General features: G+C 42.0%; 1 protein-coding gene and 2 pseudogenes across 3 annotated transcripts; all 3 read left to right on the top strand.

The window, feature by feature from the left end:
• The first annotated feature begins 12747 nt into the window (after positions 1 to 12747).
• Positions 12748 to 13505, top strand: LOC122468981 (annotated as a pseudogene).
• Positions 13506 to 35365: 21860 nt separating this feature from the next.
• LOC122467916 lies at positions 35366 to 35565 on the top strand (annotated as a pseudogene).
• Positions 35566 to 42218: 6653 nt separating this feature from the next.
• On the top strand, positions 42219 to 71059 carry NOCT (nocturnin). Of its 3 annotated transcripts, XM_043604164.1 has the most exons (5): positions 43134 to 43214; positions 64221 to 64258; positions 65476 to 65611; positions 67087 to 67356; positions 69053 to 71059. In XM_043604164.1, the coding sequence occupies exons 4-5, from the start codon at positions 67095 to 67097 to the stop codon at positions 69886 to 69888; spliced, it is 1098 nt and encodes a 365-aa protein (XP_043460099.1). In that variant the 5' UTR covers positions 43134 to 43214; positions 64221 to 64258; positions 65476 to 65611; positions 67087 to 67094; the 3' UTR covers positions 69889 to 71059. The 3 variants fall into 3 exon arrangements, with proteins under 3 accessions (XP_043460084.1, XP_043460099.1, XP_043460089.1); XM_043604154.1 differs by lacking the exon at positions 65476 to 65611; XM_043604149.1 differs by lacking the exons at positions 64221 to 64258; positions 65476 to 65611 and having other exon boundaries at positions 42219 to 43214.
• Positions 71060 to 71906: the final 847 nt, after the last annotated feature.

Genomic DNA, 71906 nt, shown 5'->3' with positions numbered 1-71906 from the left:
GGGCGCCCAGGGGGCTCAGTTGGTGAAGCGTCCAACTTCAGGTCATGATTTCACGGTTCTTGGGTTCGAGCCCCACATTGGACTCTCTGATGTCAGCACAGAGCCCACTTCAGATCCTCTCTCCCCATCGCTCTCTGTCCCCCCCCTTCAAAAATAAATAAACATTAAAATACATATATACATATATGTACGTATATATTCTTTAATTTTAAAAATTCAAATACTGGGGGCGCCTGGGTGGCTCAGGTGGTTAAGTGTCCAACTTCAGCTCAGGTCATGATCTCACAGCTTTTGGGTTCGAGCCCCACGTCAGGCTCTGTGCTGACAGCTCAGAGCCTAGAACCTGCTTCAGATTCTGTCTCCTTCTCTCTGCCCCTCCCCCACTTGCACCCTATCTCTCTCTGTCTCTCAAAAATAAAGGTAAAAAAAAATTATTAAAAATTCAAATACTGATAGAAAAAGAAAAAAGGCAACGAATACAAAGAAGCAATCCAAAAGTGAGCTGGAAAGATAGATTTTTTTACGGATATCCGTCTAAATTCACATGCATCCTCCAGTGGGGCAGGAGCAAGGGAGAGGATGAAGAAGAAGCCACAGTAAGTTTGCAAAATGCTGCAAATTCACTTAGAGTTGTTTACTGACTTCTTCTCCACTGGCTTCCTCTCAAGCTGTAGGGAACATAACAGAGAGCTCTAAACTCTAATTTTTTTTCCACGTGGATTCTCCCTTGGGAATTCATGTTGTAATTCGTTAACGTCCCTGTTGTCAAGTTTAACCACAGAAGTCACAAAAATCTGTTACGGAAATGTTTGTGCTTCCTCCCGTACAGGCTGACATATTTGGAAGAGTCATCAGAAACACTTTCTGATAAACTGACACAGTTCCCGGGGCACAGGAAGAAAATAAGAACAAGGCTTCCCTCATAGGTCAAAGCAAATGCCACGAAAGGGGAACCAGAGAACAGAACAAGCAGATTTTTGTCTTTTTTTTTTTAATTAAACTTTTCTTTTTGAGGTAATTATAAATGTACATGCAGTTGTAGGAAATAATACACAGAGACCTTGTGTGGCCTTTACCCACCTCCCCCAGTGGTAGCATCTTGCAAAACTAAATGACAATATCGCAACCAGGATACCGACAATGATGCCGTCGAGATACAGAACAGCTGCACCACCACAAGGGTCCCTCATGGTAGCCTTTTATAGTCACATCCACCCCCCTCCCTCCTTAACCCCTAGCAACCATTAATCTGATATTTCTATAAGGACAGCAGTACAGAATGCTACAGAAATGGAATCACACAGTATACAATCTTTAGGGATTTAGTTCTCTAGAGATTTCATCCAGGTTGTTGTGTGAATCAAGAGTTTTCTGTTTGTGTTGCTAAGCAGTATTCCATGGTGTGAATGTATCACTGTGTGTTTAACCATTTACCTTTTGGAGAACATCTGGCTTGTTTCCAGATTTGGACTATTACTAATAAAGCTGCTGTAATCATGCATGTAGTGGGGCGCCTGGGTGGCGCAGTCAGTTAAGCATCCGACTTCAGCCAGGTCACGATCTCGTGGTCCGTGAGTTCGAGCCCCGCGTCAGGCTCTGGGCTGATGGCTCGGAGCCTGGAGCCTGTTTCCAATTCTGTGTCTCCCTCTCTCTCTGCCCCTCCCCCGTTCATGCTCTGTCTCTCTCTGTCCCAAATAAATAAATAAACGTTGAAAAAAAAATTTTAAAAAAAATCATGCATGTAGAGATTTTTGTACACAAGTCTTCATTTCTCTGGAATAAATGCCCAGGAGTACTGTTGCCGGTTTGTATGGCAGCTGTATGTTTAGTTTTACAAGAAACTGCCATATGATTTTCCAGAATGAGTGGCTGTGATATTTTATATTCTCACCAGTAATGTATGGGAGATCCAGCTTCTTCCCATCCTTGCCAACATTGGGTGTTGCCACTAGTTTTTATTTTAGCCATTCTTTTTTTTCTTTTTAATACTTGCTAATTTTTGAAAGAGAGACAGAGTGCAAGCAGGGGAGGGGCAGAGAGAAGGAGACACAGAATCCGAAGCAGGCTCCAGGCTCTGAGCTGTCAGCACAGAGCCTGATGTGGGCTGAAACCCACGAACTGCAAGATCATGACCTGAGCCGATGTTGGACGCTTAACCCACTGAGACACCCAGGTGCCCCATTTTAGCCATGCTAATAGGCATGTGATGATATTTCATTGTGACTTTAATTTGCATGTCCCTAATAGCCAATGCCATTGACAATATTTTCATGTGCTTATTTGCCATCTATATATCTTCTTTGGTGAAACGTTTCTTCATATATATTTTAAAATTTTTGTTAATGTTTATTTACTCTTGAAAGAGAGAGATAGAGCATGAGTGGGGGAGGGGCAGAGAGACAGGGAGACACAGAATCTGAAGCAGGCTCCAGGCTCTGAGGTGTCAGCACAGAACCCGATGCAGGGTTCGAACCCACAATCTGTGAGATCATGACCTGAGTGAAGTTGGTTGCCCAACCGACTGAGCCACCCAGGCGCCCCTGTTTCTTCATATATTCTGCCCATATTCTAACTGGATTGTTTGCTTTTTTACAATTGAATTTTGAGAGTTCTTTATGTATTCTAGGTACTAGTCCTTCGCAGGATACATGGTTTGGAAGTATTTTCTCCCATTCTGGGCTCGTCTTTTCATCCTCTTAACAGAGTCTTTCATAGAACAAAAGTCTTAATTTTGATGAAGTCCAATTTATCAACCTTACTTCTCCAGGATGGCATTTTTAGTGTCAAGTCTAAGAACCCTTTGCCTAGCCATAGATCTTGAAGATTTTCTCCTATTTTTTTTCTAAAAATGTTATAATTGTATAGTTTACACTTAAGTCTGTGATCTATTTTGAGTTGATTTTTATGTAAGGTGTAAGGCAGGTCAAGGTTCGTTTTTCTGTCCATGGATATCCAATTCCTCTACTATCATTTGTTGAAAAAGCTACCTTTCCTCTATTGACTTGCTTTTGCATCTTTCTCAAAAATCAGTTGGCATATGCCTGTGGGTTTTATTCCGGGCTCTTCATTTTGTTCCTTTAATCAATTGTCTGCTTTCTACCAGTGCTGTACAGTCTTGATTAATATTGCTACATAAGAAGTCTTGAAATTGGATAGACTGATTTGTCCCACTGTATTCTTTTCCAAAATTGCTTTCGTTATTTCAATTTCTTTGCCTTTTCTCATAAATTCTAACCTTATCTGTATTGAAAAAAGTAAGTCTCAATGAGATTTTGATAGGAATTGCATTAGATTTTTCTGTCAGTTTGGGGAGAATTGTCATCTTTGCTATGCTGAGTTTTCCAATCCATGAACATATGCCTCTCCATTTATTTGGTTTGTTTTGACTTCTTTCATCAGCTCTGTGTCGTTTTCAGCATACACATCCTATACATGTTTTATGAGATTTACACTTAAGTATTACTTTTTTTCCTAAGCAGCTGTAAATGGCATAGTATTTTTAATTTCAGTGTCTACATGTTCATTGCTCCCAGATAGAAATACAATTGATTTTTGAGTGTTTACATTGTATCGTGTAAATATTTAAACTCATTTATTAGTTCCAGGAGGTTTTTTGTAGATTTCTTAGGACCAAGAAAATCATATTATTTGCAAATAGGCACAATTTTATTTCTTCCTTTGCATCTGTATGCATTTTACTTCTTTCTCCTCTCTTATTGTCCTGGATGAAATTTCTAGTACTATAATTGAATAAAAGTGGTGAAAGTAGGTATATTTGCCTTGTTCCCAAAACTGGGGAGTGTTATGGGCCAAAATTGTGGTCCCCCCCGCCACAATTCCTATACTAAATTCCTAATCTTCAGAACCTCAGAATGTGACTTTATGTGGAGACAGGGTCTTTAAATTTGTAAATAAATTAAGTGAGATACTTAGGGTGGGCCCTAATCCAATATGACTAATATCCTTATTAGGAGAGATTAAGGACAACAGGTGCCTGGGTGGCTCAGTCGGTTAAGCGGTTAGGACTTCAGCTCAGGTCATGATCTCACAGTTCATGACTTCAAGCCCCATGTTGGGCTCTGTGATTACAGCTCAGAGCCTAGAGCTTGCTTCAGATTCTGTGTCTCCCTCACTCTCTGCCCCACCCTTGCTAGTGTTCTGTCTCTCTCTCAAAAATAAACATTAGGAAAAAAAATTTTTTAAGAAGAGATTAGGACACAGACTCATAGAGGGAAGACTATGTTAAGACACCACAGAAGATGGACATCTGCAAGCCGAGGAGAGAGGCCTCATAAGAAATCACCCCTGTTAACACTTTGCTATAGCTTCTAGAATTGTGAGAAAATAAGTTTCTGTTATTTAAGCCACTGAGTCTGGTACTTTGTTATGGCAGTTCTAGCAAACTCATACAGGGGTAAAGCATGCATGCACTTTTTCACCATTATGTATAATGTTAGCTGTAAGTTTTTTGTAGATGTTCTTTACCCACTTGAGGAAGTTCTCACCTATTCCTATTTTTTCTGAGAATTTTTATCATAAATGGGTGTTAAATTTTATGAAATGCTCTTTCTTCATCAATTAATGTGATTATGTGATTTTCTTTAGCTTGTTACCATGGTAGATTATATTTGATTCATTTTCCTCGCTAGATGATTCTCATTGCATCTCTAGAATAAATAAGTCTTTGTATATATTGTATATACTGCTGAAATCTATTTGCTAATATTTTGTTAAAGAGTTTTACATCTATAGAGGAATGAAACCTGACCACGTTTTTACACCATACACAAAAATAAATTAAAAATGGATGAAAGACCTAAATGTAAGATAGGAAACCATCAAAATCGTAGAGGAGAACACAGGCCGCAATCTCTTTGACCTCTGCCATAGCAACTTCTCACTAGACATATCTTTGGAGACAAGGGAAACAAAAGCAAAAATGAACTATTGGGACTTCATCAAGATAAAAATACTCTGCACAGTGAAGGAAACAATCAATAAGACTAAAAGGCAACCTACAGAACGAGAGAAGATATTTGCAAATGACATATTGGATAAAGAGTTAGTACCCAAAATTTATAAAGAACTTATCAAGCTCAATACCCAAAAAACAAATAATCTGGTTAAGAAACGGGCAGAAGACATGAATACGTTTTTCCAAAGAGGACATTCAGATGGATAACAGACACCTGAAGAGATGCTCAACATCACTCATCATTGAGGAAATACAAATAAAAACCATGATGAGATAACACCTCACACTTGTCAGAATAGCTAAGATTAGTAGCACAGGAAACAACATGTGTTGGTGAGGATGTGGAGAAAGGGGAACCCTCTTACAATATTGGCGGGAATGCAAACTGCTGCAGGCACTCTGGAAAACAGTATGGAGGTTCCTCAAAAAGTTAAAAATAGAACTACCCTATGACCTAGCAGCTGCAGTGCTAGGTATTTACCCAAAGGATAAAAAATACAGATTTGAAGGAGCACATGCACCCTGATGGTTATAGCAGCATTATCAACAATAGCCAAACTATGGAAAGAGCCCATTCATCGACTGATGGATGTATAAAGAAGATGTGGTATGTATGTACATATGCATATATGTGTGTGTGTGTGTATATATATATATATATATATATATGCAATGGAATATTAGCCATCAAAAAGAATGAAATCTTGCCATTTGCAACAACATGGATGGAGCTACAATGTATTATGCTAAGCAAAATAAGTCAGTCAGAGAAAGACAAATACCATATTATTTCACTCATATGTGGAATTTAAGAAACAAAACAGATGAACATAGGGGAAGGGAAAAAGAGAAAGAGAAGCAAACCATGAGACTCTTACTGATAGAGAACAAGCTGAGGGTTGATGGAAGGAAGTGGGTGGGGGGTGGGCTAAATGGGCAGTGGGTATTAAAGAGGGCACTTGTTATGATGAACACTGGATGTTATACGCAAGTGATGAATCACTAAATTCTACTCCTGAAACCAATATTACACTATATGTTAACTAACTTGAATTTAAATAAAATTTTGGGGAAAAAAAAAGAGCTTTGCATTTATATTCATTAGGGATATGGGTCTATACTTTTCTTTTTTGTACTGTCTTTATCTGGTTCTCGTATAAGATAATACTAGCTTCACAAAATGAATCATGAAGTGTTTCCTCTTCTTCTAAAGAAAATGCATAAAATAAAAAAAATTTAAAAAAGAGGGGCACCTGGGTAGCTCAGTCAGTTAAACATCCAACTCTTGATTTCAGCTCAAGTCTTGATCTCACCATCGCCATTTGTGAGATTGAGCCCGAAGTAGAGCTCTTTGCTGACAGCTTAGAGCCTGCTTGTGGTTCCCTCTCTCCCTCTCTCTACCCTTCATCCACTTGAGCAAGCACTCTTGCGCATTCTCTCTCTAGCTCTTTCTCTCTTGCTCTCTCTCAAAATTAAATACTTAAATAAAAAGAAATTGAATAAATTTTTTATTCTTTTTTTTATTTTTTTTATTTTTTTTTTTTATTTTTTTTTAACGTTTATTTATTTTTGAGACAGAGAGAGACAGAGCATGAACGGGGGAGGGTCAGAGAGAGAGGGAGACACAGAATCGGAAGCAGGCTCCAGGCTCTGAGCCGTCAGCCCAGAGCCCGACGCGGGGCTCGAACTCACGGAAGGCGAGATCGTGACCTGAGCTGAAGTCGGCCGCCCAACCAACTGAGCCACCCAGGCGTCCCTCTTTTTTTTTTTTTTTTTTTTTTTTTAGAGAGAGAGAGCGAGCTTGTGAGTGGAGAGAGGGACAGACAGAGAGAATCTCAAGCAGGCTCCACCCTCAACTGACTGACATCCAGGTGACCAGTGTTCATTCGTTTTAAATGTTTGGTAGAATTCTCCAGTGAAATTATCCAGGTTTGTAGATTTCTTTCTTGGAAATACTTACATTATGAATTTAACTTCCTCAATAGTTATAGAGGTATTCAAATTATCTATTTCAGATTGGATGAACTGTGATCGTTTGTGTTTTTTAAGGAATGGTCGTTCCATCTACGTTATCAAATGTGTGTTTGTAGAGTTGTACTTATTCCTCTCCTTTTATTCCATTTATTTTTAAACTTGATGATGTACTTAATTTTATTCCAAAGTGGAAGAGTTTTTTTCTTATAGTAAAACTAAAAACATACTTGTAGTAAAAAAAAAAAAAAAAAAATCATACAATAGAGAATAGAAATAGGAAGCAAATCTAACCAATCAAGACTGTTAACACTGTAGTGAAGAACTGTTCAGATATCTATCCATTGTCTACCTACACACAAGCACACACATGTATATTTAAATACACATTTTTATAAAAATTGAATCATACTATGCATGCCCATCTGTAACCATCTCTTTCATTCAGCCATATGTGATATAAATCTTTCTACATCAATGAAGATCTGTATGTTCATTTATAATGACAAGACCTTTCGTGTTGTAAATATATCATAATTTACGTAGCTCAATCTGATACTTTAGTTAGACAAAAAACTAAAGTGTTTCTAGTGTTTTAATTCTATAAACAACACTGTGGTGAACATCCTTGTGCATATGTATCTTACCACATCTGTGTGATTCACTCCTTAGAATTATGCCCTAAGAGAAAGATGGCTGGTGTGTTCATTTAAAATTCTGATACATAGGGTCAAATCACATCCCACAAAAATGCATTTTTCCACCATCACGTTGGAAACACAGGATATTATCATTCTTTTTTTCCCCTCTTTGCCAATCTGATATGTGAAAAAGGATCAGGATTTTTTTGTTTGTTTGTTTTGGTAGTAGTTATTGCCTTGCTTCTTTAATTACTGATGAGGTTGATGTGTTCATGGTTATTTGTCTTGTCATTTGTATTTCTTTAGGAGCCACCTAGACAATGTAGGTTTTAAATAAATGGTTTTATCTGACACTCTGCAGGGTTAATTTTAAGAATATGGAAAATAAGGTCCCAGGGCACCTGGGCGGGTCAGTAGGTTAAGCATTTGACTTTGGCTCAGGTCACGATCTCATGGTTCCTGAGTTCGATCCCCAAATCAGGCTCTCTGCTATCAGCACAGAGCCCACTTCGGATCCTCTATTCCCCTTTCTGTCTGCCCCTCCCACACACACACTCTCTCTGTCTAAAAAATAAATAAGCACTAAAAAAATAAGTTGAGTGGTGATAAAAAATTTTTAAAAAAAGATCCAGCTTTAATACCTGTCCCAGGGGCGCCTGGGTGGCGCAGTCGGTTAAGCGTCCGACTTCAGCCAGGTCACGATCTCGCGGTCCGTGAGTTCGAGCCCCGCGTCGGGCTCTGGGCTGATGGCTCAGAGCCTGGAGCCTGTTTCTGATTCTGTGTCTCCCTCTCTCTCTGTCCCTCCCCCGTTCATGCTCTGTCTCTGTCCCAAAAATAAATTAAACGTTGAAAAAAAAAATTTAAAAAAAAAAAATAAAAAAAAAATAAAAATAAAAAAAAAAAAATACCTGTCCCAAATGCCATGGCAGTGTGATAATTTTACTGAAAATTGTTCTTATTTCCTTCATTAAAAAAATCATAATAATAACCCAGTTGGGGATAGATGGTGGTAAGGTTGCATAACAATACAAATATATTTAATGCCACTGAAATGTATACTTAAAAGCAGCTAAAGTAAACTTTATATTCTGTATATTTTATCAGAATTAAAATATAATCTAGTTGGGGATGATAGATACAGACACAGACACAAAGACAGTGATGCTTATACACACATACACATATATAAGAATTTATATATACACTTATATAAATTTTTACTTTATTACTTTATAATGAAAGGATTGGTTCTCAGTGTACTCTCCTCAAAAGGAAAAAAAATGAGTAAAGAAAACATGTCTAATATCTCTCTTTTCTCTTCAATGCTCTAAGAAACATGGGCTTCTTAAAAGATTAAATCTATCTTTATTTTGAGGTTTATAAAATAGAAAGTCTTGTCATGAATAAATTGGACAGGAAGTCGAGGGCACATTAGAGAAACATAAATAAATTATATTCTCATCCTAAAGACTGCTGATACTGCTGCAAATTTACTTCAGAGAAGACAGTTATTCTATATCAAACTTTTGGGATAACAAGGCTTTTTAAGTTCCGTTTATGCTTCTTTTCTGGTCCAGAAGACTTAGAGGTCTTCTTCCTGCTACTTGCTGGTTTTTTTTTTTTTTTTTTTGGTAATTTCATCTGGTATTTTGCTCATATTTCACTATTCTCTGTCATTTTCATGGACTGATACCATGAACTGATATTTCCTCAGTTCTTGTGACACAGGTCCTGTGGCCGGATCATTAAGTCATCACCCATTAACTGGCACTTCCCATTAGCCCAGTAAACCATGGTCAAAGTCTAGAAAAGTCTGGAGAAGGAGGTAAGACCTCTCCCAGCCCTTAGGGCCCTGAAGCCCGAGTCTTCCTATCACCTCTCCGCTCTCCTCACACATACACAGGGCTTTTCCATAATGCTGGGATCCAGAAAGAAAAGACTCCTGTGGTTATGAAGAGGGGAATTGAAAGTGGAGAGTTTCTAGCAATCCTTATCAAAATAACACTAGTATTCCTCACAGAGCTAGAACAAACAATCCTAAAATTTGTATGGAACCAGAAAAGACCCCGAATAGCTAAAGCAATCCTGAAAAAGAAAACCAAAGCTGGAGGCATCACAATTCCAGACTTCAAGCTGTATTACACAGCTGTAATCATCAAGACAGTATGGTACTGGCACAAAACAGATCAATGGAACAGAATAGAGAACTCAGAAATGGACCCACATATGTATGGCCAACTAATCTTTGACAGAGCAGGAAAGAATATCCAATGGAATAAACACAGTCTCTTCTGCAAGTGGTGCTGGGAAAGCTGGACAGCGACATGCAGAAAAATGAACCTGGACCACTTTCTTACCCCATACACAAAAATAAATTTAAATGGATGAAAGACCTAAATGTTAAGACAGGAAGCACCAAAATCCTTGGGGAGAAAGCAGGCAGAAACCTCTTTGAGCTTGGCCGCAACAACTTCTTACTCAACACGTTTCCAGAGGCAAGGGAAACAAAAGCAGAAATGAACTACTGGAACCTTATCAAAATAAAAAGCTTCTGCACAGCGAAGGAAACAATCAGCAAAACTAAAAGGCAACCGACAGAATGGGAGAAGATATTTACAAATGACATATCAGATAAAGGGTTAGTATCCAAAATCTATAAAGAACTTATCAAACTCAACACTCAAAAAACAAATAACCCAGTGGAGAAATGGGCAAAAGACATGAATAGACACTTCTCCCAAAAAGACATCTAGATGGCCAACCGACACATGAAAAAATGCTCAACATCACTCATCATCAGGGAAATACAAACCAAAACCACAATGAGATACCACCTTACACCTGCCAGAATGGCTAACATTAGCAACTCAGGCAACAACAAATGTTGGGGAGAATGCAGAGAAAGAGGATCTCTTTTGCATTGTTGGTGGGAATGCAAGCTGGTGCAGCCATTCTGGAAAACGGCATGGAGGTGCCTCAAAAAACTAAAAATAGAACTACCCTACGACCCAGCAATTGCACTACTAGGCATTTATCCAAGGGATACAGGTGTGTTGTTTTGAAGGGACACATGCACCCCCATGTTTATAGCAGCACTATCAACAATAGCCAAACTATGGAAAGAGCCCAAATGTCCATCGATGATGAATGGATAAAGAAGATGTGGTATATATATACAATGGAGTATTACTCAGCAATCAAAAAAAAAATGAAATCTTGCTGTTTGCAACTATGTGAATAGAACTAGAGGGTATTATGCTAAGCAAAATTAGAGAAAGACAATTATCATATGACTTCACTCATATGAAGAATTTAAGATACAAAACAGATGAATATAAGGGAAGGGAAGCAAACATAATATAAAAACAGTGCGGGAGACAAAACAGAAGAGACTCTTAAATATGGAGAACAAACAGAGGGTTGCTGGAGGGGGTGTGGGAGGGGGATGGGCTAAATGGGTGAGGGGCATTAAGGAATCTACTCCTGAAATCATTGTTGCACTATATGCTAACTAATTTGGATGTAAACTTACAAAGAAAGAAAGAAAGAAAGAAAGAAAGAAAGAAAGAAAGAAAGAAAGAAAGAAAGAAAAGAAAGGAAGAGAAAGATAGAAAAGAAAAGAAAAGAGAAGAGAAGAGAAGAGAAGAGAAGAGAAGAGAAGAGAAGAGAAGAGAAGAGAGAAAGAAAGTGGAGTTTCCTGCTCCTGCTGTTTGCATAAAAGGTGCTGCCTTCAGCTAGGAAGTCACTAGGGAAACAACAGAATCTGATTCCATTGATACTATATCCCCTTACAACACCTTCTCCACCCAGCCAGATGTTTTGTGTTTTATATGCTATGTTTTTAAATGTGTTTTATATTTAAGAACATCAATCAGATATTGTTTCTTTGTTGCTTAGTCTCCGATGGCTTTCTATTGCTCTTAGAATAATATTGAAATTCTTTATTCGACAGTTGTGATGTGGCTCTCATCACACTGGCTCCTTCTGTCCCTCAAAGTCATTGATTTTCCCACCCCAAGGCCATTCATTACCCTGGCAGTTCCCTGCCCCAGCAATTCCCGCATGGGGGCTCATTGTCATCCTTCAGTCTCAAATCAAATGTTACTTTCTTTTTTTTTTTTTTTAAGTTTTTTTTTTCAACGTTTTTTTTATTTTATTTTTGCGACAGAGAGAGACAGAGCATGAATGGGGGAGGGGCAGAGAGAGTGGGAGACACAGAATCGGAAGCAGGCTCCAGGCTCTGAGCCATCAGCCCAGAGCCTGACGCGGGGCTCGAACTCACGGACCGCGAGATCGTGACCTGGCTGAAGTCGGACGCTTAACCGACTGCGCCACCCAGGCGCCCCTCAAATGTTACTTTCTATCACATGGTCTTACCTTCTTCATAGCATTGACCACAATGTGTAATTGTCCCATTGATTTCGCTGACCTATTAATCTGTGTCTTTTCCCTGAACTAGAATGTAAACTTCATAAGGCTCTGTTGTCTGTCTTGTTCACTCACTGTTGTGCACCCAGCACCTAGCACGGCCTGCAGTAAAGGATGCTCAGTAAAAGTGTGTGTTGGGTAGACAAATGAATGAGTGCTTAAAAATCCCTATACCCCCTGCCCCAAATCATAGTGGCCATGAAAACTGAGCATACCACGTTGTAGGAAAAGAAGTAACATGCAAACCAAGAATTCACAGTCTGAAGTTTCTTCTCAGAGAAAAAGGCAAATACTCAATGTGCTAAGAATTACAGTTAAGAAAGTGTCTCGGTCCCATCCCCAAAATAGATAAAATTTGGATAAATTTACCGTTTGAAAAGAGAACGCCCAATGGCTAGTACCCACATCTTCCAGGTGTTGAAAAGATCAGGTGCTTGGGGCGCCTGGGTGGCTTCGTCCATTAAGCGTCTGACTTCAGCTCAGGTCATGATCTCGCAGCTCGTGGGTTCAAGCCCCCCATCGGGCTCTGTGCTGACAGCTCAGAGCCTGGAGCCTGCTTCGGATTCTGTGTCGCTCTCTCGCTCTGCCCCTCCCCTGCTCATGCTCTGTCTTTCCCCTTCTCTCAAGAATAAATTAACATTTAAAAAAAAAAAAAAGCTTAAGAAAAGATCAGGTGCTTGCTAAATCTCCACTTAGGGTGTATCTTCAGGAAGACATGACTGGAGCACAGACATGTTACAAAACGTAAGCTTCTTGGAGGCCTGGGTGCGGGGCCCCTGTGCGGGCCTCCGAGCCCCGCTGCTGCTGCCCGTGCGCGGCCACAAGACCCGCCAGGACCCGCCGGCCAAGTGCAAGGGGCCAAGTGCAAGGGTGGGTGCGTGGCGACCCGCCCGTGGTGGATCCGGTTGAGTCCCGCCAGACGGTGCGCGCCCCCAGGTGTGTGTGACAGGGAAGAGGCTGCCGTCGGCCCCGTGGGTGGTGTGTCGAAGCTGGCGCGCCCAGAGGGCGCCGACTTTGCGCGCGTCTCCGCCCTGGCTGGAGTTGGCTTCGCTTCCGAGATGCAGAAGAAGGTGCACGAGGCCCGGGCGCTGTCCCGGCAGAGCGCAAGGTGCTGCGGGATACCGCTGAGCACCGCGACCTGAGGGCCTGGAACCAGGCGGAGAACCAGCTGCTGCTCGGGCTGAGCGATTGGCGAGGCTGCGGCAGGAGGCGCCTGAGCAGAAGCAGCGGCAGGTGCAGCAGAAGGCGGCCCGTGCAGCTCAAGGAGCAGGAAGTGCTGCAGCTGCAGGAGGAGGCAAAAACATTTCATCACCCAAGACAACCTGGAGGTGGGGGTGGAAGAAGCGCTGGACTCCCAGAAGAGCTACAGCCAGGCCATCACCAGAGAGGAGCTGGTGGGCAGGTCCCGGCACAAGGGCTCTGAAGTGCCCAGTGAGGACAGTACCCACCCAGGGCCCATGTGTGCATGCGGGTGGGAGGGTTGGGCCTGATCTGGAATCAACCAGTTTCTTCTGAAGAAGGAGGCTCAACCTGTCCCGGTGGGGCCCTTACATGGTGGCCTCTGCAGCCATCACTTGGTCAGAAACTCCCATACGCAGTTTCCTGTGCTGCACGCACGTACAACTCAGCAAAGCACCAGACCTTAGAGGTTTCCATCTCACGGAGGAGCAGAACGGACCGTAGTCCCCCAGGCAGCCACGTCATCTACTCAGTGGTCATGGAGGGCAGTGGTTGGCAAATTACAGTCCTTGGGCCCAATCTGGCCTGCTGCCTATTTTTGTAAATAAAATGTGTTGGAACACATGCACACTCACAAAGAAACTTAAACTTCTTTTTAAGACGTACCTAGAGGGCTGTGGCTCAAATGGGGTCTTAAAAAATGAGCACCAGAAGAAAGAATCTGCCTATGTTTCTCAAACACTGTGTATTCTTGGGAAAAGCATACCTGTTTCTTAATAACCAGTCCTTCTTTATAATTATTCTGCAAAAGTGAAAAGTAATCCTTTCATAGCTAGCAAGCCCAGGAGCCATTGAGAAAGGGACCCAATTGCTCAGTGCTGCTGAGGCACCTCCTGTTCCTTCTGTCCTGCTGGCCCAGGCACTTGGGCAGATGCCCAGGTGCCTTGGGCAGGCTCCTTCCAAGGAAACTGAGTAAGAGTTACCTGGGAGAGGGACACCTGGGTGGCTCAGCCACTTAAACATCTGACTCGGTTTCCACTCGGGTCATGACCTCATAGGTTTGTGGGATGGAGCCCCACTTCTGGCTCTGCGCTCACAGTGCGGAGCCTGCTTGGGATCCTTGCTCCCCGTTTCTCTTGCTGCCCCACCCTCCCCCCCCCCTGCCCCTCCCCCAACTTGTGCTTTCACTCTCTCTCAAAATAAATAAATAAAAACTAAAAAAAAAAAAAAAGAGTTATCTGGAAGGGAAGGAGGAGTCACAAGTGAGGCTGTTCTGTTGTTTGAATGATTAAATGTCTTAAAGGGAGGTTGTATATATGTATTACCATAAAAAGAGAAAACAGGGGCGCCTGGGTGGCGCAGTCGGTTAAGCGTCCGACTTCAGCCAGGTCACGATCTCGCGGTCCGTGAGTTCGAGCCCCGCGTCAGGCTCTGGGCTGATGGCTCAGAGCCTGGAGCCTGTTTCCGATTCTGTGTCTCCCTCTCTCTCTGCCCCTCCCCCGTTCATGCTCTGTCTCTCTCTGTCCCAAAAATAAATAAACGTTGAAAAAAAAAAAAAAAGAGAAAACAACCTTACTTGAAAAACAAACCTCTAATTTATCTTCTCAGAATGAGATTGTCTTCCTGGGTAAGAGCCACTTGAAAAATAATTTATCTTTTTTATGAATGTACATTTACCACACAATCCAGCAACTGTACTCCTAGGCATTTATCCAAGTCCACACAAAGACTAGCACATGAATGTCCAAAGGACTTGGTTCTTTTTTTTTTTTTTAAAGTTTGTTTGAGAGACACAGATACAATGTGAGCAGGGGAGAGGCAAAGAGAGGGGGGGTAGAGAGAGAGAGAATTCCAAGCAGGCTCCAAGCTACCAGTACAGAGCCTGATGCAGGGATCAAACTCACAAACCATGAGATCATGACCCGAGCTGAAACCAAGAGTTGGACACTTAATCAACTGAGCCATCCAGGAGCTCCAAAAGGACTTTATTCTTAAAAGCCAAAGCTGGACACAATTCAAATGTCCAATAACAGGTGAGTGAATAAACAAGCTGTAGTATATATGGAATACTTTCCAGTAATAACATGAGGGGAACTAAAGAGACACACAACAGGGCACCTGGGTGGCTCAGCCAGTTAAGGGCTGACTTCAGCTCAGGTCATGATCTTACAATTTGTGGGTTCGAGCCCTGCATCAGACCCTAACAAACAGCTCATACCTTGGAGCCTGCTTCAGATTCAGATTCTCTCTCTCTGCCCCTCCCCTACTTGTGCTCTCTCTCTCTCTGTCTCTCTCTTTGTCTCTCAAAAATAAAAAAAAAATAAACATTAAGAAAAAGAGAGAGAAAGAGAGGGGGCACCTGGGTGGTTCAGTTGATTAAGCATCCAACTTCAGCTCAGGTCATGATCTCACAGTTCCAGAGTTCGAGCCCCACATCGGGCTCTGCACTGACAGCTCAGAACCTGGAACCTGCTTCGGATTCTGTGCTTCCCTCTCTCTCTCTGTCCCTCCCCTACTCGTGCTCTCTCTCTCTCTCTCTCTCAAAAATAAATAACATTAAAAAAACATTTAAAAAAAAGAGTTGGGGTGCCTGGGTGGCTCAGTTGGTTAAGCGTCCAACTCTTGATTTTGGCTCAGGTCATGATCTCACAGTTGGTGAGTTTGAGCCTCACATTGGGCTCTATGTTGATGGCACAGAGACCCCTTGGAATTCTCTCTGTCTCCCTCTCTGCACCTCCCCCACTCATGCTCATTCTCTCTCAAAATAAATACTTTAAAAAATTTCTTTAAAAAGAGACACCCACAACAACATGGATGAATCACAAAAGCAGTATGCTGAAGAATATATAGTGTATATTTCATTTATATAAAACCCTAGAAAAAGCAAACCGAAAATATAACAATATACAAGAGATCAGTGGTTGCCTGAGGTCAGGATTTGGGAGTGAGGCTTTACTAGGAAGGAGCACAAGGGAACTTTTCAGGGGATTAGTAATGTTCTCATCTTTATTGTGTTGGTGATTACAGAAGTGTATACATTTGTCAAAACTCAGAACTGCACACTTAAAAATGGAGGCAAATTTTGAAGACACTGGACTGTGAGATGTTTAAAGAATTCGAACTAATCCTGACGTCATCAAGGAAATATAAAAGGGATTTTTAGGTAAATACAAAGGCAAGGAAACCATTCAGGAGGTAATGAAATACGCCAAGTATAAGCTGTTAAGTGCCTGAACTAGTGAAATACAGTGAAGTAAAGGCAGTGGTGTGTGGTAAATGTTTAACAAACATCTGGGGTGGGAGAAGACCTGATTTTGTAACATCTTCCCATTTCCCAGGATAAATATTCCCACCATGGCTATTTTCCAGCTACCAATGTGATGTTACTGAACAGGGTTTGAAAAGAGATGCTCACGGGGCGCCTGGGTGGCTCAGTCGGTTTAACATCTGTCTGACTCTTGATTTCGGCTCAGGTCATGAGCTTGAGGTTCTTGAGATCGAGCCCCGCGTCAAGCTCCTCTGGCGGCATGGAGGCCTGTTTGGAATGCTATCTCTCCCTGTCTCTCTGCCTCTCCCCCCATCCCACGCACGCGTGCATGTGTTCCCTCTCCCTCTTTCAAAATAAGTAAACTTAAAATAAACAGTAAGAAACAAAAGAGGTGCTCACAATTGGCCCTTATGAGTCAGTGCAAGCCAGCCCAGCACACAACAGAGTAGAAGGCCTTGTTAGATTTGAGAAAAATGGTTAAAATATTTGCATGGGTTAGGGTAAGGCAAACTGCACTAACAAATGGATTTTAAAACTTAGTGGTTCAAAACCAAACTTTTTTTTTTTTTTCCAAATAATATTCAGGGGCAGAGATCCCAAGCTGGTGAGGGCTCTGGTTCACATAGTCATTCAGGGACCCAGGCTGACTGAGTCTCAACCATTTTTAATACATTGCTTCCCAAGCCACTCTGGCCATCACTGGAAAGGCCAATTTAGCCCCTGAGAGGAAGAAAGAAAGAAGATAAAGGAATGCGCGTGGGATATTTTATAGATCAGGCTTAGAAGTAGCATGTATCATGCCCTGCTTATATTCCTTTAGAAAACATAGTCACCTGGCTCTATCTAACTCCAAGGGAGACTGAGAAATGTTATAAAGCTGGGAAGCAAAATGGGAGAAAGAGAGAGAGTATTCTGGAGCTCGAATGGCAGTCTGTGCTACTTTGAGAGATTCTGAGAAAGTAAGGCTGCCAGATAAAAGAGAAAATGCCTGGTTAAATTTGAATTTCAAAGGGACAAACTAAATAATTTTGCGGTATAAGTATTCCCAAATATTACACAAGACACACTTATGCTAAAAAAAGTAGTTTTAATTTATCTGAAACTCAGATTTAACTGAGCACTTGCATTTTTATTTACCAATCTGGTAAGGGTAATTGCCAGGTTACAGAATTGGATGAAATGATCCTTGATAATGCTATTATCTGGAGGAAAGATGACAATTTGAGGAGAATCAAACACACGAGAGATCCACTATAAGCTGCAATGCCAGCTCATTAATTTAAAAATGGGACAGGCGTTTGGTAGTATTAACTAATATTTGTCATTGGTACTGGTCATTCTGGGTACTTCTAAGATAGTGCAGTCAAGAAACAATAATCATAGATCGAGAAAGCAGGACGGAAGAAATAGCATTAGGGTAAGCTACAAAAACGATTTCCAAGATACATCAAGTAAAAAACAAGCAAGGCACAGAGTAATGTGTACATGTGTGGCTTGTCTATGTGTGGAATATCTGGAAGGAAACAAAAGACACCGGTAACAGGGATGGTGTCCTCTAGGGAGAGGAGCCGCACATGTGAGTGAGGGGACAATGGATGAAAAGGGGCTAATTTTTTTAATGTTTATTTATTTTATTTTATTTATTTTTTCTTTTTTTTCAATTTATTCATTTTTTTAATTTACATCCAAGTTGGTTAGCATAGAGTGCAACAATGATTTCAGGAGTAAATTCCTTAATGCCCCTTACCCATTTAGCCCATCCCCCCTCCCTTATTTTATTTATTTTTGAGAGAGAAAGAGAGAGAGAGATCAGGGAAAAGGCAGAGAGAGAGAATCCCAAGCAGGCTGTGCACTGTCAGCACAGAGCCCGACACTGGGCTCGAACTCACAAACCATTAGATTATGACTGGAACCGAAATCAAGAGTCGTCAGATGCTTAAACAACTGAGTTACCCAGGTGCCCCGAGGCTGATTTTTTACTATATCGCCTTTGTAGGGGTCAATAGCAGACCATCCCAAGATGGACCTACTTTCTCCACAACTGTCTAAAATAATTTATGGAACTTGCTCGAGGAAGAGACCTGTCACCATAGATAACTACAGTAGGTATGAACTAGGTGTATGGTGAATATGGAGGAACCTTGTTTGATCAAAGTCCTCTGTGCCCCATTGTCTCTGAGTGGCCCAGCAAACTTTTGTTTACCAAACATTTCTCCTTTTTCATCTTCCTGAAGATTGTATTTCTTCCCTTTGACGTCCCAGACCTCTACTCCCTTTTCCTTAGTTCAGGATGACCTATATCCTTCATTTTGCTTGACTGTCTCTGGAATTTCCAGGTCTGTGTGGGTTCCTTGTACATACACTATTGTTGCAGGATTTTTTACCTCAGTACCAGGGTTTGTTGTCTTGCCTCTTCGAAGAATGAAGAGGTGGACACAGAATAAAATGAGCAGCAGGCAAAAGTTTATTAGAGTATAAGGTCAGAAAGAATAGTATGAAAGCTGTCTTTGCAGAGAGGGGGCATTTGAAAGTGAATACCCCCCGACTATAGGCAAGAGAATCTGTTTTACAGGGGTTTGGTTGGCTCCCTCCCCCTCCATCCTGTTCCTTCTCAGGTTCTACCCTTACTGGCTAGGTAACTCTAAAGGCCTGGTCATTCCTTCTCAATTGGCTCATTTCTACCGTATGAGGGGTTGTCTATGGCCTTATGTTCCTTGCAGGTCATACATTTTATGGTCTACTGCTTTTTTTTTAGTCAGGTCTTTTGTCAAATTCCTGAGGGAAACCTGAGGGGGAGTAGGTGGTGTCTGTTACATTCTCAAGAGGAACTTTACGCCTGAGGGAGTTTGCTCCAGGTCACATGTTCCCAGATGCTCCAGGACCCAGGCTCCTTCCAGTCACGTTTCACCTTCTATGAAGTGTTACCCTTATTCTCATGGTTCATAATGGCTTCCAGACTTCCAGTCATCGCACCCACATCCCAGCAAACGTCATGGAGAATTCTCAGAAGTACCGTATAACACTTCCTTCTTTGAGAAATAAGCCCCCTGATACAATCAACAGAGGGAGGCAGAGACTCATAGCACAGTGAAGCAAGGCTTTAATCAACGTTCTTGCAAGAGCAGGTGTCTGATGGACAGGCACTCTTGTGGCAGTTACAGCAGGCAATTTATCTCCTAGCATGAAGTCCCTCCCCTGATTCCTCATTGGCTGAGTACTACAGAGGTTACAGCCTTACCTGGAAGCTGCCCGTGCCCATGTAAGGCCAAAAAGACATTCCTTGAGGTGACCCAAAGACTTCAGTTCTTTAGTACATGCTCATGGCAAAGCTCGCAAAAAATAAGCCCACGAAATGGAGAGGAGAAGAAAGAACGAGGAAGTGAAGTATCTAGGGGTTTGGGACTTCATTGGTGGGGGGAGGGGGGTTGTACATATTTCCATAGGATGTAAGCCTATTAACTAGACAGCACAGCTTTTATTTGGTATTTCTGAAAATGAATCATCTCACTTACTTCTCACACTTCCACTCCTTGTTAACCCAAATTTAGTCGTATGGCTCCACCTTTTTGCAAAACAGTCTAGAAAATGTAGTCTTTTAACTCGAGGTACCGGGTCCTGCTAAAACTCAGGATGCTGTTGCTCAAAAGGAAGGGGAAAATGAATAGCCATCTTAAGATAGGCATTACTAAAACCATTTTATAGTTGATGAAACTGAAGCTCAGACTGGTTAAATAACTTGCCCAAATTCACGCAGCTGGAATTTCACCTCAGCTCTATCTCCTTTCAAAGCTGGTGGACTTCTCAACACCCACTTCTAGCCCGGCTCACTCTCAGCACAAGAGTTTGGTGCTCAGCAACAGGCCAGGTTCTCTGAAGCCACACAATACACATAGCACATTCATGTAAGACACCTTTTACTCCAGGGTTTAGGAATAAAACAAATTTATTTGAAACAAATATGGATACGTTATGGTGCAGAAGGCCAAATTTGCACTTATTTTTATGATGAAACAAAAGACTTGGAAGAAATTTTACAATGGGTCAGTCCCTGTGGACTGGCCAAGATTAGCCAAGATTAAGAAGCCCCTCACTGCCCTGCACTGTTTTCACTGTGCTCTCCAGCTTGGTGTTATATGTTGACTCTATTTACTGTTTTCTGAACTTATCAATTGCAGAGTTTACTGTACTATAAACCTGTAGCCTCTATATCCCAATAGTACTCACGTCTTACGTAGTATTGATTTTTATGGGCTGCTGTGAAAAAGAAAACTAAAGACCCCAAATGGTATCACTTGGGCCTGGCCAAGTCACCAAACCAGGGCTTAATACCTAACCTAATTACAGTTTCAACCTCCCCCAGAAATGTAAGTCTTAATTGGGTGAGTCAGGAATTTTCCCATGAGCAAATAAGGTAATCTGTCCCACTGCCCATCTCTAGCCCCCAAAGGAAGATGAGGTCATCTGCATAATAAGACCTCTTGCCCTCCCCGTAAGGGAAGTTAGGTGACCTTGCCTGAAACAAGCCTTTCTTTTCTTTTGCTAATAACTTTCTTGCCCCACCCTCCTTCCTATTAAAACCTTCTTGGGGCGCCTGGGTTGTGCAGTCGGTTAAGCGTCCGACTTCAGCCAGGTCACGATCTCGCGGTCCGTGAGTTCAAGCCCCGCGTCAGGCTCTGGGCTGATGGCTCAGAGCCTGGAGCCTGTTTCCCTCTCTCTCTGCCCCTCCCCCGTTCATGCTCTGTCTCTCTCTGTCCCAAAAATAAATAAATGTTGGAAAAAAAAAAAAAAACCCTTCTATTTTGTACAACTCTGGAGCTCTCCTCTACTTGATGGGATGCTGCCCAATTCATTAATCATTTAATAGTGCCAGGAGTGCCTGGGTGGCTCAGTCTGTTAAGCAGTCAGACTCTTGATCTCAGCTCAGGCCTTGATTTCAGGGTCATGAGCTCAAGCCCCACATTAGGCTTCACTCTGGGCATGGAGCCTACTTAAAAAAAAAAAAAAAAAGCCAATTAGATCTTCAAAATTAGCTTGATTCAATTTTGTTTTTTTAACACTCCAATTGATTTTTTTTTAACTTTGACTTTTAATAGAAATGTTTTGATCCTTTTAAAAGCTGGAAAATGACTGGTGATCCCATTTGGATAGGGGCCCTATGTAATAATATTATTGCTACAAAATATAATTTCCCAGTCATTTCACACAGGTTTAAGAATATCTGCTGAACGCTATCGAGAATAGCCAAAGTATGGAAAGGGCCCAAGTGTCCATCAACAGATGAATGGAGAAAGAAGATGTGGTATATATATACAATGGAGTATTACTCAGCGATCAAAAAGAATGAAATCTTGCCATTTGCAACTACATGGATGGAACTAGAGTGTATTATGCTAAGCGAAATTAGTCATTCAGAAAAAGACAAGTATCATATGACCTCACTCATGGAATATAAGATACAAAACAGATGGACATAAGGGAAGGGAAGCAAAAATAACATAAAAACCCAGAGGGAAACAAAACATAAGAGACTCTTAAATATAGAAAACAAACTGAGGGTTGCTGGAGGGGTTGTGGGTGGGGGGATGGGCTAAATGGGTAAGGGGTATTAAGGAGGAAACTTGTTGGGATGGGCACTGAATATTATACATAGGGGATGAGCCACTGGATCCACTCCTAAAATCATTATTGCACTATATGCTAACTAACTTGGATGTAAATTAATAAATAAATAATAAAATGAAATGAAATGAAATGATAAAAAAAGAATATCTGCTGATTTGCAAAGAAGGGACTTGATTCTTTTTTTTTTTTTAATGTTCATTTTTTTGGGGGGAGAGAGCACAGCTGGGGAGGGGCAGAGAGAGATAGGGGGACAGAGGATCTGAAGTGGGCTCTGTGCTGACAGCAGAGAACCCAAGGTGGGGCTGGAACTCACAGACCCTGAGATCATGACCTGAGCCGAAGTCTGATGCTTAACGACCGAGCCACCCAGGCACCCCAGGAAGGGTCTCAATCCTGACAAATAAGGCCTTGTGACCCTGAAGACACACAATTTTAACTCATGATTACATTTACAGCCTAGCAGTTCCTGTGAGAAGTAAAAGAGATGATTCATTTTCAGAAATGCTAAATAAAAGCTGTGCTATCCAGTTAACAGTAGGTTTACAACCTACTGGAAATATGTACAAACCACCCCACCCCCATAATGGAGTCCTAACTTTTCAGACACTTCACTTCCTGGTTCTTCTTCCCCTCTCCGTTTCATGAGGTTATTTTCTCGGGCTTTGCAATGAGCCTGTGCCAAAGAACAAAGGAAGGACTGAGAGTCTGCATCACCTCAAGGAATGTACATTTTGTTCCATTCAGAATACTTTTTGCCTTACATGGGCATTGGTGACATCCGGGAAAGGCTGTAACTTCTATAGGAGTCAGCCAATGAGGAACCAGGGGAAGGACCTGCATGCCAGGAGATAAGTTGCCTGCTATAACTGCCTTGGGTGTGCCTGTCCACTGAGACACCCACTTTTGCAAGACAGTTGATTAAAGCTCCCTTCACTGTGCTCCAGTCTCCACATCCCTCCTTTGATTGGGTCAATGGGCTTATTTCTCACAGTTCCTTTGATGCTAAGTTTCCAGACAAAGTTTCCCGCAAATGGATCATTCATGGGTGGAACTTTTAACTGCAGAGCTTCATGTGGCTGATGAGATCCTATTATGGTGTCTGCTTAAATGTTGTGGTTCAGTTTTAAATAAAGCTTTAGTAGAATGCCACCAAGTTTGGTGTTTGTTCCCTACAGTTATTATACAAGCTAATGAAGTTTAAGAAAACAATTTGGAGGACTATCAAATTGGTTCCAGACTTCTGATGGATGGGTACACAAATGAGTAGAAAGATTTAGGATATACATAAAAAACATATCTTTTTTTAAGACACAGATACAAAACGGCTTACCAAAATACACCAAAGTTTGACTATAATGAGAAAAATGAATTCTAATTTATATGGCCAAGTAACTCAGAGACTTTCTAATGTTAACAAAAATCAGCTTGGTCAGTTTGATGAGTGAGCATAAAGCAGGATGATAGGCCATACACACACCCCACCAAGGTGGGATATGTGTGACTTTCCTCAGGCACTTCTGGCTGCCTAAGAACAAAGGAAAAAACAAAACATGGTTAAACTGATAGAGTCTTGATAAGTTTACAAATATCTATTCAATAGCCTAATCTCCAATAACTTCCTACTATCTTAATGATAATGCTTTGCTAGGGGGACAAACAACCTTAGTTTGACAATAGCTAGGATTCTAGTAATCTGTAAATCCTCTTTAGCATATGGAAATCCCTTTAAGAAACTTCCTCTTGACTTTATCTCCCCCAACTCCATAGTACATAACCAGTCACTCTTCAGGACTCCATCGCAGCTCTCTCTGCACGGGTCCTGTTCCCATGCTTTAATAAAATCACCTTTTATGCACCAAAGATATCTTCCAGAATTCTTTCTTGGCTGTCAACCCAGAACCCCCATCACTCCAAAATGTCATCAAATTTGCCTAAGGCTAACATACAGGTTTCTGAGGTGATTCGTTGGGGAAAAGGGAGAAGAGGGAGCATCTGAAATCTTAGATGTGGGAAATTGCACTTTCTAATACCTTGGTCTCTTGTAAATGATATTTAAGCCAAACAAAAAGAAAGATTGGAGCCATTGCATTTGCTACACTGGAACACAGAATATTTAGACATTGGGGGAAAAAATGTCTAAGAACATCCTGAAGGTCATACAAGTTCTGTCCTTTAGGATCCAAGACTCTGGCTCTGTGATGCCCCTGTTTCTGACACAGCTTAGAGTGGTTGGGCCTAACTCACCCAACCAGGATTTAGCATAAGGCAGGAAAATCATAAACTTCCCAGTCAGTTTTAGGTGAATAAAAGCAGATCTCAAAAAAGATCTAGGAAAACGTTGGTTATAATTACACCTCTGATGAATGTAAATATTGAATTCCATTGAATTTAAAAAACCGTCTCAAATTCCAAGGTGGTAAAATGTAAAAGGGAAAAAAAAAATAGCAAACACATATCTTAGAATTGATGACACATAGCTTGGTAGATGAGGACTGGACTGAGGCACACATTTCCTCAACTGGGAAAGAAGCCAAAGAGAAATGTATGTAAAAACATAACGACGATTGTTTTAGGTTGGCAAAAATATTGTTAGGACAAGACTCAGAACTGGGTACGTGCTCAGAACAAACTGTAGGCCAAAGTAATTAGGAGCTCTGAGTGGGAGGACTATTATTATACATGAGTCCATTACAAAGAAGATCTGTGTCAATATCTAGGCCCCATGAAGTCATTAGTTTGTACTGAAATAGTCACACTTCCTTCCAAGCCTACTCCGTTAGTCTTAGATATCCATGGAGAAACTTTCCAATTGGTTTCTTATTCCCCCTAAAACACCTCCAAGGAAGTTGAACCCACATGGTTATTAAATCAATTTATATGTTACAGGGTTTTGTTGTTGTTATTGTTGTTGTTGTTGTTTATTGTTATAGGTTTCACTGATGGACCCTGGGGATTTAAATAAATTTTGGTTGCCACGGTAGCCTTGGGATTCTATCAGCTAGGGACTGATAACTCTAGTCAAAAGGATTCTATCCTGTTTATATTCATAAGTACAGTGTAATATTTTCTCTATTTATATTATGAATGATTGGCTTTGGGCTATTGGTTTTAACATTCTAAATTTCTAATCTTGTCAACTGTCTGTATAACTGAGACAGTTTATATTTTCTTTGCTATCAGTAAAGAGGAGTTCTGCTTAATAACAGAATCATGCAATCTGAAGCCTAAAAGATAGAATGTTCTTGATTGTCTAGCAGTCTGCATTGTCCAAACCTGGTTTGTTGGGCACATATTGTTGCGATGGAGGAACAGATGTCTGTGGCAGAAAGCCCAAGATGGCATCCCAACTCTCTTTGCTTTATTACACAACGTGGAATCTCTGGTCCAATTTCTAGATAGAAAAAACTATCCAGAAAAGAATGCTGACTGGGTAGTGTGAGACCTGGAAAGTTAGAGATGTTTAGACACTATAGAGAAAGTAACAGAATAAAACTGCAGGCTATTCAACAGAGTATAATATAATTGGAAACAGTATGGTAGGAAATTGGTCTGCCTACCATGGTGTAGAAAATAGAGTACATAGGGAACTTACAGTTTAAAAACAGGTCCACACAGGGATGCCTGGGTGGCTCAGTCAGTTAACTGTCTGACTCTTGGTTTCAGCTCAGGTCATGAACTCATGGTTCGTGAGTTTGAGCCACCTGCCCCCTCCCCATCAGGCTCTGCGCTGACAGTGTGGAGCCTGCTTGGGATTCCCTCTCTCTCCCTCTCTCTGCCCCTCCCCTACTTGTGCTATCTTTGTGTCTCTCAAAATAAATAAACTTAAATAAATAAATAAATAAATAAATAAATAAATAAATACAGGTACACACAAAAACAAACAGTGACATCAATCAATCAGAAAGTAGACCATGAGGGGTGCCTGGCTGGCTCAGTCAGTAGAGCATGGGATTCTTAATCTCAGGGTCATGAGTTTAAGCCCCATATTGGGCATGGAGACTACTTTTAAAAAGGAAGGAAGGAAGGAAGGAAGGAAGATAATGTAATACTATGAGGAAGTTCCCAAAAGGATTAATATTGTTGAATACCTGGGGCACCTGGGTGGCTCAGTCAGTTGAGCAACCGACTTCGGCTGGGGTCAGGATCTCACGGTTTGTGAGGTTGAGCCTTGATTCCGGCTTTGTGCCGACAGCTCAGAGCCTGGAGCCTGCTTCTGATTCTGTGTCACCCTCTCTCTCTTCCCCTCCCCCACTCATGCTCTGTCTCTGTCTCAGAAATAAATAAACATTAAATATATATATAGTTGAATACCTACTATGTGCTAGACTTTATTGCTAGAATTTTGATTATCTCATCTAACCCTAACATTAACTGTAGAATAGGTACTGCAGCTCTCATTATTCAGATGAAGAAAATAGTTTCATGAAATTATATAACTTTCCGAATGTCACTCAGTTTCTCAGTGGTAAAACTGGGATTCAAATCCAGACCTGACTGATTGCAAAGCTATTGTTGTTTCCACAAAACCAAATAGTCCTTGTACTCTAAAAACCACAAAATATTGTTGAAAGAAATTAAAGAATACCTAAATAAGTGGAAAGATATCGATGTTCATGGATCAGAAGATTTAATATTGTTAAAATGCCAATCCTACCCAAATTGATCTACAGATTCACACATTTCCTCTCAAAATCCCACCTGGCTTTTTTGCAGAAATTGTTAAGTTGATCTTAAAATTCAAAAAGAGAGTCAAGGAATCAACAATAGCCAATATGATCTTGAAAAAGAACAAAGTTGGGGCGCCTGGGTGGCACAGTCGGTTAAGCGTCCGACTTCAGCCAGGTCACGATCTCGCGGTCTGTGAGTTCGAGCCCCGTGTCAGGCTCTGGGCTGATGGCTCGGAGCCTGGAGCCTGTTTCCGATTCTGTGTCTCCCTCTCTCTCTGCCCCTCCCCCGTTCATGCTGTCTCTCTCTGTCCCAAAAATAAATAAAAAACGTTGAAAAAAAAAAAGAAAGAAAGAAAAGAAAAAGAACAAAGTTGAGGAACTCACATACTTTCTAATTTCAAAACTTACCACAAAGCTTCAGTAATCACTCAGTCTGGCACTGGAAAAGGACTGAATTCCACAAATTAATGAAATAGAATTGAAAGTCCAGAAATAAACCCTAACTAACGTTTGTGGTCAAATGGTTTTCAAGAAGAGTGCTGAGACGATTCAAAACTGGACCCTTACCTAACACCATATACAAAAATGAACTCAAAATGGATCATGGAGGGACACCTGGCTGACTTATTTGAGCGTGTGACTCTTGATCTTAGGGTTGTGAGTTCCAGCCCCATCCAAGATGGGGGTAGAGATTACTAAAAGAAAAAAAACAAACAAAAAACAAAAAAAGATCATAGATCCAAGTGTAAAAACTAACTGAAATTAAAAAACTTAAAAAACTTAAAAATTACAAAGGTCTTAGAAAAAAGTACAGGGGGGTGCCTGGATGGCTCAGTCAGTTATGTGTCTGACTCTTGATTTCAGCTCAGGTCGTAATCTCACACTCTGTGGGTTCAAGCCCCACATTAGGTTCTGTGCTATCAGCGCCCAGCCTGCTTTGGATTCTCTCTCTCTCTCTCTCTCTCTCTCTCTCTCTCTGCTCCTCCCTTGCTCGTTCTCTCTCTCTCTCTCTCTCAGAATAAATAAATAAATACTGTTTTAAAAAAGGAAAAAAGTGTAGAGGTAAATCTCTGTGACTTTGGGTTAGGCAATGGTTTCTTAGACACAAAACCAGTAGCACAAGTGATAAAAATATACTTTTGACTTAATCAGAATTTCAAAGTTTTGTGCTTTAAATAATACCATCAAGACAACCCACAGAATAGGAAAAAATTTATGAAGATTATATATCTGATAAAGGCCTTCCATCTAGAATATAAGAATAATTCTTTTTTTTTTTTTTAATTTTTTTTTCTACGTTTTTATTTATTTTTGGGACAGAGAGAGACAGAGCATGAACGGGGGAGGGGCAGAGAGAGAGGGAGACACAGAATCGGAAACAGGCTCCAGGCTCTGAGCCATCAGCCCAGAGCCTGACGCGGGGCTCAAACTCACGGACCGCAAGATCGTGACCTGGCTGAAGTCGGATGCCCAACCGACTGCGCCACCCAGGCGCCCCAAGAATATAAGAATAATTCTTATAACTCAATAATAAAAAGAAATCATCCACTTTTCTTAAATGGGCACATAATCTTAATAAACATTTCCCCCAACATCATTACTAATTAAGGAAATGCAAATCAAAAACACAATAAAATATCAACTCACACCCACTGTAGCTGGCTGTAAGCAAATAGAAAATAACAAGTGCTTGCTAAGGAGGGGGAAAATGGAAACTCTCCTACCTTGTTGGTGGGAATGTAAAATGGTGCAGCTGCTTCGAAAACCAGTCCAACAGTCCCTCAAAAGGCTAAATGTAGAGTTACCATATGGCTCAGCCATTCTACTCTTATGTTATATGTCCAAGAGAAAGGAAAACATATGTCCACACAAAAACTTGTACACAAATGTTCAAACAGCATTTTTCACAATAGCCCAAACGTGAATACCCCAACTGACGAATGGTAAACGACATGCAGTGTGACCTTAGAATATTTTTCGGCCAGGACAAGGAATGAGGTAGTGATCCATGCTATAACACTGATGAATCTTGAAAACGTTATGCCCAATGAAAGAAGCCAGCCACAAAAGACCACAAACTGCACGGCTCCACTTACAAGAAACCTCCGTGATTGGAAGATCTGCAGAGACAGAAAGCAGATTCATGGTCACCCAGGGATGGGAAGTTTGCAGAGAAATGGAGAGTGACTGCTAGTATCTATGGGATTTCTTTTTAGGGTTATCAAAATATTTTACAATTGATTGCTGTGATGGTTACACAATCTTACAAGTGTATTAAAAACCATTGTACGGTAGGGGCGCCTGGGGGGCTCAGTCGGTTAAGCATCAGACTCTTGATCTCAGCTCAGGAAATGATCTCCCAGTTCATCACTTCAAGCCCCACATTGGGCCCTGCGCTGATGGTGCAAGGCCTGCTTGGGATTCTGTATCTCCTTCACTCAGACCCTCCCCCACTTATGCGTTCTCTCTCTTTCTCTCTCTCTCTCTCTCTCTCTCTCTCTCGCTCTCGCTCTCTCTCTCTCTCTCTCACACACACACACACACACACACAGTAAATAAACTTAAAAAAGTAAAAACTTAAAAAACTTAAAAAAATTTTTAAATAGGTGAACTATATGGTATTTATCTCAATAAAGCTGTTAAAAAAAACCTATATAGTCTCTTTGTTTATATTTTCTTTCTTTTTTTTTTAAGAGAGAGGAGGGTGCAAGTGAGCAAGGGGCACAGAGAAAGAGAGAGAGAAGCAGGGCTCGAGCTCATGAACCATGAAATCATGACCAGAGCAGAAGTCAGATGCTTAACAATGCCCCTCTTTGTTTATATTTTCAAGCAGATGTTGTCCAAATAGCCAGTTGACAACTAGTCACTCTGTTTCTCCTTACCATCAGCATTCTCAGAGAGCTTGTCTTGTCTTTTCTTTTCTTTTTTAAATGACAGCCAGTACTGGGGATTTGAATCACAAGGCTCTGGTTGGATTGTAGAGGTTTGATTTCTTAGAAAATCTGTAAACCTAACTCTCAATTCCTGTTTAGCTATTAACATCTTAAACCTATGGATCTCTGTCTTCTCGTTATGAATAAAAAAGATCGTGCGGATGATCTCTGAAAGTTCTTCCTGTGACACTAAAAGAGCTTGGACTCCATCAGTGGAACTGCTGTTTTGTTTTGTTTTTTTTTCTCCTCAGCACCAAATAGTCAAAATCTGGTATGATTTCAATTTACTTAGATGATCAGCAGGGCCAATTATGAAAAACCACTGGCAGATTTTTGTATATACAGAAAAGCAAATATGCATAACAATGTGAGTTTAACATTTGTGGAGGTCAGTTACCCAGTACTCACACTAGAACAGTAAATCAAGTCTCCAGTAGCTGTGTTCACTTCTTATTTTTACCTAGTTTATAAATAATCAATCAAGGGGCTCTTGGGTGGCTCAGTCAGTTAAGCATCTGGTTCTTGGTTTTGAAAGGGCGGGCCTATACCGGCTGGCTCCATCTTGTTCTGTGTCCTTCACCTAGACCACGCCTCCTCCCTTTGAGTGACCTCCCGCTCACCCATTCAAGCTTCCTGGTCAAAAAACGTCCTGCGTGGCGGGACTCTGACCCTTCCCCAGCCAATTGGCCAAGGCCACGCCCCTTCCCCAGCCAATCGGCTGCCCCTAGACCCCTATAAAACCTTTGTGCTTTTGAAACTCGCTCTCTCTCCCTGGTATCTCACCGCTGCGTCGGTGCAGGTAGGGGACTGAGCTCGAGCTAGCTCGAATAAAGGCTCTTTTGCTTTTGCATCGGACTCGGCTCCCTGGTGGTCTTTGGGGATCACGAATTCTGGGCATAACAGTTTCAGCTCAGGTCACTACCTCACCGTTCATGAGTTCAAGCCCTACATCAGGCTCCATGCTGATAGTGGGGAGTCTGCTTGGGATTCTCTCCCTTTCTCTCTGTCCCTCCCCAGCTCGTGCTCTCTGTCTCTCAAAATAAATCAGTAAACTTCAAAAAAAAAATTTTTATAAAAAATAGATGACCAATCAAGAAAATTAGAAAAATGTATCCACGTAGGAGGAGGAGGAGCCCAACCTTCAAAGATAATCACTCTTAATATTTCAGTGTGTTTTCTTCCAATAATTTTGCACTGCAGTTTTTTTTCATTAACACTGTATTATAAGCGTTTCTCCACATCATTAAGTTGTTTTTATAAACATCACTTAATGCCAATGGAGGTATCATGGTATGTTTAACCATTACCCTATCACTGGGCAGACAGACAGGTTCCAGTTTTCCCCTATCTGAAGTAAATGGGAAAAAGATTAATATCTTTATACAGAAAGCTTTTTGGTATTTAGAATCATTTCTTTGGATCGATTCTGATTCCTAAGAATTAAAATGAATGAATCAAAGGATGTGACCATTTCATAGCTTTTTTCAAGAAGTTGTACCAATTTGGGGCACCTGGGTGGCTCAGTGGGTTAAGCATCCAACTTCAGCTCAGGTCATGATCCTGCAGTTCATGAGTTTGAGCCCCACATAGGGCTCTGAGCTTTCAGCCCAGAGCCTGGAGCCTGCTTTGGATTCTGTGTCTCCCTCTCTCTCTGCCCCTCCTCTGCTCATGCTCTGTCTCTCAAAAAAATGAATAAATGTTTTAAAAAAATTTTTTTTGAAGAAGTTGTACCAATGTATGTTTATATTGAGAAGTGGTATAATTATTTTGATTCATATATGGAGACCCACCAAATGGAGGTTACCTAGGGGCCCAGTCCAAGTCACAAATCTAAACTGAAGTCAGATCAGAAGCTCCTGTCAAGGGGCGCCTGGGTGGCGCAGTCGGTTAAGCATCCGGCTTCAGCCAGGTCACGATCTCGCGGCCCGTGAGTTCGAGCCCCGCGTTAGGCTCTGGGCTGATGGCTCAGAGCCTGGAGCCTGTTTCCGATTCTGTGTCTCCCTCTCTCTCTGCCCCTCCCCCGTTCATGCTCTGTCTCTCTCTGTCCCAAAAATAAATAAATGTTGAAAAAAAAAATTAAAAAAAATTTAAAAAAAAGAAGCACCTGTCAAGAAAACCCAAAATACACATCAATCATAATCATCCGAATCAGCCATAGCTACTTTACCTTACCCTAGAAAATAGGACCTGCTAGCCTTTTTTTTTTTTTTTTTTCCTTTAAGCTTATTTACTTTGAGAGAGAGAGACGGAGAAAGTGTGAGTTGGGGAGGTGCAGAGAGAGAGGGCTAGAGACAGAGAATCCCAGGCAGGCTCCTCACTATCAGTGCAGAGGAACCATGAGATCATGACCTGAGCCAAAGTGGAAGCTTAACCAACTGAGCCACCCAGGTATGCCAGGACCTGCTAACCTTATAAGGAGATCCCTGACCTCCTAGCTAATCATGCCCTGTTTCTGGGTTGCTTTTTCTAAGGCTCTGTGAAACTTGCTCCTGCCCCCAAGTTCCTCAGGCAGAGCACTCCCCAGCTTGTGAGGCACTGTACTTCCCTGGACATACACAGATTGTTTTTCCTTGAATAAAGAACATCAACTGGTTACTAAATTGTTGCAGTTTGGGGGCACCCGGATGGCTCAGTCAGTTAAGAGTCTGACTCTTGGATTTGGCTCAGGTCATGATCTCGAGGTTCATGGGTTCAAGCCCGGCAATGGGCTCTGTGCTGATAGTGTGGGGACTGCTTGGGATTCTCTCTCTCTCTCCCTCTTCCTGTGCCCTTCCCCTGCTCACTCACTCTCAAAGTAAATAATTTTTTTTAAGTCTCTTAAAAAAATCAGTTGTTGTAGTTTTGTCACTTGACAGAGAGTTAAGATAGATTTAGTGTATTTAAGACCTAACATTTCTAAGTTGGGTCTTCATCACTGAAATACAGTATTTACTTATTTATTGTTCATTGTCCATATACCCCTGCTAGAATATAAGCTCCACAAGGGCAGGAGTCTTGGTTTACTGATATATCTCAAGCATCTAGAACAGTGCCTGATATATGGAAGACATTTAAGTATTTGTTTCAAGAACAAATGAAATAGGGAAAAGTTTTATTTTCAATCTTTTTGTACTGTTTTATTTATTTCTGAGAGAGAGAAACAGAATGAGCGGGGGAGGGGCAGAGAGAGAGGGACACACAGAATCCAAAACAGGCTCCAGACTCTGAGCTGTCAGCATAGAGACCAACGTGGGACTCGAACTCGTGAACCTCGAGATAATGACCTGAGCTGAAGCCAGACACTTCACTGACTGAGCCACCCAGGCATCCCTATTTTTAATCTTATTATCAGTTCCAACACTGAAGTGACAAGATTCAGTAGCAGGTTTTAACAACACTGGCAAGTGGATACGTTCCTATATTTATCCCATTCTCTGGTATTATTTATCATGGCACAATTTAAGCTTTAACCGTTTATCACATGCTTACTTCAAATATAAAAGTTGCATTCCTCAGTTCTCATATGCAGCAGAAACTGCTAGTTGCCAATCTAATTTCAGGTTCTCTTGCTTTTTGAAGGCAATGTGCTCATCCAAAAGACTACATTTTTTTTTAATGTTTATTTATTTTGACAAAGAGAAAGAGAGAGAGAGTGCCAGAGCACAAGTGGGGGAGGAGCAGACAGAAGGAGATGCAGGGCTTGAACTTACCAACCATGAGATTGTGACCTGAGCCGAGATCAAGAGTCGGACACTTAACCAACGAGGCCACCCAGGTGCCCCTAGAAGACCACATTTCTAATCTCCCGGCAGACAGGTGTGGTCAGATGACTAGTAAGATATACATGGAAACTGTTGGAAGTACTTTTAGGAAAGCTCTTTGAAATGGGAACAAATAGCTGGCATGGTTGTTTTCCTTCTGCCTCCTGCCTCCAATGTGAACATGATGGTTCCGACAGCCCTGTCTTGTACAATGAGGTAAACTGAAGGATGGAAACTCTGTTCAGTGGATGATAGAGCAGAAAGATAGAAGGAATCAGAATCTCTGGTGATGTGGAGATGTAAAATGAGATTTCAAAATAGAACAAGCAAGCCTAGCTAAGAGTTGTGTTCAAATGGGGTCAGGGGGCCATGAGGGAGGAGAAATTTATGCAGGTCCTCATCAAAGAAACCTTGAACTTTTTGCCAGCAACAGACACTCAGCCTGGATTTAACTCCGTCCTCTCCAGGATACCTGAATCAGTCACATTTTTCACTTCCAAAGGAGCCAACGCCATTCAAGGACCAGTTTCATTTTTTTCTTTCTCTTCTTTCTTTCTTTCTTTCTTTCTCTTCTTTCTTTCTTTCCTTCTTTCTTTGTCTTTCTGTCTTTCTTTCTTCTTTCTTTCTTTCCTTCTTTCTTTCTTTTTCTTTCTTTCGACATGAACTTTTTATTTTTATTTATTATTTATTTTAATGTATTTATCGTTTAATTTACATCCTAGTTAGCGTATGGTGCAACAATGATTTCAGGAGTAGATTCCTTAAGCCCTTTACCCATTTAGCCCATCCCCCCTCCCACCACCCCTCCAGCAACCCTCTGTTCGTTCTCTATATTTAAGAGTCTTATGGTTTGTCCCCTTCCCTGTTTTTATATATTTTTTTTTAATTTTTTTTTCAACGTTTATTTATTTTTGGGACAGAGAGAGAGCATGAACGGGGGAGGGTCAGAGAGAGAGGGAGACACAGAATCGGAAACAGGCTCCAGGCTCTGAGCCATCAGCCCAGAGCCCGACGCGGGGCTCGAACTCACGGGCCGCGAGATCGTGACCTGGCTGAAGTTGGACGCTTAACCGACTGCGCCACCCAGGCGCCCCTATATATTTTTTTGTTTCCTTCCCTTATGTTCATCTGTTTTGTATCTTAACGTCCTCATATGAGTGAAGTCATATGATATTTGTCTTTCTCTGACTGATTAATTTCACTTAGCATAATACCCTCCAGTTTCCAGGACAAGTTTCAATCCCTCTTTTGCATATTAACCCAACCATACCAGGTAACTTAGTTTCAATCTCCGTTTTGCACAGAGTTCCTAAATGAGAACTGCATTCATGACCTTTTTTCTTCATAACTCTGCCCTTTCTTTGTCTTCCTCAGAACACAAGTCACCTGACTCTGTGTCTCTTGAATTGCAATTTTAACTGCCCAAATAAATGCCCGTTTGCTTATATTGTCAGTGAATTCTTTCTTGGTCAACATAGACCACACCAACCCTGGACTGCCTTCTTAAATGCTATTTTACATAAGAAAAAAAGAAAGCACTATCTTGTTTTAATCCAGTTATTTCAGGTTTCTTATCAGCTAAACACAATTTCTAACTGATAAACCACATATACTGATTGTCATCTTCCTAAAGCTTTGAATATTTTTCTTTCTTTTTTTGTTTGTTTGTTTTGAAAGGTTTATTTACGTTTGAGACCGAGAGAGCAGGGGAGGGGCAGAGGGAAGGGGACAGAGGATCCGATACAGCTCTGAAGCAGTAAGCCGGATGGGGGGGCTTGAACTCACGAGCAAACTGTGAGATCATGGTCTGAGCCGAAGTCAGACCCTCAACCAACTGAGCCACCCAGGTGTCCCTGAGGATTTCAGTAATACTATAAATGCTCTTTTAAAACAATGAGACATCGAGTGTCTTCCTGAGTCGCCTGCTTTGGAGGTCTGTCCTCACCTTGGCTCAAAATGGACCCTAACTGCTCCTGTTCCACCGGGGACTCCTCCACCTGCGCCGGCTCCTGTACATGTAAAGTGTGCAAACACACCCCCTGCGGGGACAGCTGCTGCTCCTGCTGCCCCGTGGGCTGTGCCAAGTGTGCCCAGGGCTGCATCCGCAAGGAGACACCTGATGGTGCTGCTGCTGTGCCTGATGTGGGGGAGAGCCTGTTCCAGATGGAGAGAGAGCAACAGGTACGCACCTGCAGTTTCATTTCTATTTTACTTTTGTAAGAGCAAAGTTTTATCTTAAGTTTATTTATTTATTTTTGAGGGGGTGGGAAGGGCAGAGAGAGAAGGAGAGTGAATCCCAAGCAGGTTCCACACGGGCAGCATGGAGCCCAACGCGGGGTTCAAACCCACAAACCGTGAGATCATGACCTGAACCGAAGCAAAGAGATGGACCCTTAACCGACTGAGCCACCCAGGCGCCCTTACACCTGCAGTTTTAAAACACATTTTTCATATTACCCTGTCTGCTACACTCCTGTTTCTATGAAATACAGGAATTATAGTAAAAGTTGGCGACTTTAAAAAAAAAAGTGAGAAATCTTTTGCTTTATGTACTTCTCTTTTAAAGAATAAAATATGGGCTTTTCATTCTGAGCTGATTGCCATGTTTTAATTTTAATCATGAAAAAGAACATTTGGTCCATTGACAGGAAGCAGGGAATAATAATTTCATATGGCATCATTGGACCGGACCTTCCACCAGAAAGACCATGAAATACCTTTGGATGATGTTATAAATGCAGGAATAAAGAGGAAATCTTGAGAGTTCCTCGAGCCCATGCAGAAAAGGAGATTAAAATTTAACTTCTGGTCATGGACAACTATAAGAGTTTGGAGTGTTCATTACTGCATCAAAGAAAACAAGGTTTTTGAAATTTGCTTTTAAACTTGTACACGTGTCTGTCCTCCAAGAAGCAGATGCCGAGAGGTAATTAACTGCGAAACTGAAACCAGCCACTCCCACATCTGCATTAACCTGATTTACTATTCCATTGTCTTCACTTGCATAACTTTACTATTCCAGGAGACTTCTGCTCAGACAAATAGCTTTTTAAAAAAAAAATTTTAACGTTTATTTATTTTTGAGAGAGAAAGAGAGAGCACAAACATGGGAGGGGCAGAGAGAGAATCCGAAGCAGGCTGCAGGCTCTGAGCCATCAGCACAGAGCCCAATGCAGGACTCGAACCCACGAACCATGAGATCATGACCTGAGCCAAAGTCGGACCCTTAACTGACTGAGTCACCCAGGTGCCCCTCAGGCAAATAACTTTATTGTTCATTCCAGAAATTTGTTTGAAAGATCATCAATTCTTGGGGCACCTGCATGGCTCAGTTGGGGTTAAGCGTCCAACTTCAGCTCAGGTCATGATCTCACCCATTCATGAGTGGGAGCCCCACGTCAGGCACATCAAGTCTGTGCTGACAGCTCAGAGCCTGGAGCCTGCTTCAGATTCTGTGTCTTCCTCTCTCTCTGTCCCTCCCTTGCTCGTGTTCTGTCTCTCTCAAAAATAAATAAACATTAAAAAAAAGAAGAAGAAGAAAGATCATCAACTCTTTATTAGAAGGTATCAACATTTTTCTTACCAATACTCTTGGGACTCCGAGCCTCCTAATCCTTTTCTTGCTATTTCCACCAATCCTAAATCACTATTATGTCACTCTTCATTGAAGGACCTGTCTTAAACCAAACTTCAAAATCTCAGTAAGAACAGACTCTGCCCTTCCTTCTTTGAGACACAACAAAGTTCTCTTGAGGTGGTAATTCTCCTGTGCAACAGGGAGCAATAAATTCAATTTTATCTTGGTGGTGGTGGTGATATTTGGGCACTGGCATTTAATACATGCAAAAGATAGGGCAAAGTCAGTGAAGGAAACCGAAAGGACCTGGAAGAGGTGGAGAGAGCTGTTGCCCTCAGAAGTTCTGAGGCAGGATACAGGGAAAGCTGGAAAGGAGGAAAGGGAGAAGGAAGTTTAGGCAGCAGTCCAGTTTTCAGAGAATTTGATAAGGCCAGTGGGGACTTACCGAGTCAAATTCAATCATTCCTCAAAGTAGTCCTACATTTTGCAGGAACCCTACTGCCTTGGTGCCCCTGGTGAGCTCAGTGCACATCAGCCGTGGCTGGACGCATTTTGTGGGAAGCAAGGCCTCAGCATCACAGTGGTGACGGGTGTCAGAGCAATCATACCTTTGCAGTCCCAGTAGGAGATGTAAAGACACATTTCTCCTAGCTCAGGATGCCTGATGAGCTAGCCTCTGAAAAGATACTTGCAAAAAGTGTTAGTTACCTTCTGAGAACAAGCATATAATGAATGAGAAAACTCCAAAGGAGACTAACGTTGATTTTTGAATGGATTTATTAACTATAAAAATCTAGTGAAAGCAATTGGGGTTTTTCTGCATTGTTAAATATGCTCAAGACAATATCAGTTATTCAGTTATGAAAAATTAGAATAATTTAGAGTGATAGAATTTGAGAGTCCTTATTACTTTGTTTCATTTTGTTTGACTATTCACCAACTGATGTTTCCAGCTTTTGACAGTGCTATGGGCTGAATTGTGTCTCCCCAAATTCATATGCTGAAACCCTAACCCCCAAAGCGACTGTATTTGGAGATAGAACCTTTAGGAAGGCAATAAAGGTTAAATGAGGTCATAAAGGTAGCACCCTAATCCAAAAGGATTATTAGGCTTGATGAAGTTATGGGGTGATGGGGGGTTCGTGGGGTCCCAAGCCAATGGCCAAGAAAGAATTCTTGAAGACATCATTGGTGCAAAAAGGTGATTTTATTAAAACATGGGGACAGGACCTGTGGGCAGGAAGAGCTGCACTGGGGTTGGGGTGGGTGGGGGGGACTGCTTAATGGAGTCCAGGGAGGAAAAGTCAAGAGGGAGTTTCCAAAGAGATTTTCACATGCTAAAGACTTACTGGAGGCCTAGCTATTGTCAAGCTAAGGTTGTTTTTCCCCCTAAGAAGGCATTAATATTAAGACAGTAGGGAGTTCCTGGACTTTAGGCTATGATGAGATTGCATTTTTCCGGTAAACTTGTGGAGACTCTTACCAGTTTAACCATTTGGTTTTTTTTTTGTCCTTTCCTGTTTTGGAGTAGCTGGGAGTGTCCAAGGAATATCATGCATGTCCCACAGGGGGAGGGGATGTGTACTAACTTGTACTTCACCCTCAGCTTGCCTCACTCTCCCTCATCAGGCTTATAAGAGAGAGGTGCCCGGTTGGCTCAGTCAGTAGAGCATGCAACTCTCGATCTAAGGGTCGTGACCTTGAGCCCCAACTTGGGCATAGAGATTACTTAAAAAAAAAAAAAAAAAAAAAAAAAAACGAGAGAGAGAGAGAGAGAGAGAGAGAGAGAGAGAGAGAGAGATTTCCCTTGCCCTCCAGCCTGTCTGTGTGCTATTTTTATGTAGCTTTGCCCCAGACCGCTAACGTTAATAGGGGAACTAGCAGAACTGCTGGGCAAACAGTGGTGCTAAGCAGGAAGTCTCAACAGTAGAAAAACTACACTTTCTCCTACGTTTATTGGGCTCCTTCTCCTCAACTTCTATTTTGAGGTTGCTCCAATCTTACAAGAAAAAGAAAGCCTCACCTGGGGCTTTATTCCATTGTTTTTCATCGGTCTCCAGCCTTCCAGTCCCAGTAATCAGTGCACTCTGGTTTCTTCCACCATCACCATGCCTACCTGCAACTATTCACAATGAGCTAAAGAGCCACCTTCTAACTCAAATTCAAAGGATCCAGTCCCCACCTTGATCTCTTGGGAGCAGTTATCACTGCTACACCCTTCTGGAAACTTACTGTCCCCCTTTTTTATATATATATACATAATATTTTTTATTATTTTAGAGAGAGTGTGTGCACAAGCAGGCGAGAGGCAGAAGGAGAGAGGGGCAGAGGGATAGAGAAAGCTAATCTTAAACAGACTCCACTCTCAGCCCGCCAAGGCTCAACCCCATGACCCTGGGACCGTGACCCAAGCAGAAATCAAGATTCGGACACTCAATCAACTGAGCCACCTAGGTGCCCCATTTGTCCCCTTGCTTCTAAGACACCAATCTCTTGTTCTCTTCTGACCAGGCCTCAAGTCTCTTTCCCTTCCACCAATCCTTAAAGGTACGTGTTTCACGGGGATTTCATCCTTACTGCTTTTCTTATCTCACTCTAAAGGCTTTCTGTGGGTGATCTCACCATCTATGGCTTCAACTCCTGGGCTCTTAAGTGTTTGGCCCTGACCCTACTATGAACTCCAGGTCCACCATTTTATTTGTCTACAAAGTGACTCCCCCTGGGGGTTCCACGGGCACATCACAATGATATGTTCTGACCTTAACTCAGTGTTTTGTGTTCCCTGAGAGCAGCATTTGCACCTGTTTTCCTTATTTGGTACTGTTATCCACCAGTCACAGGAGTCATCCCTAGACTCTGTACTCTCCTCCCTCCTTCGACCCTTAGATTTAATCTGTCACTCAACCCTATGGTTTCTGTCTCCTTCATGATTCTTTTCCACCATCACTGCCCCCACTTTATTCATTGAGAGAGGATTAGAGATGTGCATCAGAATCACGTGTGTGTGTGTGTTATGCCCCTCCTCCAGAGATCTGAACCAGCATATACCCTTCCTTACCTGCATTGTTCTTACTCTTCCCTGATCTCCAGTCCATCTCCCACACAGCTGACAGAAAGACCTTTCTTTTCAAAATTTTTTAAAAAATGTTTTTGAGAGCGAGCACAAGTCGGACAGGGGCAGAGAAAAGAGGACAGAGGATCAGAAGCAGGCTCTGCGCTGACAGAAGACAGCCCAATGTGGGGCTGGAACTCACAAATTTCGAGATCGTGACCTGAGCCGAAGTCAGGTCAACCGACTGAGCCACCCAGAATGATCTTTCAAAAATGCAACCTTGATTGTACTGCAAACTGTCTGCTTATTTTTTCAAAGGTTCTTCAGAACCTTCAGGTTCTTTATCCTGAAGAATAAAGTCCAAACTCCTCTGGAAACCCTTCACGCGTTGGTTCTTGCCAGTAGCTTCCACCTCATCTCTTGCCACTCCCTCCTGGGCACCCTGCACTCAAGCCTTATCAAAGTGTGGTACTTGCTGTTCCTGGAACATCCGTCCTTCTTTGCCTTGCTGTTCTCGGTGGATATCACCCCTCATTCCTTCCTACTTAGAAGTCACCTTGTTCCAAAAGCCTCTCCTGATTTCTCCAGGCAAATAGGAATTCTCTGTGTTTCCACGGTACCTCGTTCATATCATGATTCTATATTTATTATCGGATAATTATATTTGTGTTTATACAACGTCTCACCCACTAAACTGTGAACGGACTGTTCAGTTCATTGTTGTACGTGCCCTAACGTAGAGCCTGGCACAGAATATGTACTCAACAAAATGTTGACTGAATGAAATTTTGAAATGAGTAAGTTTTATATTTTTCTGATTTCTTAAAGTACACAGTGTTTAATATATCTTAAATAATACTACTGACCCATTCTCAGGATAGAATTGCCCTCTAAAACCCTTTTAATGATAACAGTTTATATTTAAACAGTACTTTTAACTTTTCAAAGCACCTTTCCCCCAACGCTTATTACAAGTATTTCCAAACGTATGGAAAAGAAAAAGAATTGTAAGTGAACACTCATACACCCATCACCTAGATTCTAATTTGACATATTTTTATATTTGCAGAATACTTTTTATGGGCTAATTTTGTTATCACCTTTTATTTCATGTAATGACTGAGGTATGATTCTATGTTTTATAGATAAGGAAACTGAGACCAAGAGGGCTTAATGACTTCCTAAGGAGATTATTTCCTGGAGTTGTGATCAACTTGTGCCAGCTGACTCATCCTTACCTTCTGGGTGTTAGATAAATAACCCTCCTCTGAAAAGTATTTTGAATATTCTTGCTAATGAAAAGCTTCCAATTCTGTAAGATAGGAGAATCAGCAAAATCATGGGAAAACCAACAAGAAAACGTTTCTAGCTCATAAGTCACTCAAAGAGGAATCCAATCTTGGATATTCTTCCCCCTTAACGCGCCCCCCCCCCCCCCCACTTCATTCCTGGTTAGTCATTTCCGGCCCAATTGGAGAAGTTTCTTCCATTCTTTTCTAGTACCAGATGCAGATCTAGATTATCCTTCATTTCAGCTGGTCAACTCTCTCCTGCCTTTTCTTTTTTAATGTTTATTTATTTATTTTTAGAGAGAAAGAGAGTGCGAGCAGGGGAAGGGCAGAGAGAGGGAGAGAGAGAGAATCCCAAGCAGGCTCACACTGTCAGCACAGAGCCCCATGAAAGGCTCCATCCCACAAACCATGAGATCATGACCTGAGCAGACATCTAGAGTGGGATGTTCAACAGACTGAGCCATACAGGCGCCCCTCTCCTGCCTTTTCATGCCAAGAATACACGACCTCCAATTAAAACATGACCCTAATTCATATCTTTGCCTAGCTCACAAAACATCAACCACTCTCATTTTCTACCAAATTAAGTCTGGTATAATCTCTGCCATCCACACTATAACCTATCTAAGCATCTGTCTTCTTACCTTAGCTTCCATCCTACATAACCAAGAAGAGTTGTTTCCGCAAATACAACCAGGGCTTTCTGCTTACTTCCTTTCTTCGTGTATAAATCACCACCGCTCCCCTCCCAAATTCCACGTGTGTTGAATTCTAGACCTCCTAGTCATGGCCCAAATCAAATGCCAATTCTAATAAACCTAGAACACACAAGCCGGTTATAACCTCGATTGTCACGCTTGTGGACCTTGTGGCACTGATTTTAATATACCTTGTAGAGCTTTATGGTCTGATTTCTCTTGCCATCTTCTGCCCCCGTTGCCTGAGTAGAGCACCCTTGAAGAAAGGGACATTGTCTTATCCATCATGGCCTTCGCACACAGTCGGTGCTTTACACGCTCAATGTCGTTTAACGAAACACATACTTCCGAAGGGACCGGAAGCGAACGCCCTTTGCTGTATTCACACATACACTCACACGCACATACAGATGCTGTCTTCCACCTGGACACACACACGTGTCCCCAGGGCCACAGCCCTGAACTGTCTCGGGATCCTCCGCCTGTGGGCGCTTCCATTCCAGCCAGCGGAAGGGGAGGCTTATTCCTTTAAGACACTCTAACAGATACTTGTTACTTTAGATCTTCTACAGCCTCCGCCCTACGAAGAGCTTAAGATCTCCTTCCTTTCAAAATACTATTATTCCGAGTCAGGGAGCCGCAGCCTGGTCGCGCCAGGGTCCGGTCCCACGGATCCCCCCTCCTGGTCCCGTTTGGTCGCGCCCGCTTTGTCAGCGCGCTGCGCTAGCCGGTTACCCTCCAGCTCTCGCCGGCCGGCGGCAGACCGAGCTGCTGCTCCCTGAGCTGCCGTAGCTCCCGCGTCTCCCTCCTGGGCTTGTCTGCTCAGCACTGCCCTCAGGCCTGGGCTGGGCGACTAGGAGCCTGGGAGCATCCGCTCAGAAGGTCCCCGAGAGTCTGCTCGTTTCGCCCGCCTCGGCCTCGGCCAGGCTCCGCTCCTCCCGCGCGCGAGGGGCCTCGGCGGTTGTGGCGGCGGCGCCCGGCATGTATCAGAGCCCGCGGCGGCTCTGCTCCGCCCTGCTGCAGAGGGACGCGTCCGGCCTGCGCCGCCTGCCCACCCCCGGGCTGCGCCGCCAGTCGCCTCCGCCGGCGGCCGCCCCCCGGCCCGCGTCCCCCCGGCTCCTGGCGGCGGCCTCAGCGGCCTCGGGCGCCGCGAGGTCGTGTTCCCGAACAGGTGAGTGCGCGGTACCGGGCGGAGAACCCCGCGGCTGCCGACCCGCGGCCGCCTCCTGGGGACGGCGCGGAATGAATGGGAAGCCCGGGGCTGCCGGGGTGTGGGGGTCTGGCCGGGAAGCCGGCCCTCCTCTCCCGGAACAGACGACTCTTCCCGTTTTCCGCTTTCCCCTTGCCGTGTCTATCCTGGGGTTTGCGTCCAGTAAGAACTGGAACACCTTTCAGGGTCCCGTTTGATCCTTGGATGCGGTGCCTTTGGTATTTCTCGCTCTTAACGCTAAATCTGCCCTTTCCAAGGCCGCAAATTAACTTGTGTCTGTTTTACTTCCTATTGCGCTAATTAAGCAAATTTTGTGCAAAAAAAAAAAAAAAAAGCCATCGAAAGTGGTATTTTTTGATCATGGAGCTTGCATGATTTAGATGTTATGAATTTCTTTAAAGTTATGCTGACTACATGGTAACACACATTGACTGGTTTTACATTTACGTATTTGGATTTTTCCGGAGTCTTCCACTCTTACTACTTAGGTCAATCTGTGTGTACTGTATACCTGGGTTAAGATCTTGTAAAGGCGATGCCTTCGTTTGTCAAGAGCCAATGTGATACATCACATACATACCCTGGACTTTACCTTTTTTGCCACCTCCGTTTCTGCCTGAGGACACATTGCTGAGGCTAAGTGACTTTAAACTCTTCGGGGTTCCTGGGTGGCTCTGTAGGTTAAGCCTCCGACTTCAGTTCAGGTCATGCATGATCTGTTTCTTGAGTTCGAGCCCTGCTTGGGACTCTGCTGACAGCTAGGAGCCAGGAGCCTGCTTGGGATTCTGTCTCCCTCTCTCTGCCCATCCCCCACTTGCACTCTGTCTCTATCAAAAAACAAATAAACATTAAAAAACAAAAAGACTTTAAACTCTTCTCAGATTATTAGCAGATGTTTAGGCTGAGATGTACCTTTAAAATTAGGATGCTAAACTGGTTACTTTAGACTCAACTCCATATTATTCTTTACAAAGGGTGAACTTGACAGTCCTATTCAGCTTTTTTGGTTTTTTTTTATAGTGTGATGAACATGTCGATTACATGAAATTCACAGGGTTTCTTTTTTTTTTTTGCCCCAGCTCTGTAGGAATTTGGCACATTGTGTGAAAATAGCTGTTAGGGTGGGTGCCACCTAATAACTGTTAGTGTTTTTTCTTGCTGGAAATTTTCAAGAGGAATGTTGTTTGGTTTGAAGAAGAAGAGGTAAAAGAGAAACCCAGTTAGTGTCTTCTCCAGAACCAGCTCAGATCTCAAAGTCCCTTAGGCAGAGTTTGTCCGTAGTTACATCTTGGGAATACAGATAGCTTGTGTGATACAGATAGCTGTGGTGTTGGCTGAGGAAAAAAGGTCAGGTTAGAGTATTTGGAACATTAGGCTTTTGACACAGGTATTTAATGAACTTTTTTTTTTTAATTATTATTTTTTTTCAACGTTTTTATTTATTTTTGGGACAGAGAGAAACAGAGCATGAACGGGGGAGGGGCAGAGAGAGAGGGAGACACAGAATCGGAAACAGGCTCCAGGCTCTGAGCCATCAGCCCAGAGCCTGACGCGGGGCTCGAACTCCCGGACCGCGAGATCGTGACCTGGCTGAAGTCGGACGCTTAACCGACTGCGCCACCCAGGCGCCCCGATGAACTTTTTAAAAAGTCTCTGAAACCCCCTAGTTTTACAAATAAAGAAACTGAAAGGCTTTAGGATGCTTATGATATCATAGGCAGTTACTAGAAATCTAGGCAGTTTTCCTTTTTCATGCAGTTTTAGCTTCAGCTACTTGTTAGAGAAGAAATGTGAATACATTCATTTACTCATTGCTGGATCGCTCATTCATTCAGGAAGTCTTTGCAGAATGCCTTACACACACTGTAGGTGCTTTATTACTGGAAGTAAAAGAATGTGAGCCTTAGTCTGCCTTTATAGAGTTTACTGCCTAATAAGAGAGAAGAACTTACAAAAAGAAATAACTGTTGAATGAAATGAAACACCTTTTATTCTCTTACAGTTAGAGGTTTGCTCATGACACAAGGGTGCCAGAGATGGGGAGGTCCCTTTCAGCAAAGGTGATCTTTTTAGCCTTCAAGAAGTAATTGGTATTAGAGCTGGGCCTTGAAGCATGGTTAAGATTGAAAGAAATTAAATCATTTTATTTGGGAAAAGGCAGGAACAAAAAGGGAAAAGCATGAAGCATGGAAGCAGCTGGCAAGGTGAGAGAAGAAACCCCCAGTAAAATGTTTTCCAAAGAGCCCCAGAACCAGCATTCAGTGCTTTTTAAAATGGCAGACTAATGGGTCCTACTAGAGACCTATTAAAAGAATTGGTTCCACATTACTTAACATATTCCACATTACTCAACAAGCTAATAATAAGAATAAACCTCCCCATTATTCTTCCATGCCCCAAAGTTTAGACATCTGGCAAGAGAAGTCCTCAGGTAGCTGAAAGCTACTCTTCCCTCCAGAGAGTCTCTTGTCGAGGCTTGGGGGTAGGTGATGAGTCCCAACCCTTGACTCCATTTGATAATCGTTTCCTTCCTAACATAGGTCCCTTGGCAGTCCATCAGAGGTCACTAGAAAGACGAGTACAGTCATCACATCCTAGGTTATTAGAATTTAAAGGGGAACTTGGAAACAACTTCAGTGTTTTGCTCTCTTTTCTCACACAAGGACAGCACCCCCATAAAGAAGCAGCAATTGCCACGGTTACTGTACTGGATGAAATGCCATCGGGAGTCATCTGTGGGTTTATAAGTGCTGTCTTCCAGATCCCTCCTCCTCAGATAATTAAGAGTTTGGCTGAATGACTGTAAGCCACCCCTGGAACATGTTGCTTTTTTTCTTGGGACAATTTTAAACGCAAATACCAGCTCATTTCAGGAGGTGGCTTTATTTAGTATGTCCCTTAACTCTGTGAGTAAGCTGTTGATGAGAGAGAAGAAATGGGAAAGCTTGTAATTATCAAGTTCCTACAGAATAAATTGCTTTCCTTGTGGGAGAACTAAGGTATCATTTTCCTGTAGCATTCAGTGCTAATAGTTTAAATAGTGAGCTGTTGGGGGTGTTTGAGTTAATAACCATAACTCCAGAATCACATTCAACACATTTACATATGAACCTTTGCAAAGCATTTAATCTTGCTTACTGTCTCAACACTGGACTTGACCTAGAAAAAATAAAGAAGATAAATTGACATCATTCAGTCCACAAGTTTTATTGAATACAGTATACTTAAAAGGCCAAATATTGTATCACATGACTAATTGTGTCAGGAATTGAGAAGAAAGAGAAATCAGTGTGGCTGGATTTGTTGGGAAGCAAAGTGCTTTTGAATAGGTGAAAGGAGGGCACATCCCTAGAAGGGAGCACAGTGATGACAGGCAGGGCGAAAAGACCACATGAGAAGGTGGCAGGTATGGAAGCAGTGATGAATGAATGCCATCAGAAAAGATGTACTTCTAGAATCTGGGACAGTTGTTAAAAGACAGATTTATTGTCTTTCACCTATGTACTTGAATCATTTCCTCCTAGGAGAAGCCTGGTGTGTGTGTGTGTGTGTGTGTGTGTGTGTGTGTGTGTGTGTGTGTACTTGAATCATTTCCTCCTAGGAGAAGCCTTGTGTGTGTGTGTGTGTGTGTGTGTGTGTGTGTGTGTGTTTATTCATTTTGAGAGAGAGAGGGAGAGAGAGAATAGCCCAAGCAGGCTCCACACTGTCAGCACAGAGCTCAAACACATGGGGCTCAAACCCACGAACTGCCAGATCATGACCTGACCCAAAATCAAGAGTTGGACACTTGGAGGCTTACCTGACTGAGCCACCCAAGCACCCCAAGTTGTATATTTAACAAGTGCCCCAGGTGATTCTTTCTGGAAAACTTGGCGAGTATTTTATAAGCTCCACTCCTCCTTTCAAAAGTATTTATTTCTGGAAAATTTGAGAAACCTGGGAGAGGATTCTGGAGGAGTGTTAAGATCTTTGAACTTGGGCTCCAAGGCAATTTAGGAGGCCTCTGAGTAAGAACATTTACCTGAACAAAAAGCAGGCTTTAAGAAAGGGAAGGAGGGGCGCCTGGGTGGCTCAGTCAGTTAAGTGTCTGACTTTGGCTCAGGTCATGATCTCACAGTTCATGAGTTTGGGCTTGCGTTGGGCTCTGTGCTGACAGCTCAGAGTCTGGAGCCTGCTTCGGATTCTGTGTCTCCCTCTCTCTCTGCACCCCCACTCACGCTCTGGCTCTCTCTCTCAAAAAATAAACAAACATTAAAAAAAATTTTAAAAAAAGGAAAGAATTGGTGCATTTAAGAAAATTCAGTGAGGAAAAATTTGAGACTGACATTGTAATGGAAGTGTAGCAGTGTGGATAAATGTAGTATCATGTAGATTTCAATGATGTTTACTAATGAATAAATGAGGCGATTTCCAAATTTTTTTGGAAGGAGGAGGAAGAAAAGAGGAAGCGTCTATATTTTCTTAAATTCTTTTTTTTTAAGGTTTACTTATTTTTGAGAGGGGGGGGGGAGGGGCAGAGAGAAAGAGACACAGAATCTAAAGCTCCAGGCTCTGAACTATGCTTGACGCAGGCTCGAACTCATGAATGTAAGATCGTGACCTGAGCCAAAGTCGGCCGCTTAACCAATTGAGCTACCTGGGCACCCCTATATTTGCTTAAATTTTTTTTTTTTAACGTTTATTTATATTTGGGAGACAGAGAGCAGGGGAGGAACAGAGAGAGGGGGAGACACAGAATCCAAAACAGGCTCCAGGCTCTGAGCTGTCAGCACAGAGCCTGACACGGGACTCGAACCCACGAACCGTGAGATCATGACCTGAGCTGAAGTTAGTCGCTCAACCGACTGAGCCACCCAGGTGCCCCATTTGCTTAAATTCTAATCAGGATTTATATACTTGAAAATGGTTATCACACTTGAATAAATACTGAGAAATTCAAGGATAATGTGCATGGGTGTTTGGCTCTGTACTAAACTCAATTGGGGGCACCTGGGTGGCCCAGTCGGTTAAACGTCCGGCTTCAACTCAGGTCACAATCTTGCAGTCCGTGAGTTCGAGCCCCGCGTCGGGCTCTGTGCTGATGGCTCGAAGCCTGGAGCCTGCTTCAGATTCTGTGTCTTCCTCTTTCTCTGCCCCTCCCCCGTTCATGCTCTGTCTCTCTCTGTCTCAAAAATAAATAAACGTTAAAAAAAATTAAAAAAAAAATAAACTCAATTGTACTTTCATGAAAAGCAGCGAAAATATTTTGAATTTATTGTTATTCTTAGAATAGGTGAAAACCAGCCTTCCCACAGGAAGGAGTAATACCTCAAGTGGATGATTTTAGCTGGTGTCAAAGCAACACTTAACATACCAGTTACCAAGAATTCAGTATCTGTTGTGGGCAGGAGTGCTCAGGGGAAAGAGGGATAAAGAAAATTACTACTTTGAATGTCTCCCCAGAAATACTTTTTTCTCCTTTCAGTATCAAAAACTGCCTGGGGGAGGGGTGGGACACCTGAGTGGCTCAGTCAGTTAAGCTTCTGACTTCCCTCCAGGTCATGATTTCAAGGTTCATGGGATGGAGCCCTGCATTTGGCTCCAGGCTGACAGTGTGGAGCCTGCTTGGGACTCTCTCTGCCCTTCCCCCACTTGTGCTTTCTCTCAAATAAATTGATTTTTAAAAATACCTGGGCCCACTCAGATCTTCTGAATTTTAACTCATGGGGCCTGAGCATCCGATGATTCTGATGCATAGCCCAGGCGGAGAGCCTCTTACCACACAGATTTGTTTTACTGCCAGTGAGGAGATTTGTTTTACTAAATGCATAGCAGCCTGCTAGAAATTTCTTACCAGTGCATTGATTCTCATGCCTCATGCATTGATTCTCATGCCTCATAATCTCAAAAGTTAGATTCTGCTGTTAGATGATGAGGGACTGTGCAGAGAAGAAAAATTTAAAACCTTTTTTGTTCCATCTTCAGAATCAGAGTAGTGTGGGAAGTCCAGGAAAGTAAAAGTTACAGTGCAGACAGAAGTACAGTAAAGAATTGTTTCCACAGGATGTCCAGAGAGTTCCTCACACTTTCCCTGCCTGTTCCCACTATCTTCCTGCTCCCAGCTCTTTGCGCTTCCGGTCCTTGGGCAGGTCGTTGCTAGTCTGCAGGCACACTTGTGACTCTGAGTGTCTCGTGCAGTACAGGGTACACAGTAAAGTACTTTGCAGATTCTAAAGATACCTGGAATATAATAGCTTTGTATTTCCTTTTTATGTTTTGCTGTCATGAATGTTAGCCATCATCCAGGGACTACTGAAAGAAGTTTATCTTTCAAGTCTTAATAGGTCAGATAGGTGTCCTAGACGTATTCTGGAATTGGTTTCTCTTTCAGGTACTTTGTTCTGGATTTTATTTAGAAAAAAAGTCATGATGAATTTTTAAACTAAGTCTTTAGAAAATTACTGGAATAACGCATGCCCGTTAATAAAAATCTTCTGTCCTCAAAACTTTAAATGTCTTTATGAGTATTATTTCCAGAAACTTACAGGATTTTTCTTACGCTTTGTGTTCCAAAATTCCATCAGGAAAAATGTCTCAGCATTGGGCAAGCCCATTTAATCTAAAGCCATACCTTTCTTTAGTACAGGAAAACTTTGTTATTTTTTGGATTATTTTATCAACTCTGTCATCTATTCTCATGTTCTTAAACTCCCATTAGATTGTTGACCATGTGGATCTATCTTGTGTCTCTTCTGTCATTTTTTAATGTCTTTATCTCATCCATTTTGTCAGTTTTTCTGACTATTTCTGTTTTGCAGTCATTTAAAATTTCTAGGGGAACGTGGGTGGCTCGGTCAGTTAAGCATCGCTCTTGATATTGGCTCAGGTTGTGATCTCACGCTTTGAGATCAAGCCCCACATTGGGCTCTGTGCTGATAGCACAGAGTCTGCTTGGAATTCTCTCTCTCGCTCTCTCTCTCAAATAAATAAACTTAAAAAAAAAAAATTTGTAGACATTTTCTAGTCGAGCCCCATGTTGGGCTCTGTGCAGACAGCACAGAGCCTGCTTTGAATTCTCTCTCTTGCTGGGGCGCCTGGGTGGCGCAGTCGGTTGGGCGTCCGACTTCAGCCAGGTCACGATCTCGCGGTCCGTGAGTTCGAGCCCCACGTCAGGCTCTGGGCTGATGGCTCGGAGCCTGGAGCCTGTTTCCGATTCTGTGTCTCCCTCTCTCTCTGCCCCTCCCCCGTTCATGCTCTGTCTCTCTCTGTCCCAAAAATAAATAAAAAACATTGAAAAAAAAAATTTGAATTCTCTCTCTTGCTCTCTCTCTCAAATAAACTTAAGAAAAAAAATTTCTAGACATTTTCTAGTTCTCTGTGGCTTTTTTTCATAGAAGCTTGTTTTGTGTCCATAATACTCTCCTGTAGCTTTAAACATACGCAGATATGTAAGCCTGGTTCTCCCACGGGCCTCCCCTAAGGGAGAGAACAGTTTACACGGTTCTGTAAGTAGAAGGTTATGTGGTGGTTGGACAGGCAGGTTTCCCAAGAGCAGGTTGGAGACCTCTACCTTTGCCAAAGCTAGGAGGGCTTCTTTCTGTGTTCACGAATCTGTTTAACTCCCTACTTTTAAAAGTATGCTTTTTTTTAATTTTATTTTTTATTTTTACAAATTTACATCCAAATTAGTTAGCATATAGTGCAACAGTGATTTCAGGAGTAGATTCCTTAGTGCCCCTTCCCCATTTAGCCCATCCCCCCTCCACAACCCCTCCAGCAACCCTCAGTTTGTTCTCCATATTTATGAGTCTCTTCTGTTTTGTCCCCCTCCCTGTTTTTATATTATTTTATATTATTTCCCTTCCCTTATGTTCATCTGTTTTGTCTCTTTAAAGTCCTCATATGAGTGAAGTCATATGATTTTTGTCTTTTCTCTAATTTCACTAAGCATAATGCCCTACAGTTCCATCCACGTAGTTGCAAATGGCAAGATTTCATTCTTTTTGATTGCCGAGAAATACACCATTGTATATATGAATATATACCACATTTTCTGTATCCATTCATCCATTGATGGACCGTTGGGCTCTTTCCATACTTTGGCTATTGTTGATAGTCCTGCTATAAACATGGGGGTGCATGTGTCCCTTTGAAACAGCACACCTGTATTCCATGGATAAATGCCTAGTAGTGCAATTGCTGGGTCGTAGGGTAGTTCTATTTTTAGTTTTTTTGAGGAACCTCCATACTGTTTTCCATAGTGGCTGCACCAGCTTGCATTCCCATAAACATATTCTTGAGGTCAGAGTTAGACCTTGAACTGGTCTGCTTTTCTTTTTTTTTTTTTTTTTCTTTTTTTCAAGTTTTTATTTTTAGTAATCTATACACCCAGCATAGGGCTCAAACTCATGACCCTGAGATCAAGAGTCTCATGCTCTTCTGACTGAGCCAGCCAGGGGCTCCTGGTCTACTTTCCTTTTAGATCTGTCATCCTTGGGAGCCCTTCCAAGGCACATCTCCCCCTTTTCTTTGAAGCTGTTCTCTGGTTCTGTCCCACAGGCAGAAGCCACCCTTGCCTCTGGGGAAGACAGGGGACGTGGGGGAACTAGCACAGCTGTTTCAAAAGCCATTCTTGAATGAATTACCCTAACAGTTGCCCCTCAGCTTCTCCTGCCCTTTATCTTTGTTGACTCCACTTGGAGTTTCTTCAAAGCTCCCTTGGCAAGAACCATATTTAATGCACCTTTGGTAACTTGTACTACATTTTCCTCCCCTCTGGCTTCTCTGTTAATGCAAATCTGTTTCTGTCTTCCTGGAATTCCTCCAAATTCTTGGTCCACTGATGGCATCCTTTCTTGTCTTCCCATATTATCGTTTCGTTCTTTTAAAAAATTTGAATACACTTAGTTTATTCCTGAAAGCTCTTAATGAAAGAGAGGGTAAATGTATGTTGTACTTCATGCCCAGTGACCTATTGAGTGTATTAACACATCAATTCCTATTATGTATATTTTTAATTATTTGTTTCAATTCCCACTTGAAAATTAAGTGGTATGAATAGAGATTTTAAAGCCACTTACAGTTTCAGTTCAAATGGTGAAAGATCATTCTTTTCCTACATGTACCTTTAACTATTCAAGCAAGGCCATGGAAATTTATATGTGCAAATTGTTTTCCCCTATTTGAAGCGACTGAAAATCATTCATTGGTTTTGTGAAATGTATACAAACTAGCTATACAATTGCATTTCAATAGAATCTAGAACAGGGGTCTGCAAACCTTCTCTGTAAAGAGCCAGGTAGGAAATACCTTAAGCCTTGTGGGCCATATGTCAGTGTCACAACTATTCCACTCTACCGTCGTGGTGTGGAAGCAGCCATAGACAGGACATGAACTTTACTAATTGGACAACGAAATTTGAATTCATACGGTCTTCCCATGTCATGAACTTTTTTTTTTTTTTTCAAACATTAAAAAAGTGAAAGACCACAGGCAGCACAAAACCAGGGTGCCAGCTAGATTTGGCTCATGGACTGTAGTTTGTGGACTCCTGGTCACAAGGGAAAATGTCTGTACTGTCAGCAGATTTTTCCTTTCAGCTTTCACGTTTCCATTCATAACTGTAAAAATGCACTATTTGGGGGGCAAGATGTAGTAACACAGACTTCATGTCTTAGTGGGGAGCAGTTCCACCACATTCTGTTAGTTTTTCTACCTTTTCACGTTTCACTTTGAGCTAGAAAAAGCCCAGTTTGTGGAAATGGTTGGTCAGCCAGCTTCACAGTTGAGCACCAATTAAAATGGTCAACCTAAGCTCTTACTGTGGAGAGATTTCTTCTTCCGTGGTGAGGTTTTCTAGATGAATCTGGCATGGCTGAAGGTGTGGCGGAGCCCGGAAAACGTTTTGGCATTCTTGTATAGCCTGCTGCCTCGAGATGAAAGGTCGTTCGGATTGTCCCACTGTGTCTAGGTGCTGGTATTTTTAGACGCGTTCGGTTGAGAGTCCCGACCTTCACTTGTGTCTCTAGCACTGCCGTGCAGGCTGTTTCACTGCTTTGTACACCGTGTGCCATGCCAGCGCGTGTGCCGTGGTGGCAGTGACGTTGGCAGATGGAGCAGGTGGAATTCGACCTCTGTTTATTCCCGTGTGTGCCCTGGCAAGGCAGCATTGCAGTTGTCCTGGCTGTCCGTGCTGTCGGAGATGCTGATGAGCATGAGTCCAAGGTGCGAGGAACTTTCTCCGGAGCCAGACCTCTCAGTAATTGTGCAATCTTAAAAAAAACCGTGTCCTCATGTCGTAACCTCAGTATCTGTTTTTGTGAAATGGTGAATACAGTACCTCCTTTGCCAGATTGTTGGAAAGAGTAATGAAAACACACGGAAGCAGTATGGCGTATGCCAGGCTTTCAAAAGTGAACAGCCTTCCCTTTAAACCCGGAAAGTGAGCTTCACTACATAGAATAGCTAACCTTTAACTGACCAGTTAGGATGTATATCAGGTTTAACTCAATCCTCATAGTAACACGGTGAAGTACATTAGAGTGATCCCCAGATGAAGAAACTGAGGCGCAAAATGGTGGCTAACTTGGTCAGGGTCCTATTAGTAAAAGGAGGAACTGGGATTTGAAGCGAGGCAGCCTAACTTGAGTCCCCGCGTTCATGACTGTTTTTGCCTCTGCTAAACGATAGTCTGGCCTTACTGAGAAAAGTTGAAGCTTTGGCCACAGGGGTTTCACGTAAGAACATACCTGATTGCCGAGTGCTCCAGGCATGCCTGTCACATTCAGTCAGGAGTGCTCAACAACAGAAATTTGAAGACTGGACGTTGGCTAAAATACTTAACCCTCACCGGAAAGTGTCTCTTCCTAAATTGGCACTTAGAATCCAGCCCCTAGGATCCAGGGTTTAATGTACTACACATCCACACTCCTACACAAAACTTGAAGGCAGTTATGTGTGTTTACCAGGTCGACCTGCCGACCACCACAGAGAGAGGGTCCCAACTACAGTCTTACAAAACCCTGGAAAGATAGTTACATTTCATAGTGACTCAGGACAAGTCACTTAAGCTTATGACAAGTCACTTAAGCTTAGTGTCGTCATCTATGAAAGAGCCAAGGAGTTTTTGAGAGGGTAACGGATCACAAGTAAAAGTGCTCAGTATACCATAAAACGCACTACCAGTGTAAGGCAGTTCTTCGTCAGTGCTTGACAGAATTCCTTGGGGCTTTACTGTCTCTTGGCATCTTTTCTAATGTATGTATGTATGTATGTGTGTGTGTATTTGGTTAGTTACCCCAAGAAGCCTAATGAAAATTAGCTACTGAACAAGGGAAGTAAATTTTCTGAGGTTTCAACACATGGCCAGCAGATGGCAGCATAGGATTGCTGTTTCCATGATGGCTTCCTGTGACGTTGGTCGTTTACAGTTTGTGTATACTAATCTCTTTGAGGTTTCCTTGGGCCCAGGGTTGGTGAGCTCCAGCAGCTTCCCAGGTGTGTATGCAGATTATCCTGGTTTTTGTTTAGTTTTTGGCGTTTAATCAGCATTTTTTGGCCAAGCCACAGTTTCAGGAGACTAAACTTGTGAGAGAAATTATTCACAGACTGATTTGGGCAAGCTCCAGAGTATGCAACTGCTGGGTAATTAGAGAAACATTATGTGGAGAGATGTCTTTCTGTTGTGATTTCTAAGTGCTGTTAGGACTGCTTGGAATGTTAGGCCCAGTCAGTTTGGGTCTAACTGTTAGGATTCTCATCCAGCATTCTGATTATGGTGTGAAGGTGTTTCATTAAGTCTTGATCACTTCCCTCTGATGGTTGGCACTCAGGAACTTATACTGTAGTCTGCCTGTTGCTTTAGAAGTATCTATAATTGGTGATATGAAGAATAAACTTGTATTCTGTATTTTAGTGATTAGCTCACTTTTGCCTTGTTTTCTAGGAAAGGGATGACTAAATGGGTATCTCAGAAACCTAAATCTGAATTCTTTGGCAACTCTTTAAAGGCTATTATGAGGGAGGGAAGAATTATTTGTTCCTATTAAGTAAAATAGCAGTGAGGTATTTATGCAAGGAGTGAAGATACCCAGTTCCAAAAGTATATGGAAATACGCTTTTAGAAAAAGAAAAAGGCAGGGATGGTATTGCTAAATCATAACTAGTCGTAAGAAATCTGTTTTGATCTGCCTATTGCCTGTATAAATTATATAACGTGTATCACACTGAGGATGATGGCTGATACTTTTTCTAGTAAAATGCCTGGCGGGGGTGGGGAAGGGGGAAGAAATACAATATGGGGTCAAATCAAAAATACCAATCTCCAGGGGCGCTTGGGTGGCTCAGTCAGACAAGCATCTGACTCTTGAGTTCAGCTCAGGTCGTGATCTCACACACGCTTTGTGAGTTCGAGCCCTTCATGGGGCTCTGCGCTGGCAGCACAGAGCCTGCTTGAAATTCTCTCTCTCTCTCTCTCTCTCTCTCTCTCTCTGCCCCTTCCCTGCTCATGCTCACTCTCTCTCAAAATAAATAAACATTCAAAAAAAAAAAAAGGTGACTTCCTTGTACTGAGAAGAACTTAAAAGAAAATACTCATCTCTAAATACATAAAAAACTCACCTACAAGCCAGTATGAGTGCCAAATAAAGTTTAGCGCAGAGGTTTTTGTCAATATTTCATACATTTCAGTATCTTCGGGGACGAATTATTTATACTGTCTCACCTGAGGAAATTGACTTTGGATGTTGAGCATCCTGAACCTTTGAAGATCTTTTTAAAGTGCCACATAGCAACCCCTATTATGGCATAAGACTTAAACTAGGATGACTTAAAATCTTGAAATTGGACATGTATTTATGTATGGAAAGAAATTTTGTTTTAATTCTCCGAAAGAACAAAATGAATGCTATTTTTAAAAAACAGGTGAGAAACAATGAGAATTGATACCAAGTCATTTCCTCATTGTAAAAAGAGCATAATAAGAGTCCCTACGTCCTAGGATTGTTATGAGAGTTAATTGAAAATGCAGTTAGAGCAAGAGAATTTGTAAATGGTATAAGGTTTGTTTGTTTATTTTTAAGTTTATTTTGAGAGAGCGAGAGCGAGTGCACGTGCACACAAGTTGGGGAGGGGCAGAGAGGGAGGGAGAGAGAATCCCAGGCAGGATCCACACTGTCAGTGCAGAGCCGGATGCAGGGCTCAAACTCGGGAACCATGAGATCATGACCTGAGCTGGAGTGGGATGCTTAACCGACTGAGCCACCCAGGTGCTCCTGGGTTTTCTTTGTTTTTGTTTGTTTGTTTTTTAAGTTTATATATTTTGAGAGAGTGAGAGAAGTAGAGAGAGAATCGCATGACGTGGGGCTCCATCTTAGAAACCGTGAGATCATGACCTGAGCAGAAATCAACAGTTGGACGTTTAACTGACCGAGCCACGCAGACACCCCAGAATTTGTAAATGGTGCCTGTTAAGTATTCAGTAATCCTTAGTGGTCACTGGCATCATTTTTAGGATGGGGAGAAAGAAAGGTGCCCAATAATCTTTAGTTTTCTTATGTTTTCAAATTTTTATAGCCTTACTACATTGTAGTCCTTATGTGGGTCTAAGTCTTGGCTGGCACTGTGTTTTAAGTGCAAAAATAGTATGTGAAGTGTTGTTTTGGGTTTTTCCCCCTGGTGCATAATGAACAGGTTTTCTTAAAGCATGGGGACGGGGCCCCGGGGCAGAAAGAGCTGCCATATGTGAAGTCTTTATGTGTTCACTTTTCGTTATTAATTCCCTAGCTTGGGATTTTGCACTTACTTTGACATGTCTGTATGTTACCAGAAAGTTTTGGGAAATACAGCCTTAAGAAATAACTAAGTAAGCTCATATGTTCTTGGGACTAGGAACAGAGAAGAAAAACCGAACACGTGGGAAAAAATGAGTTGGGACTTCCCCAAATCCCTCTTTTCTTTCTGTCTCATGACTTTTTGAGAAGAATATTTTTGAAGTATAGAAAATCTAGGTTGGATACCAGAAATATAAAGACAGACGTCAGGGAAGATTATCCATAATTTAGGGTAATTGAAGTCTCTGGAGCAGCACGGAGACAACTTTACAGCAGTGACTTCCTAGCTTTTGTGATCATATGTGCTACCAGTTTAAAACAGTTTAAAACATGGGGCGCCTGGGTGGCTCAGTCGGTTAAACGTCCAACTTCAGCTCAGGTCATGATCTCGAGGTCCGTGAGTTCGAGCCCCGCGTCGGGCTCTGGGCTGATGGCTCGGAGCCTGGAGCCTGCTTCCGATTCTGTGTCTCCCTCTCTCTCTGCCCCTCCCCCGTTCATGCTCTGTCTCTCTCTGTCTCAAAAATAAATAAACGTTAAAAAAAAAAATTTTTTTAAACGAACAAAAAAAACAGTTTAAAACAAATTTAGTTATGTGCTCTGTGTTTGTATGGATTGTATACATGTCTGCTTTCAACCTCTTATATTGTCTTTAAAAAACATATTTTTAATGTTTAATTTTGAGAGAGGGCACAGGTCGGGGAGGAGCAGAGAGAGAGAGGGAGACAGGATCTGAAGCAGGCTCCGCACTGACAGCAGAGAGCCCAATGAGGGACTCGAACTCACGAACAGTGAGGTCATGACCTGAGCTGAAGTGGTATGCTTAACCAACTGAGCCACCCAGGCGCCTGCCTCTCTCTCTCTCTCTCTCTCTCTCTCCCCCCCTCTCTCCCCCTCTCTCCCCCTCTCTCCCTTTCTCTCTCTCTCTCCCTCTCTCCCTCTCTCCCTCTCTCCCTCTCTCTTCTCTCTCTCGAGCAGAGAGAGATTATATTTTATAAGAAATGTTTTAGACTCATATCTTTATTTTTATCCTTACAATAATCCTGGACATATAAAGATATAAAATGCATGTTTTTAGAATGCATAAAAGCAGGTTGATGGCAGAGATAACTCAGTTGTTAGCTAATGGCATACAGCAAGTGGAAAATCAGAATCCTACACATATCTATAATTATTTCTGTATCTGTACATCTTATGTGTTTGGTAAACGAAACATGAATTCATCCTGATGTCTCTGACCACATGATTCATTCTAGCCTTTTTTGCTCTTTAACTTAACTTCAGTCTCTGTGAGAAATAGGGTTCCCATCATCCACTACCCCTTTACTTGTTCAACACCAATATATATGAAGCAGTTTTGAGATTAACACCTACTACACCCGTGAGAAACTTTACTAACTAGAATACTGTTCCTTTCGTCTTGAGCCATGTGGTTTCCCATTAAACAGTGTTTTCCAAAATTACTCAGATCAACAGCTCCCTTTTTACTGAACCCCTTCTGTGAGATTGCCATACATTTATTTGTAAAAAGTTAGATTCATTTGGGGCGCCTGGGTGGCGCAGTCGGTTGAGCGTCCGACTTCAGCCAGGTCACGATCTCGCGGTCCCTGAGTTCGAGCCCCGCGTCAGGCTCTGGGCTGATGGCTCGGAGCCTGGAGCCTGTTTCCGATTCTGTGTCTCCCTCTCTCTCTGCCCCTCCCCCGTTCATGCTCTGTCTCTCTCTGTCCCAAAAATAAATAAACGTTGAAAAAAAAAATTAAAAAAAAAAAAGTTAGATTCATTTGTCAAAGTCTGCATTCCCTCTTGAGATCGTTCCACCTCCTGGTTGATCTTTTAAATTTGTACACATTAAAGTTTGACAGACAGTTGTTTGGATTTTGACAAATGCATAGGATCGTGTCTCTACCACTCTAGGACTGTGCAGATTGGTTCCATCACCCCAAATATTCCCCTAGTCAGCCACCGCTTCCCCCCTCCATCCCCTGGCAGCTACTAATCTATAGTTTTGCCTTTTCAAAAATGGCATGTGAACACAGTCACATAATAGGTAAGTTTTAGGATCTGGCCTCTTTCACTTCCAGAATGCAATTGAGATCCATCCGTGTTGCAAGGATGACTCTTGCAAATCGACGGCTTGATCCTTTTCACGGCTGGATACCGTGTTATTCAGTTGTTTATCCATTCCCATGGTGAAGGGCATCTTCGTTGCTCCCAGTTTGGGATGATTATTAATAAAACTGCTTAACATTTGTGTGTGTATTTTTCTGCAGGAACAGAAGTTTTCAATTCACTTAGCTAAAGTACCTAGGGGCACGAGTTATGGGCCATATGTAAGTCTAGGCTTTATAAAAACCTGCCAGACTGTCTTCTAGAGGGGCTGTACGTGGGAAGCAATAAATGGCAGTTTGTGAAAATTGGTGTCATTTCTTATTTAAATATTTGATAGACTCACCAGGGAGGCCAACAGGGCCTGGGCTTGATAATTTGATATCCTTGCTGCCCTAGTTGAACTACTCGCATCGAGCTTGAGGGGCAGGGGGGACTAGCCCTGGTGCAGGGTTCGGTAGCTTTCATGAACAGAAGCTTCTGTTTGTTGTAGGCCTTTGGTCTGTATCCAGAGCATTGACATAGTTGGTTTTGACAGTTCTGTTCAGGTTTATAGTGCTTTTGGGGGGGAGAGGGTATGTGGGCTTCTTCATGCCTGTCATGTCCAAAGTCTCCTGCTTCAGCGTTTTTCCCTCTGGCACCCCCCCCCCCCATTAGCAAACTAAACATGTATAATAGCCTCCAAAAATTCTCTTGCCTCCATCTCTAGCCACTACATTTCTCTGTCTTTCAGGGCAAAATTTCCTCAAAATATGTCTCTACTCTCTCCTGCTTCCTTTTTTCCCCACAACTCCACCAAAAATTGGAAATGGCTATTGTTAAAGTCACTGAAGTTTTCCATGTTGCTAAATCCAGATGGTCTCAGTCTTTGTTTTGCTTGAACTGTCAGTAGCATTTGGCACAAGAGGGAACTACTTCATGGGTGAAACACTTTCTTTGCTTTGTTTCCAGGAAGATTCCAGAATGGGATCCCCTTATTCTACTTCTCTGGCTTGTCATCCTCAGATTTTCACCACATCTTCCCCGGTTTGCTGCAGAGCTCAATCCTTTGACGTGTTTTCTCTCTACACTCACTTTAGTCTCAAGTGTCCACTAACTTCTAAACGTTTATTTCCAGTGTGTACCTCTCTCCTGAACCCTAGTCGTATCTAATTGCTAAACTCCTATTTTCTGCAAACCCCATCAAATCTTCCTAGCTAGTATTGGAAACCTCCTTTCTGGTTGCTCTGCTGGCAATGCTCAGGACCTTTTTGACCACTCTTCTCTCTCAGACCACATCCAGCTTATCACCAAAACCTATTGGCTCCAATTTTAGTATTCATAATCCAGCCACTTTAACTGCTGTCACTCACTGGTCTAAGCTACGACACTGACACTGTCTTTCGCCTGGATGATTGTAATTGTCCTCTGATGGCTTCTTCTATGTCTGCCCTTACTTCCCTACGGGGTAGTGTATTTTTAAGACATCAGCCAGTGAGATTTTTTTTAATTGTAAATCAGATTCTTATTCCTGCTTAACATTTTCAAGTGGCTTCCCCTCTCAGATAAAGGCTCAAGTCCTTAGAATGGCCTACAGTGCCTGGTATAATCTGCTCCCCTGTCCTCACTGCTTCACTTAGCTCTTTATTCATTCTGTGTATCATTTCAGTGCCTTGCTATTTATCAACCCTGCCAAGCGTGGTCCTTTCTCAGGACTTGTATTTGCTGTTCCCTCTGCCCAGAATGTTTGTTCTCCCATTGGATCTCCATAAGACTTAATGAATTTATTGCCTTACCATCTTCACCTCTCTGCTCAAATTCCATCCTTTAGTGAGACCTCCTTGAGCATCCCACATGGATTAGCAGCTCCCCACTTGCTAGCATTCCCTATCTCCCTTTCTTCATTTTTTTCTCCATAGCCGTTTTCACTAGATGATCATCACCTTGTATTTCCCCACTACAGCAGAAGCTCCATGAAGACAGATTTTAGTCAGTTCACTGGTCTGTCTTCAGTGGGCTAGTGTCCAGTATGTGTGTGTTTGAGAGAGTGAAGCAGGACTTTATGGTGGCTACCTGTGATGGGCCAAGTGTTTTAGTCAGCAATTAGAGCTCCATATTTTAAGTCTTTTTCTGGTTATTGTTATCCATTCTGATTATTTTAACCCTTATTATACCCTAGCCCATTCCGCATAGTAAGTACTCAGTTTTTCTCTCGTTAGTTCATGTGTATTAATCTTTCCCCAAACACTTGTTAATTTCTTGAGAGAAAAGATCAACACACATCTTCTTGGTATGAGTGCCCATCCCCAAACTCAGGGAATAGGGAAATAAGAATGTAAAATTAATGTACTGTCAACAGATTATCCCTGAGGACTGAGAGATTAGATTAAGAAGATTAGAGTTTTGGGGTGCCTGGGTGACTCACTTGGTTGAGTGCCCGCCTTTGGCTCAGGTCATTATCTTGCAGTTTGTGAGTTTGAGCCCCACGTGGGGCTCGATGCTGTCTGCCCAGACCCTGCTTCAGAGTCTCTGTCCCCCCCTTTCTCTCTTTCTCTCTCTCTGTCCCTCCCCTGCTCATGCTCTCTCCCTCTAAAATGAACATTAAAGAAAAAAAGTTTTCTCCAGGACCACACCCAAGAGAGTAAAAGATTAAATTGTATAGTGTACAGAGAAGGCGTAGACTGACGCCCTCCTCCAGGAGTGGGTAGACCTCAGAGACATCTTTCAGCATCATCTGTTCTCTCTTCTAGTTCAGGCTCCCTGTGCAACATGTTGGTTGATTGATTAGTCAGCTTCCCAGGTACTTTACCATTAGAAGGCATGTGCTGGGTCACTGTTACTATCGAACTTGGTATTCACGTTTGCATCAGTCCATCTTAGGGACCATCTTTCAGTTTCCTTTAAGATCCAAGGAGCAGAGACAAGACTATAATACTACTCCCTAACAATTTCCCTCTACCTAGAATCTTCACAGTTTAGCCTAATGACATCTTTTGCAGCTAAATGAATCCACAGTGAAAGAAGAGCAGGAGGTCTACGCTAGTAAAACTTCTTTAAAGGCTTATTTTCAGTGCATTCCATACCCAGGTACAGTTGACTCTTGAACAACACAGGGGGTTTAAGAGTACTGACCCCCTGCACAGTTAAAAATGTGCATGTAAAAAAAATTTGCATGTGACTTTTGACTCCCCAAAACTTTACTAATAGCCTACTGTTGACAGGAAGCCTTCCTGCTAATGTAAACAGCCGATTAGCACATATTTTGTCTGTTAAATGTATTATATGCTGTATTCATACAGGAAAGCAAGCTAGAGAAAAGAACATGTTAAGAAAATCATAAGAAAGAGAAAATACATTTAGAGTGCTGTACTGTGAAAAATCCACATATAATTGAATCACATGTTCCACCTGTGTTGTTCAGGGTCAGCTGTTCTGTTAATATGTGAAATCGTCCATTCTGGGCCTCAAATATGAGAGGAATAAAAGTCATTCTGAATGGTACATGCAAGTTCTCAACAGAAATATGTGTGTCTCTGGTACAAGTAATAGAAATGTTATTTTGAGGTTGCCACCAGTTCTAACCTTGATTCATTTTCCAAAAAAAATCTCGAGAAAATGAGGATCCTTTGACAGGCCCTCATTTGAAAGCTGGGTAAGCAGGTATAGAGAGCTGGGCACAGTTAAACAGTGACGGAACCAGGAGCGGAATTGGTGTGTTGACATCTGTCCCGTTCAGGCCTTAGTACTTGGCTGTGCCACAAGGCGTCCTTCATTGTGTTTGCTGTAAAGCTTTGTCTTTCGACGGCAGATTTAATTTTTGAAAACCACTGAAAGACTTTGAGAGGCTGAGTCAACAGATAGGTGATCAGATTTAATCATTGCAATTAGTCCAAAATGGGTTGGCTTTAACAAGAGTGTTTTCCTTGTGTGTTGTGGCTAAAAGTCTATAAATGCATTTTCAAAACTAAACCAAAAAAAGGACAACAGAGAATGATGGAATTAGAATATCCATTTGCTTTGTTTCACACCTACACAACAGTCTCACAATAATAACAATACAAACACTACCGCTACTAATTATGATCTCTGAAAACAATTTACAGGTTTTTTAATTTTATCGTATTTTGATTTTAGTAATCTGTGCACCCAGCATGGGGCTCATACCCATGTCCTCGAGATCAATTGTGTGCTCTTCCCACCGAGCCAGCCAGGCACCCCAGTTTAAAATTTTTAAATTGAATATATATTTTTAAATATTTATTCTTGAGAGAGAGAGGAAGACAGAAAGAATCCTAAGCAAGCTCCACACTGTCAGTGTAGAGCCCGACGTGGGACTTGAACTCATGAACCACGAGATCATGACCTAAACCGAAATTGAGTCAGACGCTTGACCCACTGAGCCACCCAGATGCCCCTAGAATATATTTAAAAAAAAAAAAAAATTAATATATTTTCGTCATTGTGGTCCCTACTCCCTGCCCCCTTTCTCAGCTGTATTAAGTCTTTGTAAGTTCATTGTGGGATTACATAGCCGTTGTATATTGTACTCTCTCAACCTCATTTAGACTTGATTTTCTAAGTAGCAGTATATTTAATGCTTACCACCCATCTTATATCAAAGTCCTACCATTTTGGTCTGAAGTCAGTGCTCTAGTTCCAGAGGTGGCAAAATTTTTCTGAAGAGGGCTGGGTAGTAAACATCTAGGCTTTGAGAGCCAAAAGTGATCCTATTCCATGTTGTGTGTGTGTCTGTGTATGTTTTTAACAACCTTTAAAACCATTCTTAGCTGGAGGACTGTGCAAAAGTACCTCTGGCTGGTTTGTCAGCCCCGCTCATTTGCTCAGGAAGGGCTGATGGAGTCAGTCAATATTCCCATTGCAAGATATAAATTCCTTGCTCACATGTAGATGAGCCATATATATAAAGTTTGAGTTATATATTTCAAATATGCAACTTCATTTTCTTCTGGCATAAAACATTGCAATTGAAGTCTGATGATACTCTTAATTTACTTTCCTTACAAGTTAACTCGATGTTTTTGCCTAGATGCCCAAGGGATTTTCTTTTTCTTTACAGTCCAGTTGGTGTTGCTCATTCTGGGTTGATATTCTCAGGTATGTGATGTGTTTTTCAATATGTAGTTTCAAATATTGTTTTTTTAAGGTTTTTTTTCTTTTTTTTTTTTTAGAATAGCAAAGAGAAGGTAGACCTTTATGCATGTGTTTAAATATATCCATGATATGTCTTTTTTTTAATCTCATATAGTTTTTTCTTTTAAACCATTTTATTTATTTCCAGCTTAATTGAGGTATAATTAACAAATAAAGTAGTATATATTTAAGGTATATACCACATGATGTTTTGGTGTACGAATACACTGAAATAGTTACCTCAACCAAGCTAATTAACACATCTGTCACCTCACAGTTACCTTGTGTGTGTGTGTTGAGATCACTGAAGGTCTGTCTACTCTCTTAGAAGATTTCAAGTAAACAGTACAGTAGTATTAACTATAGTTACCATGCCAAAATTACCTCTCCAGAACTTAATTCAACCCTCCATGATTTGTACTCTCAAAAGTTTTCTTGATTTATAGTTTTCAGTATTTGTTTCATTTCCTTGCATTGGGTTTCCTGCTACAAGAATTCCTTTTACCCATATGTTGGATCGTCTTTGCTTAAGGTTAAGCACAAAACTGTGTCTTTGCTTAAAATAAGCACATAATATTTGCCACTATCTCTCAAATGATCTTTTTTTTTTTTTTTAATTACTGATTCTTGCCTCATTTCTGAGTTTCTTAATTCTGATTTAGGCTGTACTATCATTTTCTTAATGACGTTTAGCTCATTTGCATTTGTAGTGAGATACAGTTTTGATTTGCTTTCAGGGCATGTTTTTCTGGTTTGCATTCATTGTCTGAAAATGGATGTTACTCTCTTTATGTGAAGGTGTTTCTAACTTTTTAAAAAGAAATGTGGTTCAAGATGGTTTTTCTGGCTTCACATAACTCCTCCGACCCTAGACTCCTGTTGGACACTATTACTCTCTTTTTCATGTTCATTTTTGCACACTTGTTTTTTTTATCACAGTAACCACCCCAAAACTCAGCCTGACAAATGAAACTAAGCTACATCAGGCTAGTAGTTTGCTTAGAGCCTGACACATCTCAAATATTGCTGTACATTTCAAGTTTAAAATACCCCGTGGTAACCTGGGAGTTTGTTGTGGTGCTCTGTGACATTGCGGTCTACAGTTCGGGTGGTGCTACTCTTCTGGAGACTACACTTGAAAAACCAGTAAGACCTTTCACTTCTTTTTTCTTAAAAACTAGAAGTACGGAAGAAAGATTTTCAAAGTTGTACTACCAGCCCAGAAGAAAATCTCTTCCTTTGGACCCATGCATTCAGATAGGCAAGCAAATTGACAAAAATATTTTAATATATTCAAATCAAGCACTTTGGAGACAGGTGTGTGCATGTGTTTGCGCATGTATGTGTGAGAGAGAACAGGCTTGCTTAAATGTATGATGTGTTTGTTTCTTTGCCTTTATTTAGTTTTCTTGCTGGGGGAAAAAAACTACATTGAGTTGATGAAAAGGAACGATAGAGAGCATGCTTGCATGCTTATTGACCTTGATGTTTAAGGACATTTGGTGGTAAATAGTTGAATTTGCCTTTGTGTCCTGCGACAGTGAATATGATTGCTGGTTTCAGGTGCAGTCAGTCAGCCTGCCAGATAATGTATTTTATAAGAAAACTGTGTCTTTTTTTTTTTTTAAAGTTTATTTATTTTTGAGAGAGAGAGAGAGCACAAGCAGGGGAGGTGCAGAGAGGGAGACACAGAATCTGCAGCAGGTCCAGGCTCCGAGCTGTCAGCACAGAGCCCGAGGCGGGGCTCGAATTCAGGAACCGTGAGAGCATGACCTGAGCTGAAGTCTGACACTCAACCTACGGAGCCACCCATGCACCCTAGAAAACTGTGTCTTTGAAGAGAAGGCAAGGATAACGGATGTGGTAGGGAAATCCAGATTCGTCCATACCAACATTCATCATACACAGAATCTTGAAGGTTGTTCCAAGTAAAATTGACCCTAATTTATGCTTAACTGAACAGAATAAAAGAGCCATCACCTGCTTACAAGTACGGTTTCCCTCATGCTAATTAGTGGGAGATTGTGCTCTCCTCTCCTTGGTGAATTATAATCTATCAGGATAAAAAGTGGAGCACTAGAAAATGTTTTCTGCTCCTCTCCACCCCATTTCTCCTCACAGGATCCCAGGAGATGTGGGCAACCTTCTCTTACCCCTTCTACCTACAACCCCTTTTCTAGATTCTTAAAAAATCTGGCAATTGATATTATAGACTAATATTGCTCAGCGACGTCCAGAGCCTACAGAAAGCCAGAGCCCTGATGTATAGTAGACACCTAAGAGAAACGGATATGGATTTAACCCAACTGTTACGTTCCATAACAGAGGGATCTATGTAGATGAGGTGTCCACAGCAACAGCTTGCTATAACCTAATCTCTTCCAGATTAACATGGGCTTTCTACATCTGGCTTTTTCCAAACTGGCCTCCAAATTTTTAGTAAAATATTTAGAAAAAGGAATGTGAATTTTGTTGAGCCATGCTTTCATTAAGACCGGGTTTATAAATTATAAAGACAAATCCTAAATTAGAAGAGGCCATAAAGATGAAGATATTTCTCCCTTAAAAGAATTATCTCAGTTAATCAGAAACCTACTTTAACATTTGTATTTAAGTTACCTGTCCTAGTAGAAAGCTAGAACCTGGCAACTCCTTTAACCCACCTCTGTGGCAATGGCTTTCTGCATGAACATGGCAACATTGCCCTCTGTCCGGTTCTTGGCTTCTAGGGACGGTGAATGTTTTATCTTCTGGTTGAGCGGGGCGTGTGACTGTGCTCTCCTTCCCTGTAGTGTGCTCCATGGGACACGGCACGAGCAGGCTCTATAGTGCTCTCGCCAAGACACTGAACAGCAGCACTGCCTCCCAGCACCCGGAGTATTTGGTGTCACCTGATCCAGAACATCTGGAGCCCATTGATCCTAAAGAACTCCTTGAGGAATGCAGGGCTGTCCTGCACACTCGACCCCCCCGATTCCAGAGGGATTTTGTGGACCTGAGGACGGATCACCCCAGCAGCCACCCACCTATTAGGGTCATGCAGTGGAACATCCTTGCCCAAGGTATGCCTGATGCTTTTGTGCCTGAGCAGTTAAGCTTGCTGTGACTACCTTTCTGTTTCTGCGCATACCTAAAGCACTGATGTGTTAACGTGGAGGGAAGAGGCGTGGGCAGATAGAGGTGTAGGATGACGGGGTGACCAGGGCAGTATGAGGAGCTCCCAGACGGGGAGGGTAAGAAAGGGAGCCATCTGATTTTCACTAACAAATCCAGCAACTCAAGATTTATACCTTACCTTCCATGTTTGTAGGCTATCCAAATACAATGTCTGCTTCCTAGCACATCCATATTTAAAGGACCCTGTCTTTTATCATTCTCTCACTTTCCGTTGCCTCCAACTTTCAGTCCACAGCACTAGGATAGCATTGGCAAGGCAGAAACTAAGTCTGCTGGATGGGTAACATATAGGACTTTTCTGCAGGGAATGGGGCCTCTGTGGGTGGTGGTGAATCCGGATATTCCTTTTTATTTTTTAATGTTTATTTTTGAGAGAGAGCACACACAAGCAGGAGAAGGGCAGAGAGGGGGGCAGAAGATCCAGAGTGGGTTCGGCACTGTCAGGGCTCAAATCCACGAACCGCGAGATCATGACCTGAGCCGAAGTCAGATGCTTAACCAACTGAGCCACCCAGGCTCCCTGAGTCTGGGTGTTCTTGAAGCTAGATTCCCACCCATATGCATCTGTAACCTGAGGCTAAGGAGATAATGCTTTAGTTCATTAAGATATTACTTTGTTATGGCAGAAAGGCTGTCTTTCGTAGGTCTGCTGAATTTAAAAAAATGTGTCAGTCAGCTCTCTGTAGAATTGCCTTTCATGTTGCAGTTGAAATTTTAAGAAAAAGAAACAAAGGCAGCTTTTTTAAGAAGGGTGTATACCCTGACTTCCCAGTATTTGATTGGAAAAGCTGCCTATTTAAAATAGGTTCCATTCATTCCAAGTAGTGTCTGCATCAGTCCTTATGGTTCATTATAGTTAGTGTTAACGTATAGACGGGGTGCCTGGCTGGCTCAGTCAGTAGAGCATGTGACTCCTGATCTTGGAGTTGTGAGTTTTAAGCCCATGTTGGGTATAAAGATTACTTAAAAATAAAATCTTCCTTAAAAAATTAGTGTACAGAGTTAAATATTTACTTCCTCTGACATAGGTTAGATCCCAGGGATTGTAAAGAACACTGTTTCAAGCTATAACTTAAGATCTTATATCCTAGAATATAGTTACATGAAACAGTTTTGTTGTTGTTTGTTGTTTTTTTTTCTTTTTTTTTTATTGTTTATTATTTTTGAGAGAGAGACTGAGAGCAAGCAGGGGAGGGGAGAAAGAGAGGGAGACACAGAATCGGAAGCAGACTCCAGGCTCTGAGCTCTCAGGACAGAGCCCAACGCGGGGCTCAAACTCACAGACCGCGAGATCACGACCTGAGCTGTAGTCGGCTGCCCAACCAACTGAGACACCCAGGCACCCCTACATGAAACAGTTCTAATAAGAAAGAAAAGAAATTGCTTGCCTCATTTGGATAGTAAGAGGTTATTTAGTTTGGTAGGTTAATGCGGATTAGACAGAGAAGAATCACCCAAAGCATCTGAAGTAGAGGAAGCATTCTGAGGGTCTTGAGTACTGTCAGAACTAAGGAGACTTCCAGGTACTTAGAAGTCATGTGTCCTGTAGTAGCTGACAGCTGACTGGCTTTTTTATTTCAGCTCTTGGAGAAGGAAAAGACAACTTTGTGCAATGCCCTGTGGAAGCACTCAAGTGGGAAGAAAGGAAATGTCTCATCCTGGAAGAAATCCTGGCCTACCAGCCTGATATATTGTGCCTCCAAGAGGTGGACCATTATTTTGACACCTTCCAACCACTCCTCAGTAGACTGGGCTATCAAGGCACATTTTTCCCCAAGCCCTGGTCACCTTGTCTAGATGTGGAACACAACAACGGACCAGATGGCTGTGCCTTGTTTTTTCTCCAGAACCGATTCAAGCTAGTCAATAGTGCCAATATCAGGCTGACGGCCATGACACTGAAAACCAATCAGGTGGCCATTGCACAGACCCTAGAGTGCAAGGAGTCCAGTAGACAGTTCTGTATCGCTGTCACCCACTTAAAAGCACGCACTGGCTGGGAACGATTTCGCTCAGCTCAGGGTTGTGACCTTCTCCAGAACCTCCAAAACATCACTCAAGGAGCCAAGATTCCCCTTATCGTCTGTGGGGACTTCAACGCAGAGCCAACAGAGGAGGTCTACAAACACTTTGCTTCCTCCAGCCTCAACCTGAACAGTGCCTACAAGCTGCTGAGTGCTGACGGGCAGTCAGAGCCCCCGTATACTACCTGGAAGATCCGGACCTCAGGGGAGTGCCGGCACACGCTGGATTATATCTGGTATTCTAAACATGCTCTGAGTGTGAGGTCAGCTCTTGATTTGCTCACCGAAGAACAGATTGGACCCAACCGGCTACCATCTTTTAATTACCCTTCAGACCATCTGTCTCTAGTGTGTGACTTCAGCTTTAATGAGGAACCTGATGGACTTTTATAAATGCTCGTCTGTGTCTTTTTCATCACAAGAAGTCTTAACCAGGGATGTTTCAGGAAACTGAAATAGGATAAAAAGTTGCCTGAGGAAGGATTCCCAATTTCTTTTACATCATTTTCCGTGTTTCCAGCATGCGCTTGGGAACCCAGGAATCCCATTAGTCCACAAACCTTTTCCATTAAAACCTACAGCAAAAAAAGGTGTTTGCACTCCAGTTTTGGCTTGTATTGTTTTCTTTCCCTTAGCATTACATTTTGATCATTTAAGGGTATTTCAATTAGGCTTGTTTTGTAGCTTTTTCAGTTTAAGGATGCTATATAAAAACAGACTTGCTTGAGTCCTCCGTAGATAATAATAAGTATACAGGAGCAATTTCTCTAGATAGCATTTCAAGTTATTTATTTGTGGGTTTTTAGAATGCCAACAAGATATGCATGGCAATATTTATTTTTTTATATCTTCATGTAAGATGAAGTAAATAAGAACATTATGAACATTTTAAACCCTTGCAAACCATAAGTTATAGAGTAATTTATAGTGATTTTCTTAAATCTCTAAGATATTTTTACTTCAGGTCTAACAGTAGCCGTGTACGAAGGGACTATTTAGCCTGAAGGCATTTTTTTGTTATTTAAGTGACAATATCAGGTTTCCTTGATGCATTCTTCATAAGTAATGCTTGCTGTGCCTCCATGTTCCCATAATTGTGTTTCTTAAAGAGATTCCATGGCCAGTCAGTCTTCATTATTTAATCACTGTTTTGCATTTATCGTTTTCCATTGGAATGCTATGGTATATACATTTGAAGTCACCCAGTGTCTATTTGTATTGGACTGTGCTTTTCACAATTAGGAACTGTTATGTTGGCAGTAGCTAAGAAAGTAAGTGGGACCTGCTTTTCAGAGACGGGAAAGTAGAAAACCTATTAGCAAAGCTGTCATTGAAATTTCCTAAGATAGCCAGGTGACTAGTTCAAAACGTCTAGAAAGAAGAGTATAAAAAGTCTGAAAGATAACCTGGAATTCTCTTCCATAGGAAATAAAAGTGGTAAAGATAACAGGCGAAGCCCCCTCCAAACAAAATCCCAACAAATAACCTATTGGTAATAAACTGGTAAATATTTTAACCCATGAGTTGTAAATATTTAAGAATAATAAATGGTCTTTTAAAGCTAGTGCTTTTAATATCTTGTCTTTTTAGTCCAAAAAAGAATCTGGGAGATTTGATCTTTGAATACTGTTAACATGGTGACCGACAGTATCCATTTACCCACAGACCTTCATTTTCAAAGCGGACAAAGGTGGGTCTGTAGCTGCACATGAAAGGCATCTGTGCTGTGCTTATGTAGTATCTCTAGGCATCAAGGTTGGAGTCCCCCAAAATGGTTCACCCAAATGTTCTGCATTGGAGCTACTTTGGAAACAAATGAGGTTTTCAGTACATTGCACACACAAAATCTTAGGGCTGCCTGGAAGGAATGGTAAGCAGGAAGAACATCTATACCAACTGTCATTTGGTTCAATAATGATAATCCTATGCTGTTGAGAAACAGAATACTGATTAGAATACTCACTAGTACCAGCATTAAATATTGTTTGCCTACCCCAAAGTACACCAGCCTGAAGAGAAACTATCACAACAGCCTTAAGCAAACCATTCCAGATGAGTATGAAAGCCAAAATAATGTCTGAATTTAAAATGTCCACCAATATATGAATTAACAGGCGATGGGTTGAGTGTTAGGCTAGGGGTTGGTGGGAATGCTAATGAACAAAAAAAATGGAAACACCTTGTGATTGTAATGTTCCCATAAATTGAGATGGGGGAAAACCTATAATGGAACTCTTCGTTATGAGTGGTCTTGTGGAGTTACCGTGACAGGAGGCCTAAACACTTCAGTATGCTTGTGTTTGATGCTTTTGTATTTGTCTATTTAAGATGTAATTATGGGAGCATTTAGGTAAATAATTTCTTAGTAGTGTATTAAATCTTGTTGGATTATACTTCATATTTTATTCTTC

The sequence above is a fragment of the Prionailurus bengalensis genome, chromosome B1 (genome assembly GCF_016509475.1).
Source record: "Prionailurus bengalensis isolate Pbe53 chromosome B1, Fcat_Pben_1.1_paternal_pri, whole genome shotgun sequence".
NCBI lineage: Eukaryota > Metazoa > Chordata > Mammalia > Carnivora > Felidae > Prionailurus > Prionailurus bengalensis.
Note: the sequence above shows the minus strand (reverse complement) of the source record. Positions and strands in the feature narration are given on the sequence as shown.

Excerpts from the sequence above, each read along its gene's own strand:
- NOCT (XM_043604149.1), top strand. The coding sequence starts at position 43,025 with ATGTATCAGAGCCCGCGGCGGCTCTGCTCCGCCCTGCTGCAGAGGGAC. Across the intron at positions 43,215-67,086 it reads GAGGTCGTGTTCCCGAACAG|TGTGCTCCATGGGACACGGC; the intron begins GTGAGTGCGCGG and ends CCTTCCCTGTAG. Across the intron at positions 67,357-69,052 it reads GTGGAACATCCTTGCCCAAG|CTCTTGGAGAAGGAAAAGAC; the intron begins GTATGCCTGATG and ends TTTTTATTTCAG.